The sequence below is a fragment of the Schistocerca cancellata genome, chromosome 7, assembly GCF_023864275.1.
Source record: "Schistocerca cancellata isolate TAMUIC-IGC-003103 chromosome 7, iqSchCanc2.1, whole genome shotgun sequence".
NCBI classification, from domain to species: Eukaryota; Metazoa; Arthropoda; class Insecta; order Orthoptera; family Acrididae; genus Schistocerca; species Schistocerca cancellata.
Window position 1 is genome coordinate 420844639 of NC_064632.1, and position 72089 is coordinate 420916727.

A 72089-nucleotide genomic window follows, 5' to 3' on the forward strand; every position below is an offset into this window, starting at 1 on the left:
GCGAGTTCAGAATCACACCCCATGTGGTTTTCCAGATGTGCCACGCATTCTTGTAATTCGCCTGTTACAGCTTTGTGCCGCCTGTTCACTTCGAACTGTCCCTTGTGAAATCTAAGAAGCGAACGCATTTCTTCGGTCTCTACGACCGCTACCGGTGTAGTATTGTTATCGCTCTCCATCACCTTCATCGTGCCTAGGATGTCCGCCAATGCCGCAATCTTTTCATGTATTTGTCTGTTGTCCTCCGTCCCAGTCTGTTTCAATTGTTCTACTTGCTGTTCCAGTGCGTGAATCGCTTGACTGTTGTCCGCTACTGTGTTGCTAACGGACACGGGACAATGCGTTTCCACCTCCTGGACCCCATGGAGAGTACCTGCTGGTATTCCCTTTGGCATTCTTCTCTCAGCGCTTGGAAATTCCTAAGTAGCTGTTCCTCGCTCTCTTTCGATTCTGCATCGCGACCCCGCTTGCCCTGTTCTAAGGTTTGCAGACGATCATCGGTTTGTTTAAATGTACAGCCTAATTCTTTCATAATATCACTTTTTATTTCACTTCCAGATTGTTTATTCTTTGTGAGATATCATCAGACACTCTCTGCATCGACTTGTCGACTTTATTTGTCTGCTGGATTAGTTTTTCATCTATTTGTTCACCTAGCTCGCGGATCGATTTTACAGATTTCTGCGTCATTTGTTCGCCTAGCTCGCGGATCGATTTTTCAGATGATTCTTTTTGTTCTCGAAACGATTTTTCTGATTTCTCTGCGTTTTCTTTATTTTGTTGCAATAAGGCTTTCATGAGTTCTGCCAAATCAATTTGGTTAGTTGGAGGCAAATTAATTTCTGGCTCTGATGTGAGCCCGTTCGTCCTGTTTTGCATTTCCTCTGAGGTATTCCCCAAAACATTTTCGGAAACGTCCTACGCGTTAATATTCGAAATGAAATTATACCCTTGGTCCATGTTGCTTAAGTTGTTGGCCCGCCTACTTTTAGCTTGGTTACATGTCTGCATTAGTTCAATTTATACCCGGTACGCAACGCACTAATCAGAATAAATGTATCCCCCAAAAATTACGATAATCACACGAAAGGTACCCAACCTAGTACGCACTTTTTCACACGCAAAACAAATTTATATCTTTGATCGAAGTCAGTGCAATTTACAAGCGAGAAAAAACACATACATATAAAACACACAAATATAGAAAACAAAACAAGACAAACAACACAACGCCGCTAAACAACGCCGTGAATCTTTTGAAAGTCTGCTCAAAAACAACGCAGAGATTGTTTGAGTGCTGCAGGGAAAAAAAAAAATTAAATTATACAACGCTCACAATCTAACATTTCAGAGATTTCAGAGTCTAGCGGAATCACAGAACAGGGTCGCCATGTGTAATGTTGTTGCATTAATTTGTTCTGAAAGCGGTGCTGATATTCAAGACCATAAAAGTGGGTTAAAAGCTGTTAGCTATCTGAGGAAGTTAACCTTGCATTACTGCGCAACTGTTTCACCAGGTATCCAGTCTAGCTTACCAAATTCCCAACCAGACTAACATTAATTATAATCCTTTATTACTCATCTTACGATAACCGGTGATATATATATATATATATATATATATATATATATATATATATATATATATAAAGACAATTTAAATAAAAAGAAATAAATCAGTTTATATTTGGACATTTATTTTAACATTGATCATAGTTCCGTTAAAATTTCAGCATATCGAACTTGATTCACAACTAAACTGGTGCCTTATTTAGGATTGTGAAAATGTGAGTTTGTAATCTTACGGAACACATCAAATAGGGAGCCAAAATTGGGAGACTACATACAACACTGCATTCATAAAATAACACATGAAGAACGTTGAAACATATCCAAGAGGAAATTAACCACAACCAACCGATTCAATTTTCACCCAAAGGAGTTACATTCGTAGCACAATCCTGTCCGTCATGAAATTACCACACTGGCATATTAAATTCATAATAACTCTGTGTGAAATCTTCCCAAAAAGAATAGCTGAGGGCTACTTTGATGCTTACACCACATGCTTCACATGGTCAACTTGGTTTACACCAAGAGTGTAACTCCACAATAATTTTTATAATTAAAATAAATTACATCGAAACGCAATTCACAAAAGAAAAACCTTGAACTGGTTACTATCATCTTACTACTAACCTGATGGGTCAAACAATTGTATAAGCACGTGGTACTGGTCTCACAAAGTACACCCCACGTGGGTTGAACATAAAGAAAAGTTGCTATATTGAAAAATATTGTCTAGATGAGATGTTATAATCTCACGCATATTCACATTTAAGATTGACGATCTTAGAGTTACTGATCAACACATGGTTCCACTTTACTCACAAAGTAGTGATAACGCAACTACCTGAAGATATTCTGAACTTCACACTCGAATTACACTGCATTGCAATTTAAGATAACATTAGATATTTTAGAGCTGAACCTGAAATAAAGGTGATTAAATTTTCAGTTAGGCTGAACTTAAGAAATCCATTATGCTACGGACTTAGCAGACACTCATTTAGCCAGAGATCTTACCACTTCAGTTGCTCGCCGCGGACAGACTGACCTGGGCCCCTACCGAGCGTGCTTAACAGATACGAATGGAAGTGACAAGAGAGGCAGCTTCCTACACCAGCAAGACAATGGACGGACAGGACCATACTTAGAATAGAAACCGCTCTGCTTTTAGAAAGCGTAGCTACCTGTTCCGACGTTGGTCCTACTGTTCTCTAGCAGACAGGCTTGTCTGCTACCATCAAGCATGCAACTAGAAATACATTTGCTCATTCATCCTCTCACACAAAATGGAAGGGGGATGACAGTATCTTATCATATACAGTATATAAAAGAAAGAGGATGTAGGTTCCGTATGAGACTGTGTGACATGAATTACATATAAACTGTGTTTTAAAGTGTAGTAGTGTGACAGATCGTTCTTGTTAATGTGTAAAAGTAACACGTTTCACTGCTCAGTCTCCTCCCAGATATTCAGAAACACCATAGTAAATTTAGAAGAGGAATTCATGCCGTAAATGACAACAGATTTAAGAAATTAACATGAAAGGAATCTAACAGAGACCTTTCAATGGTTTGAAGCGTTGACATATTGGTATAGAAGCAACTATAGACAGAGAGTAGGTTGTTGTGACAGAGATAGAAAATGCAGCTAAAAGTGTTAAATGCAGTTTAGGGAGGTGGAATGGGATGAACTATATCGTGCAGAAGCCTACATCAAGCAGAAGTTGACTGCTAAGTTTCATCTGAGCCGTCCTCCTCCAGACATTTCCTGTGCTGCTCTAATTCTACCCACTACAACAGCGTACAATGACTCTGTACTCCATGTGAAATCGAGTGACACTATGGTGCCAATGGAAACTAATGTGCTGCCAATAAGTTTGAGAGAATTACACGTGCTAAATTCTGTGCTTACAAGAAGGCTTCACTTTCTATATTCTGTACTGGTGTTAAGACAAAGAAAGAACCTGTTGATGAAGTAAATCCCATGTACAATCACTAAATAAAAATGTCTATAACCATGTACGCGTTTTATTTCTTACCTCTCATTATATTGCCAGCACTAAAGCTATTGCTATGAATATTTTAATTTCAAACAGCAAAAAATTATGTTATTTAAACTAAATTCTTTTTAAAAGCCCATTACGTGCCAGTACCTGACTTAGTCGGTATCACGGCAGGGCACAGTGTTCATTATTTTCTATAAAAACCCTTTGCGCACCTGTTCCTGATGTAGTAGGTTTCATGGCAGGGAGGGTGAAGCATCAAGACTTTGTTGTAAGTGAGTGGAGCTGTGACAGTGTGCAAGAAGACCAGATGAAGAATGACGTACTCCTTCCAGACTACATACAGTAATTGTAGGTTCATCCAACTGCTGTAAGACGACTTCTCGTGTCGCTGCTACACATCCAGATGGAGTCCACTTTGAGCATGTATCTGTATTTTCCAAACCATAAACATTGTTTCAGATAAAATAGCAACTATTACAGGAGATAATGCAGGCTGTAGATAATGTGAAATACACGACATTCAGTAAGGGCAGTGATATCTCTCCACCCAAAAAATTAAAGCCAAAGTGTTCTTATTTGACGATATTGCTGTGGAAAACCAAGATTAAATTGGACGATATTTCTGTTTCGCTCACCATACCCCTGTTGATGTATTTTATCTGAGTCAGACGTATTCCAGGATCCCAAAACCGCTAATTACACGAATCAAACAGGACAAACTGAATTTAAAACACGTGTAACAGGCTCATGTGGGAACCGATATGTCATTCAGTGATTGTGTAAAGATATGTGCAGATTGCTTAAATCACTCACATAATGGGTTCCTCGTAATTCATCAAACAAAAAAACTGTATGACTGCAGGTACAGACGGAACTTCTAGATGTAGCCATGGAAAGAGGTGAATACATCAACATACGCATCAGCATGCATAAATGTGCATGGGTCAGGGAGCTCCATCTGATTGGTTGGCTGTGCATAGACAAACCATCCGCTTGTACATGGACGCGAAGTGCACAATAGTAAATGGGAATAGTTAAACACACAGTCATATAGAACTAGAGCATATGCTGTAGAGTGTTCTAGGAAATTTGATGATGATTCAAATTCTATTGGTCGTGATTTAACTATCTGATTCTGCTTAGAACAACCTGTAATGATGATCGGTGCCATGACATGTATTAAGGTGATAAAGAGGAAGAATGCCTATTAAGTCCACGGAAATTCAAGGAGCTGGCACCGATCATCATTACAGGCTGTTTGTTCTAAGCAGAATCAGATAGTTGAATCAGGATCGATAGAATTTGAATCCTCGTTAAATTTCCCAGAACACTCTGCAGTTATGCTCTAGTTCTATATGACTGTGTGGTTAACTATTCCCGTTTACTATTGTGCACTGCTGTATAAATGACAAAGTGCTCTCGCATACCCAGAGCGTTTCACAATGACAACTTGTCACTTGTACACTTGTACACTTTAAGATATTTTATGTTATTCTGAAAGCAACAAATTTCGGCAATTCATTTTGCCATCCTTAGGCCCCATACACTTTTATCCAAATAAGATAACTCGTCGTATAGCGCCGTAAAATACTGGATATCGTGAATCCCTATCGTTATACAAGTGCTTCATACGAAGACGTGACAGAAAAAAAGCATTTATATATTTCAGAATAAAATAGAATATCTTAAAGTATATGGCTGTTGGTGAAGTTTATTGACATTGAAAAAAAATGAAACAAGTTTACTGTTACCGGTCACTGTTTATTTATCTAGATGATGCGTTTAAAAGGTATAAACCTCCATCATCAGGTGGGTTTACATTTGATACTACGACATGTGTGTGTGTTGTGCTACGATTTTTGATGGAACTTCTGGCACTGTCTAATGGAGAAACAAAAAACTATTTCATAACATGGTTTTGGATTTCTTTTGAGGAAAAAATTAAACATATATCTAACGGTAAAAATAAAACAAGTAAAATAGAGTACATCCAGTGCTCACCGGTTCCTTTCACTGTCGTAACACATCACAAATATACTGTCATATTTTGTAAACAAGTCTAGTATCTAGCTAGATAATATAGCATAAGAGAAACATTATCACAGAGTACAAAAAGTATGTATCATAACAATATTGTTACAGCATAAGTTTTAAAGAATTTTGGAGATCTTTATTTTGAGGTGTTGAAGACAAGTGTTGGAATATCTATTTCAGGTAGTATATATTTCCAGATTTGTCAAGTTAATATAGCTTAAACATCATATTCGTTTACATAAGCCGGTGACGTGTCATAAACATGTTATAAACATTTGGTTACAGTGGTAAAATTATACATAAATAACAATTTTGGTTGGGATTCACGGATAGGAATAAAAGGCTAGAGGCAGAGGGAGTGGGAGAGAAACAGAAAGTGGAAAGGAGAGAGAGGGTGGAAAGAGTGAATGGATGAGAGAAAACGTCCCAAAGCAGGGTGTTCTTAAGATTGTATCTATTGCATGTAATAACTGCCTAAAGACTGGGGTGATACACTGGTTAATGCTTTAAAATACGCAGATAGATGAGAATTTGTGCCATTAGTTGATGTACATATAGTTTTAAGATGACAGGGGGCACACGCTGTTGATGTGATGCTATATTTGTAAATGAGGTCAACTCCTTTTACATTTGAGGAATGTCATGAGAATATAACTAAATATTTATTGACATTTAAGATGGATGCAGTGATTTCATCATTGTCTGTATATCTGGAGTGTTTCAAGGATGGCTAGTTTTTTGCTTTTAGGTTGTATGTGGAGGATGCTGATACTTGCATTGTTAACATGGAGTTTTGTTTAACGCAGTTGGGTTGCTATTGCTGATGTGGGGTATTTTTTTGTTTTGTAGTGCTGTCATGTGTTCTTTGAATCTAATCTCGAATGATCTGCATCTCTGGCCTATGTAGAAGCAGTCACAGTAAAAATATTCAATTTTGTACATACTTGTGTGACGAAATGGGTTTTGTGTATTGATGTTGTGGGCTAGTTGCTGTCCAGACTTGTTGTCTGTGGTAAATTATTATTTTTTTCCTTTTTGTTTAATGTGATGTGATTGATTTGCCACTATTGATTGTTTTAGGGTGTCTACAAGGAGTTGTTATAACCATTTGCAACTTTTATTTCAATTTCTAGTTCACATTTGTCTTCGGAGAGTGGTAGTTGGATAGCTGTACTAATCGTGTACCAGAATGTGGGCTGTGGGGTGACAAGAGGAGCTGTAGGTTGTAGAAATTGTTGTGGCGAGGTTCTGATAAATTTCAAACTGGTCTGTTATTCTTTATTCGAATGGTAAGATCTAACCAATTATACTGTCACCTGCTTGGTTATGTTTTCATAGGAGTTGTCGAATAACTGATTCAACTCACTCACGTCATCTTTTGTTCCATTGATTAAAATGATGGTATCATCTACGTATCCATAGTAGTAGATGATATTTTTGAGGAGATGGTGAGTGGAATTCAGGATTTTATCTTCTAAATTACTGATAAATATTTCAGCTAACCATCCAGAGAGGTTTGAGCCCATTGCCAAGCCATCTGTTTGTTTGTAGGTTTTATCATTAAATTTAAAATAGTTGCGTGAAAGTTTGAATTCAAGCAGGTCCAGTAGCTCAGTAATGTGAGCTGAAGTTACTTTTTTTTGTGCTTTTGTAGACTGGCATTAATTACCTGTAGTGTGGAACCTATTGGCAGGGAGGAATAAAGGTTTGGCTTTTCAAATGAGGCAAGTGTGGTTCCATCAGGAACTTTATTATTTTTGACATGTTGTGTACATAATAAAACTAAGAGCTTTTGCAAATGGTTGTAACAGCTCCATAGTACACAACCTAAAACATTCAATAGCGCCAACGCATCACATCACAAAAGGCAAAAAAATTACCTTTCTAGATAATATTTCGTGTCAGATTGTCAATGTCTTCAAACGAAAAGGCATAAACATATCCTTTACCGTAGACATCAAGATTGGACAGAAGTTACCTCACAACACAACACACAAAACTGACTTCATCACATATGTACGCACAAAATAGAATGTTTGGACTGTGACTGCTTCTAAATATGCAAGAAAGCAAGATCATTTGAGATTAGATTCAAATAACACATGGCAGCACTAAAAAACAAAAATACCACACATCAGCAATAGCCACCCCCCTGCATGAAATAAAACACCGTGTTAACGACACAAGTATCAGCATCCTACACTTCCTGCCTAAAGGCAGGAAATTAGACATCCTTGAAGTACTCCAAAATATATAAACACCAAACAAAACAACCTCAATCCATCTTAAATGACAATATTTACAATGGTATCATCTCTATTTTCAGCAACTACCTACGTTATTAAATTTACAATGCTCACACACACACACACACAAACACAAACAAACACACACACACACACACACACACACACACACACACACACACGCACACACCTGCTGAAACCAGTGGGCTCTGCACCGCAACAAGGTCTATTCTCTCACAAGCACCAGCATTAGGCAAATACAGTCTGTGCACTGTTTTCTTGGTCCACTCACACCCAGTAGTACACAGTGGAGCGTCTTAAGGACTTTACGATCACAGTGTATGATGCAATGGAAAGTTAAAGAAGAGAATCCATGTGCTACGAAATGCAAATTACGTCCTCTGCAGTGCATAATTCACCGATTTCCCGTACTCTGGATTTTTTTCGATTTCTACCACCTAATCCCGTTCTATAAAGAATTTTCCATCAACAATTTCCGTTACTATTACGTCCTCTGAACTGACAATTGAATTTTACAGCGAAAATCCGAAATTCCCTCCAAAGTTCGAAATTCCCGCGAATAGGGTGGGTGGGGGGGGGGGAGAGTGTGGGGCGGGGAGGGGGCTGGCGCGGGGACCTACGTGCCGGCTGAGGAAAACACATGACTTCCTCCAGGTGTGTTGGTGGGCGTAATTAAGTGGTCAATTCAATTAATTTGCATATCAATTTGATATCAAAATTACGCTCATGCTACTATCTTCCTACTAGTCACGCTGGTGCTGCCACAGTCCTTTGCACTGCCAACCCCCGCAATTGCTGCAGCCCTGCTGCCATCTTCCCATTCCCACTGGTGCTGCGGATCTGATCAGGTCATCTTCTAGGCCTGTGCCAAGGACTGCGCTTTCCTGAAAGTTTCACCGCAAGCCTCAGTGATGCCCAGTGTCTCCAGTCGTCACCTGCTATGGACAGCCGCTATTCGCCTCTGTGCACAGGTCGCTTGTGCTGAGCTTGGGAGTTATTGTGCATTGTTACTGTGATGTTTCTGTTCTTTCCAATGGTCTTGCACAACTTTCTCGGCAGACTGCTTCTAATTTGATGTTTCTGCTATTTTAGGGTTCTTTCTCTGGATATGTCTTCATTCCTCTAGAAGCGTATGTCTATCCAAAGACTATTCGTTCGTACTGTTGTTTCCAGTTTCTGGAGCCGGCCGCTGTGACCGAGCGGTTCTAGGCGCTTCAGTCGGGAACCGCGCGACCGCTACGGTCGCAGGTTCGAATCCTGCGTCGGGCATGGAAGTGTGTGATGTCCTTAGGTTAGTTAGGTTTAAGCAGTTCTAAGTTCAAAATGGTTCAAATGGCTCTGAGCACTATGGAACTTAACTTCTGAGGTCATCAGTCCCCTAGAACTTAGAAGTACTTAAACCTAACTAACCTAAGGACACCACACACATCCATGCCCGAGGCAGGATTCGAACCTGCGACCGTAGCGGTCGCGCGGTTCCAGACTGAAGCGCCTAGAACCGCGTGGCCACTCCGGCCGCAGTTCTAAGTTCTGGGGTTGATGACCTCAGATGTTAAGTCCCATAGGTCTCAAAACCATTTTGAACCAGTTTCTGGGGCAGTCCCCACTGCCAGCTATGTCTTTCTCCTTCCTTTCTTCCTTGCGCCATCTCCTGCTAAGGGTCTAAGATGTGGTATATACAGGGCTTGGTCCTGCATATTAGGCCACCACACAACATTGTGTGCTTTGCAGACCAGAGTGGCCCGTACATCACCTGAGAAGTTGTTTGTAAAAAAACGTTGAGGCACTATGTACAGTCAATCTTCCTGCTGCTGCCACAGAATCTGGGCGTGCCAGCCGTGCCACTAGATGGCGTGCAAGTCGCTTTATGCAGCACTGTGATTGTGGGAGCCTACTTACATCTATACACCGCATGACACAGATGTAGTCACCCGCTAGCGTCACTTAGGTCATGTACCAGGTTCTGACGAATGAAGTAATGCTCCAAGTCTCAGTAACAGACGCCACTTGGCGTGGCTGCTGCCATTCCTGCTGCCCAACAAAGCTGTCGTGTCGGCTTTCCCGTGAGCCACATCAGCTACTGTGCTCCCAAATGCCACTCTGAAAGCACTTCTTCACAATGATTACCAGTTCCTCACCTTGTAGGACCGTGTAGCAATCTCTTTCCTGCTCGTCAATGCATTGTCCAGGATAGGAAATTTTCTGTTATCTAGCTGTGCAGATACTCATTCTCATAAGATGTACAAGCGCATACGAGTTAGAAACATTGAAGTATAAGAATTCAATGGGTTTACATGTTATCTCCCACATCAAAACATTCATAGAAGGAGCGAGAAAGGAGACATACAGGAACTCGTGCAACAGCAAAGTAAGGAGAGACACTAGGAAACGTTACTGTCGGACTGTACAACCAACTCGTAAAGTGCGAACATGACAGGATTTCCTAGAGAGAAACTGCGTTCAGTGACAATTAGAGAAAATTAGTATGTACACATTTATCACACCCAGTCATTCTATATTTTTAGATGTCATTGCGATGCAACGGATTCGAAAGAAATTTGTGTGGTGAGATAGATTGTCCATGAGTACATACAGGTGCTCTGTATTAGATGTGCAGGAGAGGAGTGACCATCTGGAAGAGATGTCTCATAACTGGTGTTTGCCTCTTGTCAAATGGCTGTTGTGAGGGATAAGTTCGGATACTGATCCTCTATTGACGTTTTGTATTTCCTAGTTGATACGGTTGTTCTAGCCATCAAGTGGTAATGTATGCTTATGTGCTCTTTTATTTCGTCAATGGGGACCAGCGTTATAGACTATGAACGTACAGGATGGTCAGAAACAATATGAAAAGCTTGCAAGGTTGTTGCTGGGTAGCTCGTGCTGAGAAATAATTATAAGAAAAAGTCAATGTCTTGCACCGTTTCAAAGTTAATTACCATTGAAGTTACCCAGTCAGGCCACTCTGCAATAAAATTTAAATGGCCCTACAGATGCAATTACTGTCAGTTGTTCTCTTATTGTATCACCCTCTTGTTCAGTTTTATGAAGCAAAACAAAAAAACTTTTGGCGATTACGTCTTTGATTGGGTGTGTGAATCTTCTCTGCATCGTCTTGATTAGCTAACTTCAATGCTAATTAACTCAGAAAGGGCACAGAGTATCGAATATTTTTTTCTTCACATTTGTTTCTCAGTACAACTTATATGCAACACACTTACGAGATCGTCAGACTATTTCTGACCACCCTGTACATATTGCATAGTGGTGATTTATGACGCCGACCAGCGTTACAGACGATGAAAATGAAATGGTTGTAAGGCACTGATGGCTAAGAGTCCTCGTCTGGGAAAGTTCAACCGCCGAGTTCGAAGGCTATTCAGTTGGCACCACATTGGGAAGCTTGCGTGTCGATGTTGATGAAGTGATGATGAGGATAACACAACACCCAGTCCGAGTGGAGAAAATCTCTGACCCTGCCGAGAATTGAATGCGGGTCCCCTGCATGGCAGTCAGACATGCTGACCATTCAGTTAAGCTGGCAGAAATCATAGACGTTAATTTATTAGTATTGAAGTTATCACCAGTGATGTGGGTGGATGTGATTTGTTGGTTTTTTTTGGGTGTATTGTCGTTTTGACGTCAGAGAACGTCCAAAAGAGTTGTATGTTCTTTGTGTTTTGTTTTGTAGGAGCATAAGCGGTACGTGTTTGGGGCCGACATATAGAGTAGTTTATGGAGTGAAGGATGGCATGCTCAAGAAATGACTACGGTGAAAGAGAACAAGTCACTCTCTCCCTTATTTCATATTCAAGGCAATTCTTTAATGTTGTTATTACATCCCAGACATATTTTTTTGTGAGACGACAGGGAGTTATCAAGATGAGCAGGCACTGATGGGAGCACGTACATTGTTAATGCATGTGGGATGTTTATGGTAGTTATCCTTTGAATAGTTAAGAACACGCAGGGGGTGTGGTTATTTAATAATAAATCTTGCACTGTACGTTTGGGGCTTGGAAGCCTCGTGCAACAACTGTTAGGAAGAGGAACGTCTCATAATACTTACCAGGGACAGAATGCTGGTCACAATAATTTCTCTCATCGCTGTGCAGACAACTTTTTCGGCTGAAGTCGCGAATTAATGCCTTCGTGGATCTACCTGTTAGGCATTTCTGGCCGCGGCTGGGAAAGGGGTGCAGGAGAGAAAGTGGGTCGCCCCGCCAAAGCATTTTGACAGTGTCGTAAACGCCCACTGCATAAAGAGCTGGCATCCATCAAAATCCACAAGTATCCATATTCGCCTTGGACCAGATGCTGAAAATGGAGCCATCAGATAGTGTCATTCTTCTGCATGCTGAGTTTTTTGGGAAGGCTCGCGCCCATCAGAAGAATTTAAGGGTGGAATGTAACATTTATGGTGGCTCTGAAATGGTATGTGTTGGGAAACACAGGCACTTCTCTTAGGTTAGCCAAGGCCCCTCGTCAGACACGCTGCAACATTCACCTCATCAAGATAATGGTTCAAATGGCTCTGAGCACTATGGGACTTAACTTCTATGGTCATCAGTCCCCTAGAACTTAGAACTAATTAAACCTAACTAACCTAAGGACATCACACACATCCATCCCCGAGGCAGGATTCGAACCTGCGACCGTAGCGGTCGCGCGGTTCCGGACTGAAGCACCTATTACCGCTCGGCCAGTGCAGCCGGCTCATCAAGATAATGACTTCTGTGATAAATGTGCTGTTCATTTTAGGCCTAAACGAAAACTCCCAAAACACACTGCCTAAAATGGCCGTGAGAAACACAATTCAGGAGTTTAGCATCTTCTCCTCCCTGCGCAGAAATTTAGAAGTCAGAGATTGGCTGCTTCTCCAGCAGGGAAGAGAATATTATTAACTTTGGTTAGGATTGGCCGAGAGGTAGATCACACGAGCTAGAGGGGAGACGTCTTTTGGTTGGCACGAAACCCATGTGGGCGAGTTGCATTGATGCACTTTTGATAGAAGGGGCAAGATGGAAATGGTTATTTTTTAAAATTATGATTCCAGTCTAGAGAAGAGATTCTGGTTTCACTCTTGTTATGCGTGGGTTGCACTTGAGACGCTTGTCCTCATCGTGACTTCGTACTGGAAAGATTTTGACTGTGGAGTGTGTGGTGAAGTCTTAGCTGTACCGACAGTTTAGACCTCAGTCATCTTGGACAACTCACTGTGCCCAGAGCAGTCTTATTCGTATGAGATGTGTTGCCTTGACATTCGATCTCCTTGTGCACACTGCCATATAAGTGAGTAAAATTGATCAATGGAATGACCGGTGAATGGGAAAGTCACACGCTGGAATCTGCCGAGATGCTTGCACCACAACCGTCAGCTTTTAACCTTTTTTAAATGTTCGGATAATAAGTTGCCGTCTCTTTATCTAAGAATAGATGATGAATGCAGCTAGCTGCTATCTCTGTGTAATGTCTTGTCTGTATAGAAGTGTATCTGTTGCCTTTAAGATCCCTTCACCTTCACACATAAATCTATACAGTAAAGTAAGGCCCTCCACGTTCTTGGCTGATCCGTGCTAAGACAGGCGAAAAATTAGACTAATGGAGGATTATTAGTATTATCTCTATTTTCATTCGCTCTCTCTCTTTCTCTCCTTTATCTATGTACAGTTTTTAATATAATATTTTATTACGTGAAATCAGCCAAATAGGATCTTTGGTGGAGTCCTTCGTCTTGGTAATCAGCGGCTGGCTTGCTGTAAGATATCTTTACATTTATTACTACTGTTAAACACTGCAGTCGTTCGGGAGAATCAATCGTTTGGACAATTTGTTCCTTTTACGAAAGATTGCGAATTCCAGATGTGTACGAAGCCTTTTCGGACGATTCAACACAGACTCACTGATTGCAGGCTCTCTTCGACACAGCTGAAACTTCCCCACTAATTACAGGGCCAACGTGATCATCAAATGATTCAGAAAAACTCATTCGTTCATTCACTCCAGAACAAAAAAGTCACAAACCTTATTTATGGAGGAAATTGCGTATTAAATCCATCTCCATGACATATCCAGATCTCCGGTATTTCCACACCTTAATTATTTTCCTTTTACAGTCTCTTTCTCCTCAAACAAACCGCTAGCGGCACAAATGTTAATTGGCTCGCTTTAGCGAGAAGGAAAGCTGAATATGTATCTCTCAGAAACACGTCAATCCCTCAACAGATAATCCAGAAGCTGTCCTCCTTACCACTCTTAACAACCATGGAGAATGCATATATGCATCTCTGTTATTTCAAAGAATAAACGCACTAGAAAATACTTTGGCGTCGTAGAGCTGTAGCCGCATATATTACGAGAAAATCAGATCAGATAACTTTTCCAAAGTGAATGAATGTGGATGGTTTGATTGAAAATGATTAATTGGTGCGTGGTAGAGGGTATTTTCTGTGGGGACATTACAATGCCCCTCTCAGCGAGCGAAGTTTGTGAGCCTAATTTTGATTTACCGAACACACTTCGCGAGTTATCTATTAGTGTGGGTAACCCGGAAGTGATGAGTGTCAGTCCTCCGACTGAAAAAAAAAAATTATGTTTAAGACAGACAAAGAAAAGAAACATTGAAAACAGAAGAAATGAAGAGACAGGTACCGTGGCTGTATTGCTTTTACGTGCATCAAGGTGTTATGTCTGCTGTGCACAACCAAGGAAGATGATCTTACATGAAACTGTTATCAGGGTCTACCCATTCGGGAACTTTCTTAAGCAGGGAAACCTTGGAAAACCTCTTAAGCCTAGACCTCCAGCGTACGGTACATAGAAGATAGGATAGCCTACAGAAGAGAAAAAAATAATTTTGAAATTGATCTCTAAAGGAAAGATAGGGATCGATTTAAATCACGATTTGGAAAAGAGTGATGTGTGCCTCTAGCTAAAGAAAATTTTACAATCAATAACTCGAGTTTTTCTTTGTTTTTGTTTTTACAATCTTGTTCCCAGGACAATATCTTGTGGTGCTGAAACTCCCCCGGATCTTGCATGTCCCCGACGTCCACATTTGTAGTCGGTCTTCCACGCGGCCCACAATGGGAAGAGTAGAAGGGACAGGGATACCAGATTTTACATGCAACATTCATTCCAAAAGAATTAGCAATGACCGAAAGGGAAGCTCTTCCTGTAAAAGAACTGGTTAGGTTGCACCGTCCAAGATTCTCCTTTTTGAAAACAAAATCCCTATGGCTTCATGCATCCTTTTTCTTACGATGTACTGCAAGGAATTTAGCCATTGACTTAAGGTTTCCATTTATCCATTGACTAATGCTGTTGCCGAAAACATCATAATATTTACTCTAGTTTGAATTTTCTTTTGGACTTCGCATCACCACTTGTGCTTGTAAGTGCAAAAATTCTGACACATTTTCTGTCAATGATTTATTCTTCGTAATTTAAAGGATTCATGCAACTTGCAGTAGATTTTAGATTCAAATCATCGAATAATGGAAAGTGTGGTTCATTTCATACAAGGACATAATCCATCATTTCCTTAAAAAGTCATATCATTTATCTATACTCAAAAATTTTATCCTAAATACAGATATTTCTCCGCTTGATTGCTGTAATGTAAAAATTATTAGTAGTGAGGAATGTGGATTCACTTCTTTCATTTATTCTCTGATTCATCCGGCATTCATACATGCACATATATGGAAATGGATTTTCAAGCAAAATTCCAAAGTGAACAAGACCCATTAAATAACTACTAGTTCTATGAATATTAACTTCTTTTGACATTCAACAATAAATCAAAAACTCTTAACCTCTAATTATGACACTTTTTTTTGAAGTTGAACATCAACCCTCGCGTTTGATGCGAGTCTCTTACAAAGCATATCTGTGTCGTCTATATCGATTCTAACTCTCGCGCCGACATCAGTTGTTTTGCGCGGGAAATTATCTTTGCGGCGTTAACCGTCACTCATGATTCACTACTTACCCGCAAAACTTCACTTCACACGTTTACACATCTAAGCGTGCACTTGAAATTATATATGAACATTCACTGGGAACCTCTTTTGATTATGCAGCGTCATTTTTGGGATATATTTCTTTCTTCTTGAAGGTCATTCAGATCCTTTATAATTCTTGATGACATTAGCAATGCTAAAGTTCTATGTTTACCGAAACACAGGTGAAGCCTATCTCCACTATCTTCTCTGCAGCACTCGATAGTATTAGTTAGTCACTATTTCTACAATCTGTGTCACTGATTAATTATTTCAGTTTAAAGTTTTCTAACACTAAACACACACAGTTAATTGTTATGTTTTTACGAGCGTTCATCTCTGTCACTCGAAACACCATTCCTCCCTATCTTCTAATCTTCATTAAATTTTTTCAAGTCGTTATGGGAAAATAACCCTTTAATTTTGTTAGATCCCGGGTATGCTAACAGATAAGCCCCAGGGTTCGGAATTTGTAGAATGATGTATGGGCCAGTATATAATAACTCCCATTTCTTTATACTCTTCTTTATTAAGGATGATTTGGTATGTCTTTTGACTAGTACCTTCTCTCCGACGTGGTACGCCTGTACCCTCTTGATTAATTTATCATATTGTTGTTTTCTCTGATCAGCCTTTTGCTTCATATTTATGATGGCTTGTCTTATTTTTTCTTCCCAAGGCATCTCAGTTTCCTGAGTTTTGGGCATATGTTCAATCCAGAAGTTTTCTTCTTTTGCCTCGAACATCAATTCATGAGGTGTATATCCAGTGGAGAAGTGGGGCATGTTGTTGTATATCTGCTCAAATTCTTCCACATAATTTGCCCACGCAGTCTGCTTATTATGGCAATAGGTCCTCATAAATCGATCGAACTCTCTAAAAATTCTCTCAACCAAATTGCCTTGTGGGTGGTAAAATGATGTTAGTATGTGTTTCACACCGACTTCAGACTTAGCCTGTTTCCATCGGAGTCCCGTGAATATCTTAGCATTGTCTGTTATTATCGCCTTAGGTATACCAACATGTAGAAGATAATCCCTTGTCAGTCTTAATACAATTACTTTGGCTGTAGCCGCCTTTATCGGGTATGGCTTTACGTATTTCGTACACACATCGAGAAATGCCATCACATATGTAACACCTCCTCTTGAAGTAGGTAACGGTCCACACAGATCGCATGAAATTAATTCTTTTGGTTCTCGGACTAATATAGAGCATAATAGGTGCTTACTTCCTTTTGAATCCGGCTTTGCTTTTTGACAGATTATGCATTTCTTCAAGACCTCATGCACTCTGCGCTTTATGTTGGGAAAATAGCAGTACACACTTATCTTGTCTGCACATTTTGTCGCACCGAAATGTCTCCAGGTTAAATGGGTGAACCATACGAGTTTCTCTATTTGCGCCTCAGGTATACAAACACACCAACGGACTTTGTTTGGCCTTCCACAGCGGAAAAATAATACGCCATTTACCAGCTTGTAATAATTTGCCATCTGATCGAAGGTTGCTGTTGTAACCTTTGAATGACACTTCCCCATTGAGCATCTCTTTTCTGTAACTGTGCCATATGCGCACACAAATTGACGTAGTACATCTTATATAGATTTTCCTGCAGCAGCAATACAGGGAATTCTGAGTTATTATTTACTTCAATCTCTTTGGTCAAACCCTGTGGTGACCTTGATAGAGCGTCAGCAATAATGTTTTGCTGTCCTGAGACATGCACGATCTTAAATTGATATTGTTGCAGAGCGAGAGTCCATCTAGCCAGTCTGGGGTGTAACAGTTTACACGTTTGTAAAAACGTTAATGATTGATGATCGCAATATACGATAGTCTTTGACCCATATAGATAATAACGAAACTTTTTAAATCCCCAGATGACCGCAAGAGCCTCTAATTCTGTCGTCGTGTAAGTTCGTTCACAGTTGGACAAAACACGACTAGCAAACGCAATAGGACAGAAGGTGAGCTGTCCATTTATCTTGCGTACTTGGAAAAGGCACGCTCCAATACCCACATTCAAAGAATCTGTTGACAAGTAAAATTCTTTTTGCATGCTGGATGGTACAAAAGCGGTGCATTTACTAATTGCTTCTTTATCTCTTCGATTGCTTCTTGACACTCTAATGTCCAGAGCCAGGGCACATCCTTCTTCAACAGACTATTTAGAGCTGCTGCGTTCATCGCCTGATTTGTTATGAATCTTCTAAAAAATGAGGCAAGGCCCATAAACCCTTTTAATTGCCTCCTATTCCTGGGTGTTGGAAACTTACTAATCGCAATTAGCTTCTCCTTGGTTGGTAAAATTCCCTTTGCGTCAATTATATGCCCCAGGAACTTGATTCTGTTTACTGCAAAATGGGATTTCTGTAGGTTAGCAGTTATTCCCATGGTTTTGAACACGTCCGACACTCGGTTCAGTAAGGTAATATGCTCCTCCCAAGTTTTCGATGCAATAAGCAAATCATCAACAAACACTGTTATCCTGCTTCTGAGTTCTGGGCCTAGTGCATAACCTGGAGCTGCTATAAAGATTCCAGCACTGATGTTGAGTCCGAAAGGAACTACGGTAAATTGGTAACTTCTTCCGCAATAAATGAAAGCCGTATACTTCCTTGATGACTCATCCAGCTTGACTTGCCAATAAGAGCTCCGCAAATCAATGCTCCTCAAATATTGGACATCCTGGAACCGTTGTATAAGTTCGTCTATGTTTTCCGGATGTGTTCTCACGGGAATTATGATTTTATTTATTTCTCTGGCGTCGAGTACCAGTCTAACAGTCCCATTTGCTTTTGGCACGACTAACGATGGGGAGCAGTATGGGCTTGTAGAGAGTTCGATCAAACCCCATTTCAACATGCGATCTATTTCCTTTTGAACTTGAGCCTTTAACCTCCAGGGAACAGGATAGAAAGTTCTACAATACGTTTCGTGCGGCTTAACTTAGAGATGGCATATGTATCCCTTAATAACTCCTGGCGTTTCATCAAAAACGTTTTCATACGTTAATAATAATTCATTGAGCTGCTTCTTCTGATCTTCGATAATGCAGTCGGATTCATTTAACTTTTCAAACACTAATTGACCGAAATCTTCTTTGACTTGGAAATCATTAATTACGTGCTCTTTAGAATTTTGGGCCGTCCTGATTACTTGCACACTGATCCCACAATTATATTTTCTCGTAAGGCTTTTTTTTCAACAACTCCAACTCAATTTCTTGTTTATTAACATTCAACCAAATTTTTCCTGTTTTAAAATCTATTCTGCATCCGTATTGACGTAGGCTGTCGACTCTGATAATGCAATCTACCACCAAATTTTTCACAACAAGGAATGTGCTTAATATTGCTACCTTTCAGAATTCCACATCAAGTAGTGACTGCACCTTTACATTAGCCGATCGAGCCCCAACGGCGCCTATTATTCTGCAATTTTGAACTGGAAAAATTGGTATTTGTCCTATATTTCTGATCCTGTTAAATAGTGCCTCCGAAATAACATTTGTGGTTGCAGCTGTGTCTAAAACCGCCACTATAGGTACGCTCTCCATAATGACTTACACTTCAGCTACTGCCACCTGTTCCTTATCCTCATCTTTTGGTTCTAAGTCCTCGGTCAGTTCATCTGCCAGTAATCGTCCATCATTATACGTTAGCATGGGTACACATATCCTGTTGCCCCTCAACCAATTGTTGACCGCTCCTCCGGGGCACGAGTGGGTCCTTACAAGTTTGTTGGATTTTGATTTGTCTGCTGGTTGACATCATCCGTCACTTCGGTAATTACCGGTTGATTCGTAGATGTCCGTCCCCACTGATGTTGGCTATTTGAATTCATTCCTCCCGGCTGATTCCACTTTCTATTATTGTTTTTATTCCAGGCTTGGGGTCTGAAATTTCTTTCGTTCCCCCACACGGGGTAGTATCTTTTCCCGTTCCCATTGTTCCTTGAATAGCCCCTCGCAAGACCATTGCCGGGATTACTATTGAGATTTTGAGGGGTTCCTCCATTATTTAACGATCTCTGTTCATTCCTTCTAAGTGTCGATTGATCGCCATTGGTATAACCCATACTTCCATCTTGCCTACCGTTTGGCGGAGGTTCTATCGCCCTATATTGGAATCTGTTATCACGGGCTTTCTGATTGTTCTCTTCGATAATATCTATATGGTCTAACGTCGTGAGGAACGATTCCAAGTCTTTGTCGTATGCCGTAAATCAATTGATTCCGGATGCTAGTCGGTAGTCTTGCCTTAAGTATGTTTATTATGTCTGGCAAGGGCATAGGTCTGTCCCAGTATCTCGTTTTATTTATATATTTTTCGAAATAGCTTCTAAGGCTTCCTTTCGAAAAGGAGAATGGCTCTGGGTAGAGCACATCCTGCCTTAGGCGTTCCTGTACCCTTTCTGACCAGAACTTTGCTAAAAACGCCTTGTCAAAATCGTCATATGTCGTGCAAACAGAAGTCATGTCCGACGCCCAGATCGCCCCCGAACCTTGTATATACCCTGTAACAAAACTGGTCTTCTGCCACTCCGACCAATTTCTGGGTAGCACTCCTCTGAAACTTCGAATAAAAACAATTGGATGGACCCCCTTTTGTCAGGGTTAAAAATCTGGAATTGCCGATGCTTTATCATTTTTTCTTCGGCATGGCAAAGGCTTTCGTAATCTCCGCTAGATAAGAATTCACGCGAACAACCAGCTTGTGGCATTTTAATGTTTGAATTACTTGCACAAGTCGGTATTGTGTGCGAATGGGCTGTAACTGGCTCTGTAGTCGCTGCCAACTTCTGCTGCTGCCCTATATTCATTTGTTCTGAGCTTTGTTGTGGAGCGAGCATCGACTCTTCTATCGTTTGTTTCCAATGCTCCAAATCAGCACCTAATTGCTGTCGCACCTCCTCAAGTCCTTTCGCAAACAAATTCTCTTCCTGTTTGCCAGATAAACTCTTGAATGCTGCCTTAACATTTTGCTCAACGTTTTCACACGTTAGCCTTTTGTTTTCTAATGTGATTTCGGATAATTTACCCGTTAATACGTTAATTTGGTGGTCTATAACGTCTTGACGCTCTGTCAGATGTTCAACGCTTTCCTTTAGGTTAGTCTGTGTACGTGCCAATTCAGGAAGTTGCGCAATTGCACATGGCATGGCGTCTTGCTTTTGTACTAATTGCGGAACCACTTCCACTTGTTCCCGTACAGTATCTATCTTAATAGCCACATACTCCTTCATTTCGACACGTACGCGGTGAGTAGATTCCTCACATTGTGCTTTCACCAATTCTATTTGAGCAGTTAATTTTCGTTCCGTCTCTTCGGCCTGATCTTTGAGTTTCTTGGTCTTCGCCTCTATCCGCTGCCCTAATTCGGAAAATCTGTCTTATAACTGCTGCTTAATCTCAGTCTGGACTAATTTCATCTTTTCTTGAGTTTGAGTGACTGTCACTAATTGTGCTTTAATGTCGGTTTTCAGATTCTCCTGCCCTTCAGTAACTGAGGCTAATTTCGTATTCAAATCATTTTGCCCTTCAGTAACTGAGGCAAATTTCCCTTTAATGTCGGTTTTCAGATTTTCCTGCCCTTCAGTAACTGAGGCTAAATTCGCATTAATGTCGGTTTTCAAAGTATTCATGGTCTCGGTTATCATCTGCATCTGTCTCATGATAATTACCATTGGATCTAATCCCTGCTGCATACTTGCTGTTACACCTCCAGCCGTGTCTACAGGGCGTTCTATTGCGCTATCTGTAGCCATCGGACCTACAACACTTCTTACTGCTTCATTATTATCAGTGCTAACAGCTGAAGGCTGATGCGTGCTGCTTTGCTCTGTTTGACTCATCCTAAACAATGCCCTAGTTAAAACCACATAAATGTTACATCGATTAATTGTGTACAAGTTCATGTTAGATATAGGAAGTGTTTTGATTGACCTGTCCCAGTTCTGTGTCTACTTTCTTAATGTACATATACAGATAAATGCAGTTCATGTTAGATATAGGAAGTGTTTTGATTGACCTGTCCCAGTTGCATTTATCTGTATATGTACATTAAGAAAGTAGACACAGAACTGGGACAGGTCAATCAAAACACTTCCTATATCTAACATGAACTTGTACACAATTAATCGATGTTTAAATATTATATCACACTAAACAGAAAAGCGTATCCTTCAACTGTATATTTATTTTTTATTTTAAATGGACTTGTAGTCCGAGGTGATAGGTTACAATACAGCATCACCGGTCTGTTGCGGTCTAACTGTGTTGGTGGGCCAGTAAATTTCCACTGTGCAGTGACTTTGTCACTGCAATTCACTTAGGTTACAATGCAGCATCACCGGTCTGTTGCGGTCTAACTGTGTTGGTGGGCCAGTAAATTTCCACTGTGCAGTGACTTTGTCACTGCAATTCACTTTGGAGGTGTGGCGGTGGGACTTGTGGTCCCGTACCACCCTCTTACGGTGATAGTACTACATGAGTCAGGCAGAATTTATTGCCTAACATGGGCGGGTGCGGGTGTGGCGGTGGGGCTTGTAGTCCCGTACCGTGGGTGTGACGTGACGCCTTCAACTGTACTATAGTCTTTCGGCTTTATTTGCAGATCCAATTATATCACCTGCGAGTTGTAATGTCCCCACAGAAAATACCCTCTAACACGCACCAATTAATCATTTTCAATCAAACCATCCACATTCATTCACTTTGGAAAAGTTATCTGATCTGATTTTCTCGTAATATATGCGGCGACAGCTCGACGACGCCAAAGTATTTTCTAGTGCGTTTATTCTTTGAAATAACAGAGATGCATATATGCATTCTCCATGGTTGTTAGAGTGGTAACGAGGACAGCTTCTGGAGCATCTGTTGAATGACTGGCGTGTTTCTGAGAGATACATATTCTGCTTTTCTTCTCGCTAAAGCGAGCCAATTAACATTTGTGCCGCTAGCGGTTTCTTTGAGGAGAAAGAGGCTGTAAAAGCAAAATAATTAAGGCGTGGAATCACCGGAGATCTGGATATGTAATGGAGATGGATTTAATACACAATTTCCTCCATAAATAAGGTTTGTGACTTTTTTGTTCTGGAGTGAATGAACGAATGAGTTTTTTTCTGAATCATTTGATGATCACGTTGGCCCTGTAATTAGTGGGGAAGTTTCAGCTGTGTCGAAGAGAGCCTGCAATCACTGAGTCTGTGTTACTTCGTCCAAAAAGGCTTCGTACACATCTGCAATTCGCAATCTTTCGTAAAAGGAACAAATTGTCCAAACGATTGATTCTCCCGTCTGACTGCAGTGTGAACAGTAATAATAAATGTAAAGATCTCTTACAGCAAGCCAGCCGCTGATTACCAAGACGAAGGACTCCACCAAAGATCCTATTTGGCTGATTTCACGTAATGAAATATTATATTAAAAACTGTACATAGCTAAAGGAGAGAAAGAGAGAGAGCGAATGAAAATAGAGATAATACTAATAATCCTCCATTAGTCTAATTTTTCGCCTGTCTTATCACGGATCAGCCAAGAACGGGGAGGGCCTTACTTTACTGTATAGATTTATGTGTGAAGGTGAAGGGATCTTAAAGGCAACACATACACGTCTATACAGACAAGACATTACACAGAAATAGAGGCTAGCTGCATTCATCATCTATTCTTAGATAGAGAGACGGCAACTTATTATCCGAACATTTAAAAATGTTAAAATGGCTAATTCGTGGCAGGACACGTTTGTGGACGTTGCTAAAATAATTTTGTTCTCTGTTTCATGTCCGCTACGACGAGCTAACCTAACTGACGCTTGGAAAAGAGAGGAAAGACTCAAGCTGTGACAGCATTATACATCGAGAAAAGGCTGTAGTATTGCGCTCTGGCTTGTTAGGGCAAACAGAATCACAATCTCGCCACTTGTTCTCAGCTGCACCAATGTAGTGTAACTTCTGTGTAGAATAAATCCGTCAAAGTCTATTTGGCGTTAGATAGTTTCAGATTGTGTTATGAATGTTTTGAGCCAGAGTAAATAGGTTAAACAGATGAACCTTAGTCTTTACCAACAAAACACAACCCATGCCATCGAGTGGAGTGCTAATTATTTGTTGCTTCTATTTGTGTAGCCAACAGTTCATGTTTCATTTGTCATCTCGCTTAACTCGTTTGTCCTATTTTATAACTAATATACTCTTGCCAATTTTTTTATAAAAGATTAATCATGTGTTGATATATTAATCACCCATCAATAATTAATTACAATAATGACAGGGACACCATTTCATTAATTTTTCTCAGCATTCAAGTTCATTTAAGATTCTGATAAAAGTGTTAACCCCTGCAACAACAACCAATGCCAGAGGGCAGAATCAGTTTGGCAGATGCATGGCCAGGTAGACAGATGGAAGGCTTACAAGTCTAAGTGTTTGCTGTCAGGGTGTAAACTTACAGCTGCCTGTAGTCTTTCATATCAAACTGCAAGACCAGAGTAGTTTTGCAACTGGAATATGTGTTCTGCTACAGAACACCCAGATGTTCACCATTCTCCAAGTTCTGCAACAACGTGATGACCAACAACAGCATAGAATAATGATATGGCATGTACCCTTTAATAAATTTGTTATTTTTTTTATAGTGGACAGCAGATATGAAGCACAATGAATTAAAGTCGGTCAATGGGAAAGATGAACAATACTGAGATCACTCAAGGTATTACAATAATGAAAGAATGGCAAGAGATCTAAATTATGAGAAATCAGGTACAGTATTCTTCTGTATTGTTCTGAAATTAAAAAAGGGAATATGTCAGCCTCACTTTGTGTACTATTTGCTTATTGAGAAATAATTGTTGTGTAGAGAGTTTATGATACGATGTAGTTTGTGTGGGAAATTTCTGTCCACAGGAGAGCAGAGCACTAGATAAAGATGATGGAAAAGATGGTTCGATTGGAATGTATTTAAAAAAACTGGGTAAAGATGGTACCATCCAACGAGGGAAAGACAGTTTGAAGCCAAGATCTTGGTAGAGTAAGTAATCATTATACATATTTTCTTATCTGCATGATTAATAAAATGAAGCAGGTTTACTACACATGCTCGTTAACTCAGCCCATTATACCCTTCCAGAAAAAAAATACAAATTAGTACGACCTTCTAGAGGTTTCCATTTCACTCAAGAGTTATTGTTACATCAGTGGGTAAGGAGTATACGATATGAAATAATTACATTTACAGATCAGTAGCATAAGCGGGTCTGAGTTACCAGGTATCAACCCAATGCTGAAAGACTTCATGGATGGCAATGCAGGTGCTGACTCTGGCATCCCATTGATCATACAGATGGCAAATACTGTCCCAGTATATATTATTCCATACTTGCTCAACCAGTTCACATAGTTCTGTGAGAGTTGTTGGCTGAAGTGTCACATGAGTCACTTCTCGTTCCGTCACATCCAACACGTGCTCGACTGGAGACAGGTCTGGGGATTGTGCTGGCTAGGGAAGTTGCTTCATGTCTTGTAGAGCACGTTGAGTTTCACGGGCAGTGTGTGGGCGAGCATTATGCTGTTGGAATAAAACATCGTCTTCCTGTTGCAAGAACAGCATAAGAATGAGTCTAACAACATTATGAACGTACCGAGCACTGGTTAGTGTCTCCTCCAGAAACACTAAAGGTGAACGAGAGTTGTGGCTTATCATGCCCCTGACCATAAGGCCTGGCTTTGGGCAGTGTGTCTTGAATGAATTCACTCTATAAGACCTCACTCACCAAGTCTTCCCGTACATGCAAACAACCATCACTTGCATGCAGGCACAATCTGCTGTCATCGCTGAAGACCAGGGCAAGCTGTTCCATCTGCCAAGTGAATGTGGCGTGAATGGGAGATGGACTGTAAATGAGCATGCTAATAATCTGTTCGCAACAGTTCTCGTTGACACATCTGGGCCCACAAGCACTTTTATCTGTATTGTGGTAGCTGTAGAATCTGCCGCTGATGCCCTTACGATACGACGATCCTGGTGAGCATCTGTGCTGCGTGGACGTCCAGAACCTTGTCTACAGGTGTGAGAATGTCCACGTGACCACTGATACCAGCACTGTTGCACGCCTGATGCAGCACATCCAGCTTGTATGGCAATTCCTCGAAAGGACCATCCCACCGCTCAGAAGGCCGCAATTTGACCCTTTCAAGCTCGTTCATTTGGCTGTAGGCCTCACAAGAGCCTTTCCGTGGCGTAGCTACATGCTTGCTTCTCAAGTTTGCGCTACATTGAACCTTCTGAATGTGAGCATTTTCTGTTAAAGCGTAGATGGCGCTCTGCTAGCTATGCCACTACGTATCTGTTGGTACACTCCTGGAAATGGAAAAAAGAACACATTGACACCGGTGTGTCGGACCCACCATACTTGCTCCGGACACTGCGAGAGGGCTGTACAAGCAATGATCACACGCACGGCACAGCGGACACACCAGGAACCGCGGTGTTGGCCGTCGAATGGCGCTAGCTGCGCAGCATTTGTGCACCGCCGCCGTCAGTGTCAGCCAGTTTGCCGTGGCATACGGAGCTCCATCGCAGTCTTTAACACTGGTAGCATGCCGCGACAGCGTGGACGTGAACCGTATGTGCAGTTGACGGACTTTGAGCGAGGGCGTATAGTGGGCATGCGGGAGGCCGGGCGGACGTACCGCCGAATTGCTCAACACGTGGGGCGTGAGGTCTCCACAGTACATCGATGTTGTCGCCAGTGGTCGGCGGAAGGTGCACGTGCCCGTCGACCTGGGACCGGACCGCAGCGACGCACGGATGCACGCCAAGACCGTAGGATCCTACGCAGTGCCGTAGGGGACCGCACCGCCACTTCCCAGCAAATTAGGGACACTGTTGCTCCTGGGGTATCGGCGAGGACCATTCGCAACCGTCTCCATGAAGCTGGGCTACGGTCCCGCACACCGTTAGGCCGTCTTCCGCTCACGCCCCAACATCGTGCAGCCCGCCTCCAGTGGTGTCGCGACAGGCGTGAATGGAGGGACGAATGGAGACGTGTCGTCTTCAGCGATGAGAGTCGCTTCTGCCTTGGTGCCAATGATGGTCGTATGCGTGTTTGGCGCCGTGCAGGTGAGCGCCACAATCAGGACTGCATACGACCGAGGCACACAGGGCCAACACCCGGCATCATGGTGTGGGGAGCGATCTCCTACACTGGCCGTACACCACTGGTGATCGTCGAGGGGACACTGAATAGTGCACGGTACATCCAAACCGTCATCGAACCCATCGTTCTACCATTCCTAGACCGGCAAGGGAACTTGCTGTTCCAACAGGACAATGCACGTCCGCATGTATCCCGTGCCACCCAACGTGCTCTAGAAGGTGTAAGTCAACTACCCTGGCCAGCAAGATCTCCGGATCTGTCCCCCATTGAGCATGTTTGGGACTGGATGAAGCGTCGTCTCACGCGGTCTGCACGTCCAGCACGAACGCTGGTCCAATTGAGGCGCCAGGTGGAAATGGCATGGCAAGCCGTTCCACAGGACTACATCCAGCATCTCTACGATCGTCTCCATGGGAGAATAGCAGCCTGCATTGCTGCGAAAGGTGGATATACACTGTACTAGTGCCGACATTGTGCATGCTCTGTTGCCTGTGTCGATGTGCCTGTGGTTCTGTCAGTGTGATCATGTGATGTATCTGACCCCAGGAATGTGTCAATATAGTTTCCCCTTCCTGGGACAATGAATTCACGGTGTTCTTATTTCAATTTCCAGGAGTGTAGATGACGCTGAAACTATTATCATTATATCTACTAACCCCCAAGGTGGCATATGCCATCATTTAATCAAAATCGACGTCATTTTTCCAGGTACATTGATATTTTTCTGGCGGTGCATATGCGGCATGGCACCAATAATTTGGGGAACATACTAATAAACTAACAATTTATTAAGTTGACATTAACCCATTGTTCCCCACAATAGCTTCATATCACAAGCAAGACAGAGCACTGCGTTATCAGTGGCATAGTTAAGAAAACCTACTAAAACTTTACACACCAACCATGATTTCATATTGTCGTTTACATCAGAGCAGAAAGTGTCAGTAGAGGATTGCTGAGTCCTTTGGGAACCTCCAGGACTGGTATAGCTGGCGTTAGGCCACAACTAATGAATTGCATACTTCAGAGTATTCTTGACATAATGAGTCAACAACACCTTAACATAAATTGATCTTTCCTCCTGTTGCTGGCCGATATCCAATAGTCAGTCTGTACCACAATGCAGTGCTGTGCTACTCAACCCTTGTCAGCTACACTTTCTGTTCTCATAGTGGGGACCTTCAATGCTATTTACCGACATGCTCTGTGCAGATCAGCACACCCTTTACTACTGAAACTTTCGATGCGATGGAATGACTGTCCAAGCTACTCCATAATCAGTTCCTGTTCAGTTGTAGGGGGCAAAGTAGCAACGTGCTGTCTGGGTACCGTCGAGCTGAACGTTACGATCAACATCAGTCACATTAACATGAGCAGTAAAGTCAGACTCCTCATTCATTCACACCTGAAACCAAGAGACTGTGAAGATGGGTGAATTGTACCTACATTATCTTCAATCAAGGTGACGTCACACATTACTGCCAAGCCCCTACAGTCGCCACCTAGAGAGATGAATTAGAAGTCTACCTGTTGGCCACTGATTTCTCTGCATCCACCAGATGGGATGCACACACGCTGCAAGCAATGACGGGAGAGCTGTACTGATCTAATCTACTTGCCCTCCACTTGTACTTTGTTCTTCTGTAAACCCCAGGACCCACTTGTCGTGAGTGAACACTCGTGCCCGTGTGACCTCATGAAGGGTAGTGAAAGTTAAAAGTCCAGGAACATTTCGGTTTACGTATTATTTTTGTGTTTGTTCCACTATATTATATCACATATTGTTTGTTTACTGTTATTTTGACAAATTACACTTGTTTTCGTATAAGAATTCCACTATCACAACCAAGATTTATTTCTTTTTTTATTTTCATTGTCGGTCTAAACTTATACACGCCATGTTTTCACAGATAACAGAATTTAGTTAATCCTAACAACTGTTGATTTTAGGTGAAATATTTCATTCGGCTTTCATTTAGCTTCTTAGTAATTCTGAAAACATGCCAAGACATAAGCTCAGTTGGAGTATTGTAATATCTTATGTTTTATCATAGGGTCCACTAGTTCTTTTGATCATACCACACAACGGAACACAGTACAGCTATTTTTGTAGTCCTATATCAATGACACCTGTTGGTGATTATATCTGCAACACATAATCAATTATTCACATGTAGTGCACAATTTTATGAACACACTTTTGAGCACTATAACATTTCCTAGGTATAGAGCATTAGAGGACATTTAGTTGCAATTGTATTTCTTGCAGTAGGATCAGTGAAGCACGAGCCAAATTAAATACTAGACAGAGTGAGAGATTTAAAACGATTGATGTAGTGTTGACTCTGACCTGTAAGGAGCGTTTCTCTTTCATTTTAGCAGCTGGTACTCTAGTCCCTGTTGTTACTGTACTTTCTCTAATTCTGAACGACCAATTTTCAACACTCAGTTCAGTGACAAAGTAAAGTTAGGTTGGTTCTTTGGGAGTGAATGAGATTGTATATATATTATTTAATTAGCAGTGCTTAGCAGAAATGCTGGAGAACACTTTGTTAGTCATAATAAGGCTTGTAATTTGGGCAGTCTTCGATTCTTAGTGGGTACTAAAATTTTCCTTGTAGCTGTGCCCCTACCAACTCAAGAAGGTTACTTATGATAAAAAATTTACACAAATGGGGAACGTAATAAAACGCGGCAAACTGTTTTTATCCTGTATGAAGACGATTAAGGGAGGAGAGAGAGATAACAGTTCGGATTACATGGGAAATGTTTATTAAAGTGCATCGAATAATTATGGTGATATTAAATGGCAACATCAACATGATACGGAATTCTTGATCTGCATTTGCAGATTTCTGTATGGTAACGTGTCTTAGATTCATAGTCGCTATATTGAATGCGTGAGCCTCTTGTTGATTAAGTAGTAGGTGTCCAGTCACCGTTCTCCTTTGGGATTAAGGAATTTTAGACCATATTATTGTTTGATAGTTTGCATTAGTAGGAGTTAGTTATCTCTGTATACCATCCAAAACGCAGTAGTTGAAAGTACGAGTATATGCATTGAGTTTATAAATCATTCAGTAATATTGAATCGTCTGTTCACTTTTTCCTTCGTTTTATTAAATAAATGACTGGGTTTACTGAACGACAGTTTCTGTTACACACCTTCCTTTCCTATTAAAATAAAATCTGTAGGAAACTTCACTTTAGGGTCTACAGTGACGGCCCCACACACAAACACACACACGCGAACGTACGCATTAATTATACACTCTGACAGAAAAATGGCAACAACAGGAGTTTTGCGACATCCAGGAATGCTGGTAGGTGTGTTTCTACATCTGAAAGGTAATGTCTATTCTAATTTCGCGAAATTCACGTAAGAGTGGCGGTAGTAACGCCACTATGAAAATGCGAATGAAGTTTGCTTTCAGTACACGGTGTAACACTCGTGAGCGTTAGTTTAGCTATCCGACTGGACGTGGTGAGCTGATGTTAGTCAAGAATGTCCATAAATGCGACAAAGAAGGCATTACCAATAGCTCACTGAGTTCGAACGAAATCGTGTAACAGGGTCACGAGAAGTTGGATGTTCCTCCATCGATATTGCATAGAGGCTTCGCAGAAATGTAGCCACCATACATAATTGCTGGCAGCGGTGTTCGCGCGAGTGTATGGTCTCAAGCAGACCGGGGTCTGGACGGTCAGATGGCACTACCGAGGGGGAAGAACATCGTGTTCGACGTGTGTCTCTCGTACATCGTACTACATCTGCAGCAGTACTCTGAGCAACAGTTGGTACCACAGTGAACTGTTACATATCGATTACAGGACAGCGATCCAGGCGCCCTGTAGCGTGCATTGCACTGACCCCAAAGCACCGCCATTTGCGACCTCGGTGGTGTCAAGTGAGCGCTCATTGGAGGAGAGGGTTGAGGTCTGTTACATTTTCTTATGGAAGCGGGTTCTGCCCCGGTGCCAGCGATAGCCGAGCGTTGCTAGGAGGAGGCCATTTGAGGGACGGCAACCAAGCTGTCTCCGTGCTAGAGACACGCGACCTACACCTCGAGTTATCGTCTGGGATGCCATTTCGTATGGCAGCAGGAACACTCCCGTGGTTATTCCCCGCACACTGACTGCAAATTTATGCGTCAACTCTGGTGATTTTACTTGTCCTGCCATTCACGAACAGCGTTCCAGGGCACGTTTTCCAACAGGGCAGTGGTCGCACACATACCGATGTTGTAATCCAACATACTTACAGAGTGTCGAAATGTTGCCCCGTCTCTCCGGTCACCAGATCTGTTCCTAATCGAGCACGTAAGAGACATCATCTGATGACAACTCCAGCGTCATCCACAACCAGCATTAACCGACTTTGTATTGAGCGACCGAGCGCAAAGGCACGGAACTCCATCCCACAAACTGACACCCGGCACTTGTAAAATACAATGAATGTACGATGGCATGCTTGCATTCAACACTGGGGCGGAGCATCGGCCATTAACGTACCAACATTTCACAATTGCAGTGGCTTATGTCGCACTTGCATTAACGTGTGATCTTAGAATGTTAATCGCTTAAATATGTTAGCTAGACATATGTATTCCGGAATTTCATTACTTTACGTTAATTATTCTTCGGTTTTGCAACTTGTATATAAGATTCCAGTAACCAGTTTCCACACTAATGGCGCACGTCTTCCAGGAGGAAAATGTGACTGTCAGGTGTTACGTGTCAAAGCAAATAAAGGAGCTAAGGAGTGGCGGTGGTGCGCCGCGCGGCGCAGAAGAAGCATTCCGCGGCCGGCCGCCCTTGGCCCCTGACCCGCGGCCCGGCCGGCGCGCCTTGCAGTCTGGCGTCGCCAGACGAGGTCAGCGGGTGCCATCTGGGCCCGCGTCCAGCGCCTGCCTGCTGCCTGCTGCCTGCTGCCTGCTGCCTCCTGGCCGCGCAACTGCGTCGCCGCGCGTAACGCGGGTGGTCTCCGCCTGCACTCGCAGGAGACCTTGCCATCGTCCTGGCCGGAGGCGGCTCCAGAGCCCCCGCGGCTGCGCAGTACCCACTTGTTGTGTTCTCCACTCGTGTTTGGCCGAGCTGCAGCACACGAGCAATGCGCATCGTACGTCTGACTTTGCTCTCGCTAGGGTCACCAATTCTCCCGTGTTCCCCGGGTTCTTCCGTATTATTGCAATATTTTTTAGCCCTCCCGTCACTCTTAATGACCACTTGTTTCTTCAGTATATTACGTCAGTGATCACTGTTAAGTTAATCCCGCGAAATACTATAGATGTCGGAATATCTCGAAAAGCTTTCGGATAATAATCGATGCTAATTTCGACATATAGTCTGTTTTCTGTTCGTGTTTCTATGAAAAGAATACGGTTTGATTCGAGGAAATGCCAGGAGCGGAGAAAGAATGACGTAGTCTAGATATATAGAGCGCTCATAAAATGGGGAATTTTTACTTCGTTCTTGGCCGGTATTGGCAAGCCACGACTGCGCTCGCCTGGTACCGATCGGCAGCTGTCTACAAGTAACATGTGCAAGTAACTCCGATTCGTGATAGAAGATTATAGACACATTCTTGTTAAAACACGCTCGTTACATTATTTATTTCTCAGTCGACTCACATAACACAGCAACATTTTGCAGTGCTTCGAAAGAGTTTTTTGTCTTGTGAACATTAAGACGACTCGTCAGAGAAACTGTAGCAGCTTACAAATAATTAAGTCGGAGCCTGCGATTGAAATCAGTTTTCATTATAATTGTAGAGAATTTTTAAAATTTGCACAAGAAGATAAAAAGCTGGAGAGTTCTGCAACTTCTATAAATAAGTGCTTGTAGAGTACACAAAATATATATGTGCAAATTTGTTAAATTTTATTGTGATTATATTTTTGTATTATATACGACAAAGAAATTAATTGATTGGTTGAGATTAGACTAGATTCATTTTTCATTATCGCTGAGGCTCGCAAGCCTCCCCACCAACGGCAAGGTCCATGGTTCATGGGGGGGGGGGGGGGGGAAGCAATTAACAAAAGAAAAACCTCGAACTGGTTACTAACGTCTTACTATTAACCTGATGGGTCAAACAATTATATAAGCACGTGGTACTGGTCTCACAAAGTACACCCCACGTGGGTTGAACATGAAGAAAAGTTGCTATATTGAAAAATATTGTCAAGACGAGACGTTATAAACTCACGCACATTCGCATTGAAGATTGATGATCCTAGTTAGAGTTACTGATCAACACGTGGTTCCACTTTACTCATAAAGTAGTGACAAAGCAACTACCGGAATATATTCTGAACTTCACACTCGGATTACTCTGCGTTGCAATGTAAGATAACATTATATATTTTAGAGCTAAACCTGAAATAAAGGTGATTAAATTTTCAGTTAGGCTGAACTTAAGAAATCCATTGTCCTACGGACTTAGCAGACACGCGCTTAGCCGGAGATCTTACCACTTCAGATGCTCGCCACGGACAGACTGCAGTCGTCCCTTCCTGAGGGTGGCTCACAAATACAAACGGAAGTGGCCAGAGAGGCAGCTTCCTATATCAACATGACAAGGGACGGACAGGACCATACTAAGGATAGAAACCTCTTTGCTTTTAGAAAGCGTAGCTACCTGTTCCGACGTTGGTCCTACTGTTCTCTAGCAGACAGGCTTGTCTGCTACCCTCAAGCATGCAACTAGAAATACATTTGCTCATTCATCCTCTCACACAGAAGGGAAGGGGTATGACAGTATCTTATCATATACAGCATATAAAAGAAAGCGGATGTAGGTTCCGTATGAGACTGTGTGACATAATTACATATAAACTGTGTTTTAAAGTGTAGTAGTGTGACAGATCGTTCTTGTTTATGTGTAAAAGTAACACGTTCCACTACTCAGTCTCCTCCCAGATAGTCAGAAACGCCACAGCAAATTTAGAAGAGGAATTTATGCCGTAAATGACAACAGATTTAAGAAATCAAACATGAAAGGAATCCAACAGAGACCTTTCAACTAGAGCTCATGTTACTCAATAAATAAGAATGAATTCACTCGCTTGGCAGACCACTCATCTTGCAGGCCTGACTGCTTCGTGCCACAGTGTGAGCAAGGCATGTGGGTGCCTCTCAAAGGACACAGAATTTATTTTCCAGAATTATCACAGTGAAGTTGTCGCGTGTCTCTACAAGAATGATTCGATTCGGAATGGACTTGGGGAAACAATGTCCTGGTCACAAAGATCACCCGACGTTTGTTTGTCACTCCGCTTCCGGAAACGTCGACGTGCTGCGACAAAGGATAACACAAGCAGTTATCTCCATACATCAAGACTTGGCTCGTAGGATTTTGAGGAAAACTCATTATAGATAGGACATTTATTGAGTTACAAAAGGTAGTCATATTGAACATTTGTAATAAAACGTGAAGATATGTTGCAATGAATGCTGCATCAAACATTTTTGTAAGTTATTTGCCTTCTTCACAACGAAAGGTTACTCTTGTATAACTTATTTATAAACACCCTATATTGAACATTACTCCGGTTTATTTGGAGTGTAAATAACTCGAAAATTGAAAATATAAAAGAAATGCTTTCCCCAGTGGATCTTGACCCCACGAGCTCCGGATTACGTTTTGTACTCTTTCCGCTGCGCCAGCCGCTTGCGGCGCTGTGGGATCGGTCGTCTTCGTCCTCTCTCTGAATGATTGAAAGTCTACCTACCTCGATATTCCTTCCTTCCGACGTCCCTTCGCTCTGTAGTAGCAGATATGTGATAGGCAGTGTAAAGCAGCGCTGATGAAACCACTACCTAATACCTACCACACAGAGGCCGCCTAGCTCGAGTTGAAAGTCAGTTCCTGACAGTTCGTATTTAAAAAATCGGGCGTTCGAAGGATGCATTCTACTTGCAGAAAGCATTTAAAAACTATATTGAATGTGCTTTTTATTCATATAGAAATACATGAAATTTCTATCAAGTCCGTATTTAATATGACAAACTGTATCATTCAAAGTTCACTGTCTGTACAACATAGTTTCACTCGAAAAACAGACAGAATTTTTGCAAGTCTGACCCGACTAATTTTCACGATCTAACAGTCACAGACTCACCACTCTTCGCGAGTGAAACATTCGGTCGTTTCAGGGGTCTTCTTGGAAAGAAGTGCTCCCCAAAGTACTCCGTACAGAGCACGAAATATGCCACGCGGAATTGTTAATACAAGCAGATAGTTCACACGCTCATAAATCTCCAACTATTTAATTTAGAAAAACCAAACTTTCATTAAAATGTTCGTAACTCCAGTCGCTTCATTCACGACACGTTCTAACTGAAATGAACTCACTAGTTCTTTATCTTACAGACTATTTTTATGGAGCTGTCTAACATGGTGTTATCCGTAGGCTGGTTAACAAGCGACCATCACGAACTATTCTATTCACTGCTCAGTCCACTATATTCTAGGGGGAACAGCTTAGTTCTGATGGGTTGTTGATCTAAACGACCAATCAGAATGTTCCTTCCAGTTCATTCTCGCGGCAAAACTTGCCTTATCCAATCACTAATCTGATAGTAATTAATGTCATTAAACTTCAATTTCTAGTATATTGTTTAACCAACATAAGCGTACTGCAAAATATTCTCCAAATTGATAAATAAACTTATTCCGCCTCTAACTTGCGTTCTGTCTGGTTTTCCGAAGTGTAAATTTGAATCAAGTTGTACCACACTTAGCAAAAGACCAATGAAGATTTGTGGCCAGTAAATGCCGAAAGCGCTAAGCCTGAGTGAAAAACGACACAAACACCGCTGTGCAGAACTCATAAACGCCCGTAGCCATAAATGAGAGCTTCTGGCTAGCGACTCATTCCGTGAGATGTCGCACGCTGCGCTGCCTTGTAGCACGGCTAGAAAACCGGTGCTGGCAGCAACAGTTAGGAGAAAAATTGTCGGTTTATTTTGGGCTAACACCACTGCAAGGGCCTAAAAAAAGCGTTTTCTTCACAGTTTTCTTGAGCGGAAGGAAAGATGATAGAGAAATAATACTTGAGGCAGATACTGAGCACATATTTAAGTACAACATCAAAAAAAGATTTTCATCATCCCGATTCCTGAAGATAGATAGAAGTTCCTGAAGATAGACGTTGACTGTGGATATTGTATCACAGACACAGTCCCTTTGACTGTTCAGAGATGTCACTAAACCCGCCCAAAGATGTAAACAAGCATACATGAGCAACGCCTATTAGACGGAGGGGGTCCGACAGCCGATCATTTCCAGTCATTCCACCAGGAAGGAGGTACACGGCTCGTGTTGTCTGTAGTTCAACGATGCCTAGACGGTCAATACCGCGGTTGGATCGCGCACGCATTGTTGCTTTGTGCCAGGAGGGGATCTTAACAAGGTAAATGTCCAGGCGTCTCAGAGTGATCTAAAGCGATGTTGTTCGGACATGGAGGAGATACAGAGAGACAGAAACTGTGCATAACATGCCTCACTCAGGCCGCTCAAGGACTACTACTGCAGTGGATGACCGTTACTTACGGATTATGACTCGGAGGAACCCTGACAGCAACCCCATCATGTTGAATAATGGTTTTCGTGCATTCACAGGACGTCGTGTTACGACTCAAACTGTGCACAATAGGCTGCATGATGCGCAACTTCACTCCCGACATCCATGGCGAGGTCCATCTTTGCAACCACGACACCATGAAGCGCGGTACAAGATGGGCCCAACAACATGCCGAACGAACCGCACAGGATTGGCATCACGTTCTTTTCACCGATGATTTTCGCATAAGCCTTCAACCAGACAATCGTCGGAGACGTGTTTGGAGGCAAAGCGGTCAGGCTGAACGCCTTACACACACTGTCAAGCAAGTGCAGCAAGGTGGAGGTTTCCTGCTGTTTTGGGGTGGCATTATATGGGGCCGACGTACGCCGCTGGTGGTCATGGAAGGCGCTGTAAGGGCTGTACGATACGTGAATGCCATCCTCCGACCGATACTGCACCCATATAGGCAGCATTTTGACGAGGCATTTGTGTTATTGGGCGACAATTCTCACCCGAACCGTGCACATATTGTGAATGACTTCCTTCAGGATAACGACATGGTGCGCCTAGAGTGACCATCATGTTCTCCAGACATGAACCCTATCGACCATGCCTGGGATGGATTGAAAAGGGCTGTTTATGGACGGCGTGACCCACCAACCACTATGAGGGATCTACGCCGAATCGCCGTTGATGAGTGGGACAAGTGCCTTGATGAACTTGTGAATAGTATGCCACGACGAATACAGGCATGTATTAATGCAAGAGACCATGCTACTGGGCATTAGAGGTACCGTTGTGTACAGCAATCTGGATCACCACCTCTGAAGGTCTCGCTGTATGGTGGTACAACATGCAATGTGTGGTTTTCATGAACAATAGAAAGGGCAGAAATGATGTTTATGTTGATCTCTATTCCAGTTTTCTTTACAGGTTCCGGACTCTCAGAACCGAGGTGATGCAAAACTTTTTTTGATTTGCGTTACAAATCATTTTAGTCGGAAAATATTACAAAGTGGCGACACAGCAGCAATTTCCAAGAGGCATGTTGAATTTGAGGCCATCTGTGGCATGCACTATAATTGGTGTTAGCTTGAATCCGGAGGAAAAAACGAATCTCCGTCATCTATATGAGTTTACGCAGTGAACCACGTAGCGGAATTTAGAAACACTGATTTCTGTGTAACTGGCGAGTGTTTGAATAAAATCGTTGGATTTCCACGAAACGACGATAGTCATTCGTTAATAAATGTTGATTAAATTAACTAACCGAAAATTGCCAAAGTGGTTCACTTTGAACTGTTAAAGTTTCAAATAAAAAGATGGAAAATTATTGGGGTTACGCGGCGAGCCGTTTTCAAAAATCAATTTCCGGGAAATATGCATTTGAAATTTTGAAATGTGTTATAAACAAATGAGAAAATTCTACGTTTAGAAAACTCTTGACATTAATCTGCTATCTCAGGACTGTCCTGTCGTACTGCTGCCGTCGCGATCGATATTATATCCACTAGTTTATTGTGCAAGGATTGAAATATCGGTTGTGGCAATTCCACGAACGCACAAAACTTTGCAATTCCGCTTAGACCTACTCCAAGTAGAAGCATTGCTAGGACGATTCGACGCTCGATTTTATATCCGTTCCGTATAAACTTACTACTTGCTACAAGAACTTTTGGACATTTTGGTGAAGCAATAATTATTGTGAAGCCTAAGCATCGAGGATTCCGTTCTTGTAACGTGATGTCTGCATTGAACGTTGTACATTTCACGTGTTAAGAAATAACGGAGAAAATGGTAAGAAAATGTATAATTCTGTAGCTTAATCCGTAATTCACATCAAAATGCTCGTCACTGTCTTCCAATTTCTTAGCAGACGCACTGACTTCTTCCGAGCTGCTGTCGGCGTCAGCCCTATACTTCGAAGGGTTCGATGTCATACTGCTTCGATGATTCACTGGATGCAATATTTTCGTACCTATTCTGACCGAGTACATTTTCTTATGACTTATTATTACTTGAAAAACAAAACTGTATACTATAAGATCACAAATAATTAATCTATCAGCGGTCAATACTGCCTATATCACTCAAGACTCGAAGTGAAAGAATTGTCTTTTTCGTACACGTACTGTCTCTTGCTGCAGCCAAGTTAACGTATTATTGTTTTGAAATCTTCTACTTCCATTAGCACTACATCTCAGTATGGGACTTGGCCTACTCGATAATTTTCTGCCATTCCTCTCTGGACTTTGCTGTAGACGTACAGTTGTAGCAGCCAACTCAGGCAGCGTCGTCTCCATCCTCGTAATTCCATTGTTTTGAAATGCTTCTAACTATACGCAGACACTAGAGTTAGTGCAGGTAGGCCGTTTCGGGTTGTTCGAGGGGCTAGAGGAGGAGCTAGAAATTGCATAGGATAAATTTTTTTCCGGCCTTAGAGTTTTTCCTCATATTATAGAAGAAGGTTCAAAACATCTTTTAAGCCAATTAAAAACGATTTTTTTTAATTCTACAATGGTGCTACACCTTAAAATGAGAAGGGCGGCCCTCTACACGACAGCCGGCCGGCACGGCCAGTGGGCAGCGGCTGGCTGGCAACCAACTACTCGGCCGGCGTCGCGTTCGCAGCGGGCAGACGGCTTGACGCCCTCCAAGGCTACTCCACGCGTCTCTTCTCTTCTCTCTTCTCCTCTCCTCTCCTCCTGCTCCTCCTCCTCCTCCTCCTCCTCCTCCTGTAGCGGCCCTCGCTCGCTGTCTTCTTGTAGCTCTCCTCGACCGACCAGTCTTGTTTCTCCTACATGCTCATCTACAGCAACCGTGACTTTCTATTTTGTTCGCCTTGAGCCTACTTTTTTTGTTCTTTTCCTTGCCTCTCAATGTCCGGTGCAAGAGACTCCCCCCCTCATATTCAACAAAATGCGCTTTATCCTTGTTTTTCCCATGACGCGCCTTCCCTAGCGCGTTAAAATGCTTGTACATTCCGCAGCCGTCTGTCGTGTAGAGTAAAGCTGCCAATGATTTCTACTGTGGGATGCTTAGAATGACAGCCTCCATTACCATTCGCAAATGAAAGGAAAATTTTGGTATCGAATAACTTATAGCGGTGCTCCCACCATTACACGTTTATATAAACCAAAGAAATAAGGCTCAAATCAAACAATGGAAAATCCAGGATGGAATGTAACAAGAAATAAGGCTGTTCAACAAATATTTATTTGTACGGGACAAGTCCCCTTATCGACATGTGGCCAATAAAGGACCCTATTATTCCGTTCAATGGTGAATTTTAGAACTACATCTTGACACTATATACTGCATAAAATCTTCATTCCTTTAAACTGACGTGAAATGTGAAACGCTGTGTTGTTTGTAATTCTCTTCCACAGGCACATTTACCTGATATGATTATCAACAGTATTTTTGTTTCTTTTTCCTTCTTCTCGGCTGCTCTGTAGTACAATCGTAGTGGTTTCATCCCACTATTAACCAAATATTTTGTTGACCACACCTGTGAGATAGTGATTACCTTCGTAGACTTTTTGTACCGTGAGGTGGGGGTTGGGGGTGGGGGAGAGTAAAGAGTCATCAGTTTGATGCAGCCTGGTACGACTCCACTCCTTTCCCAACCTCTCCATCTCAGAACAGCACTTGCAGCAGACGTCTTCAGTTATTTGTTGCATGCATTCCACTCTCTTCCTTTCCCTACACAGTAGTTGCCATCCACAGCTCCCTCTAATTTCCCGGAAATTATTCTCTGATGCATTAACACTCATAAATGGTTCAAATGGCTCTGAACGCTACGGGACTTAACTTCTGAGGTCATCAGTCCCCTAGAACTTAGAACTACTTAAACCTAACTAACCTAAAGACATCACACACATCCATGCCCGAGGCAGGATTCGAACCTGCGACCGTAGCGGTCTCGCGGTTCGAGACTGTAGCGCCTAGAACCGCTCGGCCACTCTGTCCCTTCTTCTTGTCAGTGTCTTTCACATATTCTTTTCCTCGTAATTCTTCTCAGAATCTTCTCATTTCTCACCTTAATTTTCTAATTTTCAACATCCTTGAGTAGCACCACATCCCAAACACTTCGACTCTCTTCTGTTCCGGTTTTCTCACAACTCATGATTCACTTTCACACAACGTTGTGCTTCAAACGTACATTCTCAGCGTCTCTTTCCTTCAACGTCAGTGTCTGAGATAGTAGACATCTTCGGGCAAAGAATACCTCTTTGCCTGTGTCAGTCTGTTTCTTATGTCCTCCTTGCATTCTCCGTCATGCATAATTTTGCTTCCAAGATAGCAGAATTCCTTTACTTTTACTTTGCAGTCCCAAATTATGATTATTAACTTCATCGCTAAGCGGAGGTTCGAGTCCTCCCTCGGGCATGGGTGTGTGTGTTTGTCCTTAGGATAATTTAGGTTAAGTAAGGTGTAAGCTTAGGGACTGATGACCTTAGCAGTTAAGTCCCATAAGATTTCACACACATTTGAACATTTTTTTTAATCGCTAAACTTGTTTCTTCTTCTCCCGATACCTTTTGTCTTTTGGTCTACTCTTAATCCACTGACGTCAAGTTCGCTTCCCGAACAACAGCTTATATTTTTCTATGGTGGGGAAGCCTGCAACTAGGTACGTTCAGTCTGGTGCTGCCTGCAGAGACGCTGCTTCGCTGAATACGCTGAAATGAGGGCTTGCATATAAATCGAAAACCTTGAAACACGCTTAAAGCCACGTGGCATTTACTCCTTATCACTTTTGACGAATGCTGTATTTCGTATGCTAAACAACTATAATTCATATTGAGATAAGTTTACATCGGAGGAAACGTACATCAATTGTTTGTTTGAAAAAGAAAAGATGTAAAAAAGGTATGGAATAAATAGTGGAGGTCTCAGAAATGAATTCACATAATTTGAAAATGCACACCAAATTCGAGAATGACTAATAACTATTTACAGTGGTGAATAGCTTTGATGTGTACGTGATGAAAACATATTAACAGAATCTTCCGTCCGTTCTTGGTAGAACAACATTATAATAAATGAAAAGCACCAGTTTGCTTTTGTTCTACAATATTACTTTTATTGCTAACCGGTTTTCGGCTTACAAGGCCATCTTCAGACAAAACCGGTTAGCAATAAAAGTAATATTGTAGAACAAAGGCAAACTGGTGCTTTTCATTTATTATTTCTGACTCACTTAGTTGTCAGCTACAACCAATTGTATACTCAGTCATCATTTCTCAAGGCATCGAGGAACAGTTAAAAACAACCTTGGTATAAAACATAGAAGATTCGGAGAGCTACTCAAAACGATATTCTTGAACCCAGGCAAGGTATCGGACATGGTATTGACACTACGTAGACTCCATTATTGTTTACTGTCATAGGATTGTCATAGGATTGTTTATTGTCATAGGCTGTCTCCTCATATCTGAATAACAGGATCTTGAGTCTGAAGCTGGAGTAAACTTGGATTTGTTAGCTGATCAGCAGCGTAACAGAGTTCAAATACAGCGCTATCTCTTGACCACAGCAAAATAAAAACGACACCATTTCACAAAGAGTTGCGAGGACGGATATAAAGATTGATTATGACATCTGAAGGCAAACTAATTCTGCACTTTGTTTAAGTTTTATTTTTCTGTTCTTCGTTCACACTACGATGTGCAGGTACTACGAAGTCAGTTTGTATTCAGGTCCCACAAATTAATCTTTAAATTCATCTTTCTCGTCCTTTTGTGAAACGTTCGCTTTTTTTTTTTTCTTTTTCTGCAATGAACATGCTGACACCTTCAAGCTATGAAATTCATTGAGCTGAAATACGAACCATTATTTATCTATTTTTCATGTCCCGTTTCCACTTGTTCGACTGTTGTTTTTTCAGTGTATGAGACAACATACAAATGTTTACGCCTTGCATTAAGTACCGTAGTCACAGGTGTTATCTGCCAAATGATGATAAAAGCGTTGTTAGATTATTGTTTTCATTTGAGTTTCCTCTGATGATATCCAACATTTTTCCCCGATAACCTTTATCATTCCACTTTCCTCCATGCTTTCGCGGTAATCGACATATTTTACGTCCCGTAACTTTTCATGTATTTCAGATATTCGATACACTGCTGCGCTTCAACCAGAGTCCAAGGTTGAGAAATAATTTGCTGAATGTAGCGCTATTCGCAAGAACTGTAACAGAACTAGGCAAGATTCTCTCCAAGTCTGGAGTTAACGACACGTCCCCTTCAGAGGAAGACAGGGTGCGACGTTCTGCAGGTAGCAGAGGGTCGTATTCCAGAACTGGACCGTGTGGACTTGGTACTTTGTGCGAATAATGCCTTCTAGACCGAGTCAGCGATATTTAGTCTCAAGTGGACACGCAGCGACGCGTTAGTGTGAAATAATTACACAAGCATCAAGAGTTTGTATACTTTGAGGTCATAGTGCTCCATACAAAGGTGAATTTTAAAATAACATCGTGACACGACATACTACAAAAAACTCAATGACAAAGCTCCTGTCGACACATATCTTTCTCAATTCACGAGTTTTAGAAACAGTGTCACAAGACCGTCCTCCTTCAGTAACCCTGCTCACCAAGCTACATCCATATGACTTTTACTTGTTTCCAGAATCACAGTAAGTACCGTCGTTGTGCACTGAGTAGAGCTATTGCAGTTAAACTTCAACAACGAATGGAGAAACTTAGTTGAACTACTTTGAACATGATTGTTGTCCGTAGCACCAAAGAAATGCTGTCTGATAACACATCTATCGCGAAGATGGCTGAGCACTTTGCTTCCTCTAGTTTGGGGTAGATACCCAATACCATTCTCACTGAAGCAGCTGTTGCTGAGCTGAACGACGTTCCTGTAGTTTCAGTAATAAACAGTAATTTAGTTTAGTTTCTGTTTTTTTAACGCACTTCCGCGAATAATTGAATTGTACATGTGTGTTTTACAGTGTGGACAATTGTTTACTTACTCTAAGTTTTTTTAAGTAAATTTTAGTTCATTATTCTTGTGTACGGCTGGTCCCGGCGGAGGTTCGAGTCCTCCCTCGGGCATGGGTGTGTGTGTTGTCCTTAGGATAATTTAGGTTAAGTAGTGTGTCACATAAGATTAAAAAAAATTTAAAAAATCTTGTGTAAACTGACTTTCTCGGGTAGCGTAGACTAGAAGCAGCATAGCAGCAGAGCTTAGATCTCACTTAGAGTCTTTGGGGTTAGTGTAACATTATTTGTGATACAAAAGAAAACATTAAAAATGAATAGAGGCTGTGGTGTGCGGATGCAGGAGGAGTGGCTACTGTCCGTAAACAGGGGGAAGCTGCGTCGGCCACCGTCGACAGGCTTCGAGCTTCGGCCCTGGGCAGCGGTGGCACTGGAGCACCTGAGACGAATGTTTCGGATCCTCTGGAGCCTGGGCTCCGTGACGCTTCAGCGCTTTCCGAAGCGCTCGCCTCTGCTGGTCGACATTTGCCCAATGGTGATTGGTAATCAGCGGCAGCGTCGCATATCTCCAGGCTTGAGGTGAAAGTTGGTACTGGCCACACGACTGACCATTACGCCTCAAAAACAAGTCTGAGGTCTTGCCCTCTGCTGGAAATCTATCAGAGCCAGCAAATGATGTCTCGCTTGTTGGGACTATGCGAGTATCCGATCTTCCTCACAGGTCCGTACAAGTGCAGAGGATGGTATTGCATGTCGTTGGGAACGGGTGATGGAGCCCCTCAGGGAAGTGGCGGGCACGTCTGGAAAGAAGCTTAATGTCCACTTTGTTTGCCTGCCCGTGAATGTCTCGCCCGAGACGTGGAGGAGGCTCTACCGACAGCGATTGAGCGCACTGGGTGCAACTGCCTGAGTGTCGGTACGAATGACGCCTGCCCTCTGGATTCAGAGATCATCCTCAGTTCCTACAGGCGGCTGGCAGACATGGTGAAGAAAGTTATCCTCGTCCGCAGGGTGAAAGCAGAAAGCAAACCTATCGTTCTGCAGCACTGTTCGCGGAACCTGCTGCGTTCCTCTGGTTTGAAGCAGAGCGGAAGGTCTAAAACAGTAGCTCAGACGACTCTGCAATGGTAGTGGACGCACATTTCTCAACGTCCGCTATCGGGTGGAGATATCTAAGACCCTCCTTAATAGGTGAAGCGTGCACAACACACAGGCAGTGGCCAGCACGTTAGCGGAGTACGTGCGGCATGCACATGTGGTTTTTCTTAGGAGTGAGAAATCTCTCCATAAGCCCTATAAGATGCGTTATGAGCCCAAACATGATAGCTATTGTCATAGCAGATCGTAGAAATAAAATATTAATAAAGTATTAGTTACCTGCAGGAGCGTCTATACAATGGTACCGGAATTAGTCAAATGGACAAATGTGTATGAAATCTTAAGGGACTTAACTGCTAAGGTCATCAGTCCCTAAGCTTACACACTACTTAACCTAAATTATCCTAAGGAAAAACACACACACCCATGCCCGAGGGAGGACTCGAACCTCCGCCGGGACCAGCCGCACAGTCCATGATTGCAGCGCCTTAGACCCTTTTTTTTTTCATTTTGTTCGTTATGGTTCGTTGTATTTCGTCGTAGCGGACGTCACATAACATCCGTCGAAGCTCGTTATTGATCTTTTCACTCAGTTTTTTTATTACAGAGGGCAGTCAGCTCTCTGACCGAACACGATGACCTACTGTGCCGGCACCAGGCGGCTAATCACACACGGTGGGAATTAGTCCCGCATACAAATAGTGACAATGCTCACACAGTACTAGGAATAGGAAGATGGCTGAAATGAGACGTCAGTAGAAATGAAATTCTGAACTCCGGCCGGAACGTATGTCGAAAAGAAAAGTCTTATGCAATAAAAAATACGATAATGTCTAGTGAGATTAATACAGACTCGGAATGCGAAATAATGTGGGTGATGGTAAGTGTTAAAGTTGGGTCGCAAATGATCATCGAATGCTTCTGTAGATCCTCTGCCTGAGCAGCAGTAGTAGCGGAACATCTAAGGGGAATTTGGAGATTTTTTTGTGTAAATCTCCTGGTCATATTACAGTTTTAGTTAGAAATATTAACTTATCAGCTATAGACTCGGAGACTCAAGTGAGTAGGACGAGTAGTAGGGTGAGACAATCATGTGGAATTGCACTAAGTGCCTTATCCGAAAATAACTTTGAGCCGTCAGTCAGAGAACCGACTCGTGAAGATAACGGCTTAGGCCTGTTGCTGTCAAACAGTACCGAACTTCTAGACTCAGAGTAGAACAGGAAATAAGTGCTCATAAGGCCGTTATTGCTTCAATGAATATAGTTTTGAATAGGGATACAAAGAAAGGAAGGAAGATGTTTCTGTTCAGGAAGAGTGATGCGAATCAGATTTCAGCTTATCTCACAGGCCAACAAAAAGTTTCACCTCCATAACTGACAACGTTTAGCATCAATGGACAAAGTTCAAAAGCACCGTACAGTATGCTTTAGACAAATATACACCGAGCAAAATTCTGAGTGATAGAAAAGACGTACCGTGGTTCTACAACCCTGTTAGAAAGCTGCTGCGAAAACATATAGAACTTCACAGCAAATTTAAACGTAATCAAAGCATCGCAAATAAACGAAAACCGAACGAAACCAAAATTAGCGTAACGAGGGCCCATGCGCGAAGCGTTCAACGAACGACTTGACAGAATATCCCGAAAAGTTTTGGTCTTATGTAGGATCAGCAAACGGATCGAAGCGATTGGTCCAGACACGCTGTGACCATAATGACACTGAAACAGACGATGGCACAAAAAAGGCCGAAATACTAAACATCTTTTTCCAAAACTGTTTCTCAGATGAAAATCACACTGCAGTTCTTACCCTAAATCGTCGCAAGAATGACAAAACGACATATATCGAAACAAGTGGCCAAGGAACAGAAAGGCAATTGAAATCGATCATCAGAGGAAAGGCTACTGAACCTGACGGGATACCAATTCGATTCCATACATAGTAAGCGGAAGAACTACCCCTCTTCTAGCAGCAGTGTACCCTAAGCGTTCCTAGTATCTGTAAAGAAAGCACAGGTCATTCCCGTTTTCAAGAAGGGCCGTTTAACAGACGCCCAAAACTATAGGCCCTTGTGTCTGATGTCGGTCTGTCGTAGAATTTCGTAAACTGTTTTATACCCGCGAATCATGACATTTCTGGAGACTGAAAATCTCCTCTGTAGCAATCAAAATGGGTTCCGAAAACAACGATCATGTAGAACCCAGCTAGCTCTGTTCAACGATGGGGCCTAGAAAGCAGTAGATATCTGCACCCGGGTAGGTTTAGTGATCTTTGACTTCCGGAAGGTGTTCAGTACAGTTCCGCACTGCCACCTAATGAATAAAATACGAGCGTACGGAATATCAGACTTGCGGTGTGACTACATCGAAGAGTTTCTGGCAAACAGAACACAGTATGTCATTCTCTGCTCAGGGAAGTCTTCCGAATTAAAGTAACATAGGGCGTGCCCCAAGGGAGCGTTATAGGACAGTTCCTTTTCACAATATACGTTAATGGCCTGGGAGATAACGTCGGACGGCGCTTCGCGCGGATGACGCGCTGTTGTATATAGAGAAGTCGCAACCCTGGAAAATTGTGCCGAAATGCAGGAAGACCTGCAAGGGATCGATGTCTGGTGCAGAGAATGGCAATTGACCCTCAACACAAGCAACTGTATCGTATTACCAATATATAGACAGAAAGATTCTTTACTATACGATTACGTAATTGCAGAACAATCTGAAAGCAGTTACTTCCATAAAATATCTAAGAGTATATTTATGGATCTACTTAAAGTCGAACAACTACATAAAGTTAATCGCGTGTAAGACACATGCCAGACGGAGAAACATCGTCAGCAAATATAGTCCATCAACACAGGCGATAGCTTATAAAACACTCGTTGGAGCAATATTTAAATATCGCTGGTCAGACTGGTATCCGTAGCAGATAGGATTATAGAGGAAATAGAGAAGATACAAAGCAAAGCAGTACGTTTCGCCGCAGGTTCATTCAATTCAGTAAGCGGGAAAGCGTCACTAGATGCTCAGCCAACTCCAGCGGCAGACGCTGCAAAAGAGGCGTTCTGCATCACGGTGTGGTCTACCGTTAAAGTTCCGAGAGCATACTGTCCTGGAGGAGTCAACCTTTTTACTGCTTCCTTCTACATATACATCGCGAAAAGACAATGGAGATAAACTTAGAGGTATTGCAGTGCACACGGTGGCTTACCAGCAATCGTTCTTCGCGCGAACCACACTCGATTGGAATAGGAAGAGGGGGAAGTTACTCTGGTACTCAAAACGCCGTCCGCCACACATCGAAACGTGGCTTGAAGGTTATAGACGTAAACGTAAGCGTTTCTCTCACATCATAGAATTCCTCGACGTACACATTTTGTAAGTATATTCTTTTGCCTTCTTCGTCGACACGGTCACTCCTTTCTCGTCCTCTACGACAATAAATTTAATGATTTTAAAAATAAGTCGATTGTTGATGATTGCGAAGACATTTTTCCGCAGTCAGCTAGAGTTTTCGCACAGCAGAGGGACAAGCGGAGCACTGCGGTACTTAGCCATATAATCAGGTTAGTTAGCCTTGGCCGGCCGCGGTGGTCGTGCGGTTCTGACGCTGCACTCCGGAACCGCGGGACTGCTACGGTCGCAGGTTCGAATCCTGCCTCGGGCATGGGTGTGTGTGATGTCCTTAGGTTAGTTAGGTTTAAGTAGTTCTAAGTTCTAGGGGACTTATAACCTAAGATGTTGAGTCCCATAGTGCTCAGAGCCATTTAAACCATTTTAGTTAGCCTTGGGTTCGAGATCTCAGTTGGCTTTGCCGATTAGTATGAACACGACGTAGTATATTTTTTTCCAGTTTATACGTGGAGTTCCGGCACTGGTGTGAATAGAGCCTGCAGACAGAATCCCTTTCCAGATTTATCGCCCGTTCGACGTCAGAACAACGAGTGCCTCCCCTGGTGCTAACGAACAAGCACACAAACACACACACACACACACACACACACACACACACACACACATACATATGCACGCGCACAGGCGCACAAACACACACATACTCACAGGTACATGGAATGAGGTGGGGGGGGGGGGGGTTGCGGGGTGGTGGTTTAGAGGAAGAGCGCTATTTACTGTGTGTGTCGGCCGTGAGATAAGCGGCGCTGGGACGTGCGCCGAATCGGCGATGCGATTTGCGTAGCGGCGCGCGGTGCTTTCTTTTTGGGGCCCAGCTAGGCGGCAGCGGCTGAGCCGGCCCCAGTCCCCACCTGCAGCGCCGCGGCTGCGGCTGCGGCTGCACTGGGGTCAACGCCTGGCGACCCCGGGATCCGCTAGTGGCCGCGTCGACACCTGCGCCGCCCAAGGCGTCCGCACACACGCCGACGTAATTGGAGTCTCCCACCGTACGACGCGCCTTCAAATATGACCTCATCTTCCTCGCTATGTGATCCTACCAGGCTAACTACCTAACCGGCCTAACTACCGAATGTGTTTTCGTGGGGTTTCCATTGCCCATGCCCCATAGCGAGCTTTGTCGCCATATTAGACTTGCGGGCATGTATGCCCATACATGTTGTAAACATGTAGTACTTGATATATACTGAGCGCCAAAGAAACTGCTATACACATGCGTGTTCAAATACAGAGATATGTAAACAGGCAGAATATGGCGCTGCGGTCGGCAACACCTCTATAAGACAACAAGTGGCTGGCGCCGTTGTTAGACCGGTTACTGCTGCTTGTACTAATAATCACAAGAATTTAGAATTTTGTAACTTCATTTACACTTTACCAAAAACTCTACGCCCTCTGTGGCATCTGAATGTATCACTTCGTTACGTACCATCAGACTCCTTTCCAGGAGTCACTGAATCGTAACGACAATGGAATTTGAAAGGTATGCGAACGCACAATATTCATCGTTACATTGCCTTTAAACACTCTAGATTAACAATCTTTCTGTCGTGTCTTTCAAATGCAAGAGAGGCGACGTATCCTTCATCGGACCTCACTTTTCGAGGCCACATTAACGATCCTTCAGAGCAAAAAGCATTTCACCATGTCCATTCCTTTTGTTTCAAAAATTATTCATTAAGAGAAAGCATAACATGTCAACATCTTTCAGCGATAAATCGCAAAATTACATTTGCCTCGTCAAACTTCCTTCTTATCTTTACCTGTTTCTCCACCATTTTCTGAGTATTCTGCCGGTATTTTAGTATTTTCATTAGTCTTCTATCCTCGTCTTTGTAAACGAGATTGTACAGCCCATCTGGCTTCTGACGGCTTACATAACATAAAACCATGTTGAATATATTTGACGTTGGAACTTCCTTTTGTATGTTGTACGTTGTTATCTAAAGGAATTTAATAGATTTGATACTTCCGGCACTGCACACTTCATTGTTGTCACTGTCGTCTGAAGCATCATAACCGTGTGTTTTCTCGATCTGTACCTTAATTCGCGTCAGTTACAAATTTCATTTTTTTCCTTTTGATTTACTTACTAAAATTACTTTGCTATTATTTGTTGTTGTTGTTGTGGTCTTCAGTCCTGAGACTGGTTTGATGCAGCTCTCCATGCTACTCTATCCTGTGCAAGCTTCTTCATCTCCCAGTACCTACAGCAACCTACATCCTTCTGAATCTGTTTAGTGCACTCATCCCTTGGTCTCCCTCTACGATTTTTAGCCTCCACGCTGCCCTCCAATACTAAATTGGTGATCCCTTGATGCCTCAGAATATGCCCTACCAACCGATCCCTTCTTCTAGTCAAGTTGTGCCACAAATGTCTCTTCTCTCCAATTATATTCAATACCTCCTCATTAGTTATGTGATCTACCCATTTAATCTTCAGCATTCTTCTGTAGCACCACATTTCGAAAGCTTCTATTCTCTTCTTGTCTGAACTATTTATCGTCCACGTTTCACTTCCATACATGGCTACACTCCATACAAATACTTTCAGAAACGACTTCCTGACATTTAAATCAAAACTCGATGTTAACAAATTTCTCTACTTCAGAAGTGCTTTCCTTGCCATTGCTAGTCTACATTTTGTATCCTCTCTACTTCGACCATCATCAGTTATTTTGCTCCTCAAATAGCAAAACTCCTTTACTACTTTGTTTCATTTCTTAATCTAATTCCGGCAGCATCACCCGATTTAATTCGGCTACATTCCATTATCCTCGTTTTGATTTTGTTGATGTTCATCTTATATCCTCCTTTCAAGACATTGGCAACTTTTTGCTGTTGGTTTTATTTTATTTAGTTGTAGAATTTTTGGAGAGTTAGTTAAATGTAAAAAAATAATTTTTTCCATTGAATCATATCAGTATACACTACAGTGTCCGTGCCGATGCTGTATCTTATAACGGTACTGGGGGAGGGATATGCTTTGCAAGCCGATTTCCATTTTTCTTACTTACTTAGGTAAGCGGAGCTCCTACTTCTCTTTCAAGTCATTGCCCACCTTCTCACAAACTGAATGGTGTACATTTAACTTCTCCCGCTAATGCGCCTTAATGGGCGACTCTGGGGATATAAATTAGTTCATATACTCCCGGGTTCGATTCCCGGCGGGGTCAGGGATTTTCTCTGCCTCGTGATGACTGGGTGTTCTATGATGTCCTTAGGTTAGTTAGGTTTAAGTAGTTCTAAGTTCTAGGGGACTGATGACCATAGATATTAACTCCCATAGTGCTCAGAGCCATTTGAACCATTTTGAGTTCATGTACGTGACTCTTCTACTAACGCACCACAACAGAAGGCATAAACATAGAAATCGGATGTTATACGTACCAGTTTCCTTTGACTCTAACGAGAAGGCCTTGACAATTTAGACTATTACATGATCGTATAATATCTTTCAGTGTTTTGTAAACATTATCTGAACTGTTCACGCCAATACAACATGATTCAGCCGATTTCAACTATGAATTCGTTTAAATGCTTAATTTGAAATGGATATATACAAAAGTATGTCATATTCTGTGGAAGACCTATAATATTACCTCTGTTGACTACATCTAAAAACGTTTTTGTAACTGTTTATGTAAGTTTGTTATTCTGGATGTATGTTGTGCACAGAAAATTGGTCTGTTGTTCAATATGCGTGAGACTCTGCACAAAAGGACCACAAGAAAACTGTAAGTACAATTCTTTCAAATTTCGCCACTAACTATACATAAAGATCGGAAATCAACTAAAAATTGTGCTGTTTTATATATTGCATTAAAGACTACAGAACAATGGAAAACATCACACAGAAAAAACTTCTAAAAATGGCATAATACAAAAACGCACTAGAAAATGAAAATAATGTCCCGAAATGCATCACGTAAAATAAAAGTAAAATAAAATCGTGACTGGTAGCAGGCTTTTACAAATCATTTCTATTGATCAAATCGATTCAGCTAGTTTGGCTACAAAAACCACTGCTGAAGCACTGCAGACATTTTGCACTCCTTGATAAATAGCCCAATGCTATAAATGAGAATTCTTTATTTCAAAGCTAATGGTTGTAAGAGCGGCTTCAAGTAAGAAAGGACCAGTTGCATTAGCAACATCGTCCGCAGCTCGAGGTCGTGCGGTAGCGTTCTCGCTTCCCGCGCCCGGGTTCCCGGGTTCGATTCCCGGCGGGGTCAGGGATTTTCTCTGCCTCGTGATGACTGGGTGCTGTGTGATGTCCTTAGGTTAGTTAGATTTAAGTAGTTCTAAGTTCTAGGGGACTGATGACCATAGATGTTAAGTCCCATAGTGCTCAGAGCCATTTGAACCATTTGAACCATTAGCAACATCACTACGGGATTTATTCTGTCGCAGAAGTCCCCACATTTAGAACGGCTTGTAGAGACTAATTTCCAATCATGTAGAAAGTCTTTAATGACACACCGGGAAATGAGATGAGTTTGCTTAACAAGGGACAGTCTCTTCGCGGTATACCAGAAACCGTCATTAACGTGTGACCGTTAGATGGAACTGGCGGTGTACAATTTCGTCTTTCGTGGATGTTACACACACAATCGAACTTTCATGGAATAATGGGAAGGTTCTTCGCTGACAAGTTACGCCATTAGATTGTACCAATATTTTGTCAGTTGGGTTCTGCATGCTGCGGTACGCGCCACCATCAGCCATTTAGGATATACAGACATTATTGCGTGATGTGGTACAGTGAGTAAGATACTGGACCAGCATAAAGGAGTAGTCGGATTTAAATCTTCATTCAGATATAGGTTTTCGTGGAGTCCCCAAATCACATGAGTATGTGAAGTTGGGATCCGACATTCGAGAAACATACATTTTTTCAGAGTTCTTGATAGGTATGCCATAGTTCTAGATTTCTCTGTGTAAAATCTGAATAGTTCTGCAGAATTTCCCGAATAAAACAATAAGACTTATGAAAATTGTAATCTAGTACAAAAAATTAATTGCCAGATTTGCCAAAAAATTTACAATCACCATTCTGAATAGCTCCCAATGAGTTCTACAGAAAACGCTAATTACTTTTTTTGTACAAATAATCGGTTATGAGATAACTGGAAGAATGAAAGGCCCTCTTCCACATTCATGTGAAGATGGCACCTGACTTAAAAGAAATATTCATTTTTTTCAGTTTTTGATACGTATGCTATAATTCTAGAGCGCTGTGTACAAATTTTGAACAGTTCTGTAGAATTTGCGACAGAAATATGATCACATTTCTGAATAACTGACTAGCTGTGAAATTGTCACCAGAATTACGAAAAACATACATTTTTTCCAGAGTTATTGGTATATATGCTATACTTCTAGAGTTCTCTGTATTAAATTTGAATATTTCTGCAGAATTTCGCGAAGAAACAACTAATTATCGGGAAAATTTTAATGTTGAAAAGTAATTAGTCACCGATTTGCGAAGATAAAATTTGATCACAATTCTGAAGAGCTCCCCAGTTTTACAGAAAGCCTTAATGAGATTTTTCCTCAGGTTATAGTTTATGAGATAATTGCAATAATGATGGACCCATTTTCACTATAAAAAATATGTGAAATGGCACAAGAATTCTGACGAAAGTTCCAATTACAGTTATGGATAGCACCACAAGAGTTTTATCGAACAACCTAGTGTAATTTCTTGTGAAGATATTTATAATTGCAGTATTGTGGGACGCACTTCACTAACATATAGCTTTTCGATCAGAAGCTGAGCGTCGCTGGCCTAGTTGTGATCGGTGCATGTAAGCACAAGTGGTCACTCACAGAGCCGATTGTCGTTACGCATCCGACTGCTGACAACCCCAGCAGTCTGACGGAATTTGTCGTTTTTCATCTGCTTATTTCATTATATAACAACAACTGCAGTTCAATTTGATACTCTCTGCCACAATTGAGTACCGGATGTGAAAATCGCTATCTCTATAACATACTTTCACGAACTCCTATTACTTCAGCGTTCGATACATACTGGGATTTTCCAATATTTAACTATTTTTTCACAGAGAAATTCAGACTTGCCATACAGTTCAAGCACGTCTTGAACCTTCATGGTCAGGGTGGGAAAACAGTAGTAGTATCTTGTTCGATTAGAGGAGGTAAAAGAACAACTGACTCACATAATTAAATCAATTAACCAGTCATCAATAGTCGGAAATCATCTGCTCGATGAGAGAGTGGATCCCGCTTATGGTGCTACAGCTCTCAGAGAGTGTCGTTTGATGAATATAATTGTGGGCCAGATTTCTGGATGCTAAGAATGTGCGTGCATGTGTGTGTGTGTGTGTGTGTGTGTGTGTGTGTGCGTGCGTGTGTGTGTGTGTTTGTGTGTGTGTGTGTGTGTGTGAGAGAGAGAGAGAGAGAGAGAGAGAGAGAGAGAAAGAGAGAGAGAGAGAGATGGAGCTTTGGAGTTGTTTGTTCTCTCTCTCTTCTCTCTGCTCACTAGAAGGAGTCTCTCCTACTTCCGTTCAGTTCCGACCTAAGTTGCTTTGATCACCTGGAAGAAGCTGCGGGGAGGGCGGGGTGAAGGCTGAGGAGCAGTGACAAGATGCAGAGGGACTGTCTGAAAAACCGCGCTGGAGTTATTGTCATATGTGATCCTTACCAGATAGATTCATAAAAGGTGAGTCGTTTCGAGATGTGAGAGTGGCACAAATATGATTCACCAGTGGCTGTAATCATTAAAAGACGTCTATGTAGGATCCAATGCAAGTATGTGGTTATGTGGTTGAATGGCTAGACTTGATTCCAAATCGCAGACAGCTTTTCTACCAGAAAGTGTAACGCTATCAGCGACTCTTGTGTGTGCTTTCAGAACCAAGACCGTTTTTTGTGCAGGGTGACGATAACATAGTCGTTGTGGTCATGCTTTTTAATAGCGCGGTCCTTACGCGAAATGTATGTTGCCGGCGGTAGAATCCTTCTGTGGTCAGATTCAAATGTCGGTTCTCAATAGTGTTCTTCAAAACGAACATCGTCTTCCCTCCAGGGATTCCCATTTCAACTACCTGGTGAGTGTAATCCGAATGCTGGATTACACTATTAATTACCCTATCAATTTAATATCAATGATGTACTGTCTGGCGAGCGGAGCCGATGGCTAGGGCACCGCAAATACGATTCTCGACTTCTAGCGGTAATTTGGCGTTTTTTTCATTGCCGTAATATCTTTTAAGGAAATTTCAGTCTCCCACGTACACAGAGAGAGACAACCATCGTATTACCGAATTCACACGTAGTATAGTGATATTTACCCCTTTCTGTATGCTGTAACCTTCAGAAACTTCGTATGTGGCAAAGCATTTGGTTACCTTAAGGAGTTTGAAAGTGAGGAGATGTCCTGTGACGTAGAAGATCTTAACACTCCATCACGAGCCAAAAATGAGTTCAATATTCTAGTCCTGTGATGCACAGTGTAACAGATATTAAGTTGATAAGAAAAGATTTTTTTCTACTTGATGAAAGAAGACGTAAGGGAAATGTAGCCAATGCCATACTATTACAGGATTTTCACGACAAATAACCATACTTTAGTGATGTAGAAAAGCGTGGATGCCTCGATTTCTTCTGTTCTCGAAACTAACTTGTATAAGAGGGAGAAAGCTACATTTTGTGTGAGAAATTCGAGGTGTATGGTCAACAAACTCACTGTTTCGCATTGGGTAAAGAATTGTGTGTTTTTTCTTTTTTTTCTGGATGGTCTATATCTGGATGGAATTGGTTAGAACTACTGTGTACATTCAAGACACAGCTGCTTGTTTCGCAGTGCACTGCAGCTGGTTGCAGTGGCGATCACGAGGAGCCAGAAACCGGAAGTAACGGATTAGCTCAACCTGAGACGGGGATTTAGGTTCAAAGAATGCAATGATCTGTTTGATCTTGTCCATGGTAGCGAGAGCTGGTGACGTGACCAGTGTGCTGGGTAAGTGGCAACGGAAGTGAATGTGTGTGTTGAGCGAGAGGAGATTCACGAGGATGGGTGTCTGCGCTGGACGTATTGATGACTTCGGAATTCCACCGCTCCAATCATTCCCAAATGGGGATGGTGGAATCTGGCATCCACTCGCGGCTGCGCCACGGCGGTAGTTTTCATCGTCCTCTGAGCACTGGCGCCAGTGGCGTATGAGAGGATTGGCGCGCTGCGTGTGGACTTCGGGACATAAGCGTGAGGGATGTGCGAGTGTTTCAGTGATCTCTGACATGACAACAACACTGGATCTTAGTTTAAGTGCGTCGTGTTTAGTTCTTCCCAATACAACTCTTCTTGCTGCTGCATTTGCTGTGGTCTCTATCCTATCATACAGTAGCTCCTTTCTCGTTCTCCTCCTTCCGAATGTAGCGGAGAGAAGCAATTTAGAAAGTCTATAGTACTTTTAAAAACCCAATCGCGACGTCAGAATCCCGACTGACAGCGATCTCTGACAACTAGCGATGACAAATATTACTATGGATTGGACTGCAGTTTAAGAGTGTCGTGTTTTGTGTTTCTCAATACATCGCAGTGGACTCTGTCTTGCAGAGATATTTGTTGTTGTTGCTGTTACTATTCCAGCACGTGATAGACCCTTTCCATCCTCCTTTTTCGTAGAGCTTTAAGAAGGAAAATATACTTAGCAGACCTGTAGTGATGATATAAATTCACGTCGAAATTTGAAATTGCAACAATCATTTTACACATGACCGCTTCCAATCGTGACATCAAATAATACTAAGTTTGTATTATTTAATGAAATCTCTCGTCAAAAACATAACACTGTTGTTTATGCATACAAACTACCGTGCAGTGTTGATCTTTTTTTAAATTCGAGTAGTTTTGAACTGTGTCATGCGAATTGTTTACACGCTTGTATTTGTTGTTGTTGTTGTGGTCTTCAGTCCAGAGACTGGTTTGATGCAGCTCTCCATGCTGCCCTATCCTGTGCAAGCCTCTTCATCTCCCAGTACCTACTGCAACTTACATCCTTCTGAATCTGTTTAGTGTATTCATCTCTTGGTCTCCCTCTTCGATTTTTACCCTCCACGCTGCCCTACAATACTAAATTGGTGATCCCTTGATGCCTCAGAATATGTCGTACTAACCGATCTCTTCTTCTAGTCAAGTTGTTCCACAAATTTCTCTTCTCCCCAATTCTGTTCAATACCTCCTCATTAGTTATGTGATCTACTCATCTAATCTTCAGCATTTTTCTGTAGCACCGCATTTCGTTAGCTTCTATTCCCTTTTTGTCAAAAACTATTTATCGTCCATGTTTCAGTTCCATACATGGCTACACTCCATACAAATACTTTCAGAAACAACATCCTGACACTTAAATCTATACTCGATGATAACAAATTTCTCTACTTCAGAAACGATTTCCTTGCCATTGCTAGTCTACATTTTATACCCTCTCTACTTCGACCATCATCAGTTATTTTCCTCCACAAATAGCAAAACTCGGTTACTACTTTAAGCGTCTCATTTCCTAATCTAATTCCCGCAGCATCACCAGATTTAATTTGACTACATTCCATTATTCTGGTTTTGCTTTTATTGATGTTCATCCGTTGTCCTCCTTTCAAGACACTGTCCATTCCGTTCAGCTGCTCTTCCTGATCCTTTGCTGTCTCTGACAGAATTACAATGTCATCGGGAAACCACAAAGTTTTTAATTCTTCTCCATGGATTTTAATTCCTACTCCAAATTTTTCTTTTGTTTCCTTTACTGCTTGTTCAATATACAGATTGAATAACATCAGGGACAGGCTACAACCCTGTCTCACTCCCTCCCAACCACTGCTTCCCTTTCATGCCCCTCGACTCTTATAACTGCCATCTGGTTTCTGTACAAATGGTAAATAGCCTTTCCCTCCCTGTATTTTACCCCTGCCACCTTCCGAATTTGAAAGAGAGTATTTCAGCCAACATTGTCAAAAGACTTCTCTATGTCTAAAAATGCTAGAAACGTCGGTTTGTCTTTCCATAATCTATTTTCTAAGATAAGTCGTATGGTCAGTATTGCCTCACGTGTTCCAACATTTCTACGGAATCCAAACTGATCTTCCCCGAGGTTGCCTTCTACCAGTTTTTCCATTCGTCTGCAAATAATTCGTGTTAGTATTTTGCAGCCGTGGCTTATTAAAGTGATAGTTCAGTAATTTTCAAATCTGTCAACCCCTGCTTTCTTTGGGATTCGAATTATTATATTCTTCTTTAAAACTGAGTGTATTTCGCCTGTCTCATACATCTTGATCACTAGATGGTAGAGTTTTGTCAGGGATGGCTCTCCCAAGGCTGTCAGTAGTTCTAATGGAATGTTGTCTAATCCCGGTGCCTTGTTTCGACTTAGGTCTTTCAGCACTCTGTCAAACTCTTCACGCAGTACCATATCTCCCATTTCATCTTCATCTACAACCTCTTCCATTTCCATAATATTATCCTCATGAACGTCGCCCTTGTATTGACCCTCTATATACTCCTTCCACCTTTCTGCTTTCCCTTCTTTGCTTAGAACTGGGATTCCATCTGAGCTCTTGATACTGATGCAAGTGGTTCTCTTTTCTCCAAAGGTCTCTGTAGGCAGTATCTATCTTACTCCTAGAGATATACCCCTCTACATCCTTACATTTGTCATCTAGCCATCCCTGTTTACCAATTTTGCACTTCCTGTCGATCTCATTTTTGAGACGTTTGTATTCCTTTTTGCCTGCTTCACTTACTGCATTTTTGTATTTTCTCCATTCATCAATTAAATTCAGTATCTCTTCTGTTACCCAAGGACTTCTATTAGTCCTCGTCTTTTTACCTACTTGATCCTCTGCTGCCTTCAGTATTTCATCTCTCAAAGCTACCTATTCTTCTTCTACTGTAATTCTTTCCCCCATTCTTGTCAATCGTGCCCTAACGCTCTCCCTGAAACTCTGTACAACCTCTGGTTCTGTCGGTTTATCCAGGTCCCATCTCTTCAAATTCCCACATTTTTGCAGTTTCTTTGGTTTTATTCTACAATTCATAGCCAGAGTCCACATATGCCCCTGGAAATGTCTTACAATTTAAAACCAGGTTCCTAAATCTCTCTCTCACCATTATGTAATCTATCTGAAACCCGTCAGTATCTCCAGGCTTCTTCCATGTATACAACCTTCTTTTATGATTCTTGAACCAAGTGTTAGCTATGATTGAGTTATGCTCTGCGCAAAATTCTACCAGCTGGCTTCCTCTTTCATTCCTTACCCCCATTCCATATTCACCTACTACGTTTCCTTCTCTTCCTTTTCCTACTATCGAATTCCAGTCACCCGTGACTATTAAATTTTCGTCTCCATTCACTATCTGAATAATTTCTTTTATCTCGTCATATGTTTCATCAATCTCTTCGTCATCTGCAGAGCTAATTGGGATATAAACTTGTGCTACTGTGGTAGAAGTTGGCTTCGTGTCTATCTTGGCAACAATAAAGCGTTCACTATGCTGTTTGTAGCAGCTTACCGGCATTCCTAATTTTTAATTCATTATTAAACCTACTCCTGCATTACCCCTATTTGATTTTGTATTTATAACCCTGTATTCACCTCACCAGAAGTCTTGTTCCTCCTGCCGCCGAACTTCACCAAATTCCATTATATCTAACTTTAACCTATCCATTTCCCTTTTTAAATTTTCTAACCTGCCTGCCCGATAAAGGGATCTGACATTCCACGCTCCGATCCTTAGAACGCCAGTTTTCTTTCTCCTGATAACAACGTCCTCCTGAGTAGTGCCCGCCCAGAGATTCGAATGGGGGACTATTTTACCTCCGGAATATTTTACCCAAGAGGATGCCACCAGCATTTAACCATACAGTAAAGCTGCATGCCCTCGGGAAAAATTACGGCTGTAGTTTCCCCTTGCTTTCAGCCATTCGCAGTACCAGCACAGCAAGGTCGTTTTGGTTAGTGTTACAAGGCCAGGTCAGTCAATTATCTAGACTGTTGCCCCTGCAACTACTGAAAAGGCTGCTGCCCCTCTTCCAGAACCACACGTTTGTCTGGCCTCTCAACAGATACCCCTCCGTCGTGGTTGCACTTACGGTATGGCTATCTGTATCGCTGAGGCACGCAAAACCTCCCCACTGACGGCAAGGTTCATGGTTCCTTGGGGGGTTGGGGGGGGGGGGACGCTTGTATTAACGATTATTTAATTAATTTTCCTGCGACATATCTTCTCAAGCAGCATTTGTAACGTCTTCAAGATGTGATATTCTGCACCAGATTTAATAGCTTCTGAAGCAGTTCGTGAAGTGTACCACAATAAAGTGCATCAGGAAGGCTGGGGCAGTTTAGAGCCCATGGCAGAATGAAATATCCCGAGCTAGTTCATATGTCATCTGAAAAGCAAACTACGGCTCTCCCTCTCACTCTTTCTTTCTCTCTCTCTCTCTCTCTCTCTCTCCCTCTGTCTTGCTCTCTTTCTTTGTATGTAGCTATCCCTTTTAAAATGTATTTCGAGTTACCCTGCTACTAGTTTTGTGACATTGTCAAGTCGTGTGTGTCTATGTATGTGAAATATCTACTGTGTCTGCCTTATATTCTCTACATCACGATCATGGATCATGTGGGCAGAAATTAGTCATTTATTAACTTCAGCACCATTTCAGCATTGATTCCCAGTCAGGTATTTGCTTTGGCAGGAAGTCGTCTCTCGTATTCACTGGTATCTGACAGGTCAGCTCACACATGCAGAATTAGCATGTGACCATTTGAGGTGGCAGCTGACAGCCAACAGCACTGTGGCGAGCTCATTGGTGCTTCCAAGTCCCTCCGGTGCACCCTGAACCCAGGCAGGGTGCGTGGCGGTGAGACGCGAAAAAGTTTTCCACATATGTTTAAGCGATTTGTGGCAGTGTAATTGTGTGTTTTCTTACGTGATCGGAATGAAAAAGCACTGCAATTGTTTAAATATTCCATGCATGGTGCATGGAATATTTAAACAATTGCGGTGCTGTATCCCATAAATTGTTTAAATAAACAATATTCCACACTTTGTCTAAATTGGATTAACAATATTCCATACACTGTAATCGATTTCGCACCAAATGGCCACTCAATGGCATCTTTTTCCTGCAGTTTCCAGGTGGGGGACAGGAGGGGGAGGTCTAGGAGGTTTCCCAGAGAGGGAGGGGTTAATTAATTTATCGATTTAATTAATTACTCAGTCAAATTAACATCAAAAGTCTGCTAGTATGGGTGAAGGGAGTACCCACAGGAGTGGCAGAGGAGCAGGAGGAGGATGGAGAGAAGGATGGGGTGGAAGAGGGGGACGGGTGGGGGTTACTTGGAAAGCCACTTAACTGTACAATAGGCTAAGGACCTGTCAATCAAAAGGATGGATCATCCACAGGGGGTCATAATCCTCTTAGCAATAGAGTAGTTTAAGAACCTGTCCATCGAAAGAGAGCAATAGGTTTGCCCCTGAATCTATGCTTGCTCCTGAATGTAGGCAGCCCGCACTAACAAAATGTCCTGATACCATTGTTGGCCTCCTACTGGCATGTAGCATAAGATGCAGAACTCAACTGACAAAATATTGGTACCAGCTAATGGCTCAGTTTGTCAGTAAAGAATCTTCACTAACAGACTATCGTTATTCCACGAAAGTTAATAAAATCAATAGAAGAAGAAATCTACACCGCCAGTTATCACAGGTTGATGGTTTCTGGTGTACCTTCACGTGCCATAAGATGCTAATTTAACAGAGATACGTAGCTCTGGCAAGACGCCTGATATTTTATGGTCAGATAGTGGGTGCCTGATGCAAGTGATACTCTTTCTCTGAGACTATGTAGGAACTGGGTTTCATGCGCCAAGTTGTTAACTGAGAACCAAGGAAGTCAAGGAAAAACTGCTGCTAGCATAGTCACATGCCATGGGCGACTAAACACTGACAACGGTCACCGTCAATCATAGTGGATAAAACAGTAGATGGACCACAGTTTAGCAATCATTCGTCAGTGGAACGCTTGATAACAACAATCGGCAGGCAGCTGTACCACCCAAACCAACTTCTCGTTGTGAGGCATAGAAGCCAACATTCCAAATGTGTACCTCTGATCACCCCAGGTCACTGAACACAAAGATTCCAAGAAAACAACGTTTGTGCAAGTAGTGTAAATATTCTAATGTGGAGGATGTGGCCGCTGGAACAGCAGCTATAGTCTATTAGAAAGACACTCTATCACTCCATAATGGTGTCAAAATGATGTGAGGAACACATCTTGAAGCTGATTTTGTGTCCCTCTGGTCATTTGATTACTATACGGTTGAGCACATCAGGCGAGATGTCCGCACTTTGGATCCAATATCAACAATATCTCTGTGAGTTTTGGCTAGTGATTTAGTCATCTCTAATCCAGATTTCTCTAAAATGCATTAGGTATCTCGTGGAGCCTATGCCATGACATGTCACCGCCCCTAAAAATCACAGAATAGTGGTACCACACTCAATTAGGTCGGTGGGAAACGGTTGATGCTCTAAGACTGTGACAGCACATGACTTTATAAGATGACTCTTTATGTGATAGTGAACAGGTGTAATTAATTCATCATTTATTGATATGCAACGTATATGGTCTGAACAGGAACTGAGCAGAATTACTAAGTTCCTGAAAGCAAAGTTAGACTGACTGGAGAAAATGGAGACAGTACTGTGTAATAACACTGTACCAGTGGAGGGCCAGGGCAGTAGTATATAGTTAATGTCTTTGCAGATGTGCTGGATGATGTGGGAGGAGGAGGGGGGGGGCGAGAACTAAACAAATAGAATGATAGATTAATTGCACACGGTAAAGAGTGATTTGATCAGGCACGTAGGAGATAGGCATTTACTGCTAACCGATGACTGTAAATGTTTAAGGCTCGGGGATGTCCCGAGTGCTAGGCGGACGTAGGTGAATGAACTCTGGTTCGAATGAGAAAAAATTTGGAGGCAAATTCCAACAATTTGAGAGACTTAACAACGTTTATTTGACGTTGGTATTGGAAGTCGTCTGATGCTATGATAATTAGTGAGAAATGTTTGGCTTCGAAGAGCTCTGTTCACTCTCCGACAATCAGAAAGTGATACAGGCCAGGAAGTGATGTACTGGAAATTAGTGGAAATCAAAGGAGATCAATGCGATTGCAGTCTTTCTCGGCGTATTCCACTTCGCCAGAAGATGATGCGTACGAAACTCATTAAAATGTTGCGACAAGACGACGCCACCACTCGGCTGATAACCTGAGAAGAATTCATCAAAGGAGATCTGTTAAGAACATCGAGAGGATCACTTTTGTGGTTTGCTACAGATGTTGACAAGGCACTTTGTTTGGGACACTTATTAGATATTCGTTTTAAGCTGTCATGTGACGACCTGTTCCTGCTACCACTGTCGTAGCGTGCCATACAGTTATTGTGTCAGCAGATACGAGGAAATCAGTCAGGAATTTTCCAAAAACATGTTTCAGAGCGGAAGGTAATTTATGTACCTAAGTGTTTAATGGTGATTTTGATGCTTTGTCTTGTACTATCATGCTGAAAGGTGTTCGAACGACCTAAAATAGCGTTCAGCCTGATTTGTATACTACCCACATAACATAACTCACTTGCAGATCCTCTAATCAGTTTTCGGTACAATCGTTAGACTACAGAAAATGGTTACTACAAGGGGTCACTAAGGAACATTGCTCCGTATGGCTAGCAATCCAGAAACAAATTAATACAATGATAATTCAGATATCGAGGACAGAGTTCTTTACGCTCGTAAACTCAAATTTGTTGCAATAAAAACTCTTTAAAAAGAACGTTTCAACTTGAAATCACATGACGTAAATTACTGTAGGGGAATGTGATACGGAATTCCTATCCATCAACCAATTTCCCTGTTAACTAACCATGAAAGAACTAAAATATGGCTTGAATCACAAGCAACAAACTGTGCTCGTACTTAAACTTGAAGTGTTGTGACTTAACGTTTGTACTGACCGGGATACAAACCGAACACCTCACTGATTGCTAACAAAGCACAGTCAAATGCTAGAAATCGAAATTTTTCACCAGTAATGAGATAACTAAAACTGAAATGAGGAGACGAAAGAGTTTGCCTGTCCAGGATTGGAACTCAGCATCCATAGCCGTTGGTTCCTAACCACAGACAGCTCCAGTATTCTGAGCAAAACAGTAGCGATGGTCACATGACTCCACGAGTCTTACACCAGAGGCAATAGCACCAGCGGTCGATTTCCACATGCATGGCCGAGCTGGGAGCCGACAACGCAGTCACATCGATAAAGCAAAAAAATTAGAGGATTCCGAGATCGGCATGCCAGTTACTACACCTTCGAGCTATGAGCTTGTTTTGGCGTACATGGTTGGAAGCGGTGCTTATGCAAAACAGGCAGATGCTGAAACCTGTATAAGTATCCAGCATTTTTAGCGAAAGGCACCACAGATTGGAAGCACCATCTGCAAGGGGAGGTGCTGAAGCGACATGATTATGCAAACAGCCACAACGAGACTTGGACAGCACCAAAGACAAGCCTACTACTGGTTCTAAGTCCAATATCGTGAAGTTAGCACCTTTTAGCTGGTGAGCCGCCTCCTGGCTCACAGCAGCAGTACCACCCTTCTGTCCTGGAGAACAGCTGTCCGAATCGAGGGCAGTACAGCCACTTTATGGCCTTGCCTGTGTGGGCATACTAATGCTATAAGCAACCAGTCACAAGGAGGCACACCACTGCTGAGAGCTAATATCCGCAAGAATAATCCAAGAATTACAGTGGGTCTCCGCACCTACCAGCATGTCCTGGCCTGAGTCGCATACTTGTGCCGAGACGTTACACGTGCGTCAGTCCACATGTCAGCATTTGTGTCCTGCTGCTGACATCAAACCAGTCACTGGCCCCCTGTTGCATCACCAGGACTGTGTTTGCTGCTGTCATCTCACGCACCGGGGTAGCGACGAGGAGGGGGGGGGGGGGGGTTGGGGGGCATTGCCGCCACAGAGAGCTGTTAGTTGTTATGAACGCCTGTTAATAATGTTCCCTCGAGCAATTACCACTTATCACCTTATGTGACTCCACCGTCTCAGCTCAACTCTGACACCATGGAAGTCATTCACGCCCAGTCATTACGGAGCTGCCCCATAAGATGTGGGCACCAATTGGGCACTCCTTGCCTCGCTGTCAGACGTGGCGCAGCTAGTATGGGTTATCCATCAAGTGGTACAATTGCACACATTCTGTTAATCAGGGGCTGACTGGCCGCCCCTGCTCACGCGTGCTTGACCCGCGCAATATAGAGTGTAGTACGGTCAGGCAAGCTACACCCGGCCTGCCTAACGGCCCATGCTTCTCCAATTTGCTCAACCCCGCCCTCCCCTGTCCACTTGTTCCTGTGATCGCCCAGCCAGCCTCTGGCAAGCACTCTAGCTGGAACAGCTTGGCATAGAGGGTACGTAAATGTGTGCATTGCCTTTAACCATAGATAAACAACCATGAGAGAACTTCTGCCTGCTTTCAGTCACTTGCTTATGCCTACAGTTTTGTATCGAGATGAGGTTATGCCCTCTTATGCAAACTAGAATAAACGCTAATGTGGGCGAGAGTTATAGGTGACTGTCTGGTAGCTTCACAGTCCTCCCAACACATCTCACAGGTATTCCAAAGACTTAATTCAGACTACTATACCAAGCATGTTATGAGATGAAATGCTGCAAATTAAGGGAAGCATGTGTTTCATGGATTATGAGACTCGAGCACATTTAGTCACTTTGAATGCATTGGGTGATATCTGCAAAGATATATGGATAGATAATGGACGACGATTTCCATGATCTATAATTTTCCACAATTTCATTTGTTTGAATTTTTATCTATTGGGCCAGCTAAAACGATTTATGGAACAGAAATTCTCATTATAAGGACACTTCGTCGAGCTGTCGTGTAATCACGTCAAACCGTTTGTCACTGTCTGGGGGTATATGAGAGTGGAGCAGCCCATGATCCAACAATTGCATGGGCACATGGAAGAAAACGGAGAACTCTTTTTAAAATATATTATGCATTTCCTACTTGAGTGATTCAAGAAACTTAATATGAAGGACTTTCAGACATACGTTTGTACGTCTGCGTTGCGTTTCACTGAAAACGATGATGTTCTTGTTTTTATTATTTTGCAGTGCTATCTTACTTTGGTGTGTCTGTAAATACATGTCGAATATTACTGAAAGCTGTCAAATATGATCGTCTAACACTTGTGTAGTAGAGTTGTAGGAAAAGCTGATATGAACTTTGTACTGTGATGAAATAGTCAATCCCAGGCTATAATCGGAAACTACCAAAGCTTTCTGGTGATGAAATAGTCAAGCCCAGTCTATGGAACTACCAATACTTTCTCATTTCAATTGGGAGAAGGCAATAAAATCCAAAATTAAGCAATTTTTTTTATCAAATAACTGTTTCGTAAAATATTCTGTATGGTTTAGGACAGTTGTAGAATGCATTTCTTTGGGTTTGGTACTTCATCGCGCTTGGTATGCTGCAGAAAACTTTTATTCCTCATAACAACTAAGTTGAACAAAGAAAGGAAGGGATACAATATTGTTAAAAAAACAAAGACTTGTTTGGAAAGCAAGATGATCACATCACTAATTCTCCAATTTTTTTAAGGAAAATTGAACCAGTGTAAGACTGGGAGAACTGAGTCGTAGACAAAAACATCGAATGTGTTGAGTTGTGTAGAATTATCACAGTAAAAGATTTGAAAAAGCAGGAAACAGTACCAAAGACAGAAGTAACATGTTCGAAAGAAAGACGATTAAGCGCGGTCCAGTCACATTAATGTTACCACCTGTCAGAAGCCTGAATTAGCACCTTTTGCAACGCGGACGTACAGGAAGAGAGTCAGTGAGGTTCTGGGAGGTACCGACAGGAATGTCAGCCACGCCAACTCCAGTGCTACGGCCAGCTGCGCTTGGTGTCACGGTTGAGGTCCCATAGCGCGAGGAGCGGGTGATTTTGTGGCTAGGGGTGCTCTTCGAACTATGCACTTTCACTGCGAACTGTGTGATAACGTTGTATTGTCCTGCTGGTAGATGCCATCATGCCTAGGAGACACAAACTGCTATAGGGGTGGACATGGACCTCAAGGATTGCCGCATACTTGTGTTGATCCACTGTTCATTTTAGAACGACGAGAACACCCAGGGAATGACACGAAAACCTTGGCCAGTACATAAGGATTCCTCCGCCAGCCTGGACCCTTCCGACGTAGGTTGCAGGGCGACACCCGCCAATGGCCATCTCTCCGAAGGAGCATAAAACGTGATTCATCAGAATAGACCACCTGTCGACACACGGTAAACGTTCATTTACGGTATTTGCGTGTAAATACTAGCCTACAACGCCGACGAGCAGCAATCAGCATCGGTGCATGAACCAGGTGCATGAGCAAGATGCATGAACCAGGCGCCTGCTGTGGAGGCCAATACGAATCAACGTTCTCTGAACGGTCGTTGAAGAAGAGACACTGTTGATAGCCTCTTGGTTTATCACTCCGGTGAGTTGCTCAATAGCTGCACGTCTATTCACCGTACACATCTCCGCAACCGACGTTCACCACTCAAATGGTTCAAATGGCTCTGAGCACTATGGGATTTAACATCTATGGTCATCAGTCCCCTAGAACTTAGAACTACTTAAACCCAACTAACCTAAGGACAGCACACAACACCCAGCCATCACGAGGCAGAGAAAATCCCTGACCCCGCCGGGAATCGAACCCATGAACCCGGGCGTGGGAAGCGAGAACGCTACCGCACGACCACGAGATGCGGGCTTCACGACTCACATCTACGGCCCACGGTGCAATATGGAGCCTCGGAACTGGTTTTGGATATCACCATTTTATCGTACTTTAACCACGGCGGCCCACGGACAATTTATAAAGTTAGCTGTTTCGGAAATGCTTCCACACTTGACGCGATAGCCAGTGACCATGACCTTTTGGTCGTCGAATAAATCTCACCGTTTCCGCTTTACGACAAGAACTGCAATGTTTTCCGCGTCCCCTCGACACGCTTCGTATACTCTCCACCGCTAGTGTTGTCACCTTCCTTTTTGTGAGTTGTTATAGCTGGTCGAATTCGATCATAGGCGGTGGTCACAATAATTTGACTGGGTCTTGTATACGTAGTACTACTTTTCGTGGAGGTATATTCCGCCTAAGCAACTAATTGAAGTCAGTTTGCTTATTGCCATACGCGTTTCACTTCTTTTATTTGTGAAGCATCTTCAGTGGCCTATACTTCCTGATTCGTTTTACACATATAATAAATGTGTTTTGTGGTACTTACAGTAAGTTACTATGTTACATTTTCTTGTGTTTCCCTAATGTTTTTTTTAGGTTAGAGTCAACTTTTGTAGCACAAGTGTTGTGATGTGAAACTCACGTTCGGTGTTACAATTTCCAGCGCTGTTAGCCCATGTGTGCTATTCTGGAGGTGTGTTCATTAGTCTCCATGCTCAAGTTGGCCGATTTCAGGCGCTCTTTCACCCATCGCATACATCCCTTGCACTTTACATTTTGTGTTCAACATGTGTGTGTAGTAATAACAACTGCCGCTGTTTGTTTATCTCTCAACTCTTGTTTGCATTGTGTGTGTGGTATGACAAATGAAAATTTGTTTTATGTGTCTATATAAGTGTGTGTGTATTTTATTGTGTGTAAATGTGTCGTTCTTTGTGAGAGTGTGATATTTTTAAACTGAGATACAGTGTGTGTGTGTGTGTGTGTGTGTGTGTGAGAGAGAGAGAGAGAGAGAGAGAGAGAAGGAGGGACAGGAAGATTCATTAAATATTATTCCGACTGCGTTTCGGAACTGTTTGTCATTGTCTTAGTGGGTAACATGATCAGAAAGTTATTGCTTATATGGGTTTGGACTTTTCTTGCAATGTCAGAAGCCTTTTGTTGTGATCGCTCACTGTAATAACTGTCAAGTCATGATGTATTTTGGATGATTCATGTCCATGTTTCAAGAGAAGCTTGGCGAAGGTAGAATGGCTACTTCCACATTTCCAAATTATTTTATGTTCTTTGTATCTAGTTTTCAAGTTTCTACCTGTCATCCCTAGGTATACTGATTTGTATTCTTGGCAATCTAACCTATATATCTGCTTCTTGGTAGTTATGTGGTTTGTCTGTTGTTTGTAAATGACTAAAGGAATTGAAAATAAATTTGAGGATGGTTGCTGTCTCAACACCATCAACATTTGTCTTCAAATAACAGCCACGGTCTCCAACCATGTCTTCATATGACAAAATCGCATGTGTTTCTTGTTCTGTAAGCAATATGTAATCCCTGTTTGTTTTATTTATTTGCTATATGGTGTGTTGCTTTGTGTTTGTATGTTGAAGTGTACTATTTTTTTCTGTTAGTGATATCATGAGTTTTGTCTCCGTGTGTGCTGTAGTGTCTGTGGGGTTCTTTGGTGATTGCGTTCTCTGTTTGTTTTCATTTTTCTTTAGTTGTTTATTATTCTTTTGGTTGAGCTTTTTACTATTTGGGTGCTGTAACCATTGTTTACCGCTATGAGTTTTATTGTTTGTAATTCTTTTTCATAGTTTCATTTGCTGAGTGGGATACTATTTAGTCCATGTAACATGTGTCTTAGGGCTGATAATTTTTGATTTTGTGAGTGGTTGTATGAAGCATTTGTGATTGTGTCTGTGGCTGTTGGTTTTCTGAAAATGTCGAAAGTGTGTTTATTGTTGTCTCTCTTTATTGTTATATCGAAGAAATGTATTTACTTTTGTTTTTCTCTTTCCATGAAGAGTTGAATATTTTTATGTATATTGTTTATGTCTGTATGAAGTTTATCAATTTTTTCTGTTGGTTCATCTATCATACAGATTATGTCATCCGCTTATCTGTATCAGTAAACAATTTTGCATCCTATCTTTGTGATAACTGTATCAGAGACTGCACTTCCTACGTGACTGATGAATATGTTTGCCATTGTTTCTGATATTGGGGATCCCATTACAAGCTTTTTTTTTGTAAGTAAAATTCCTTTTCAAATTGGAGGTAATTTTGGGATGTTATTGCTTTAGGGGTTTTAGCTATTTCGTTAATATTTTCTACAGGTAGCTTGTTCTATGTCAGTAGGTTTTCTTCAATTAGTTTTATTGTCGGCAGTGGGTATTGAGGTGTACATGTTCCCTATGTCGAAAGAGATGAGTGATGTAGTTTGTGGGATGTGGAACTGTTTTATTTGTGTTACGAGTTCATTTGTGTTTTTCATTGTGCTGCTGTTTTTCATTTCATAATGTTGCATTATGATTTTGTTCATGTGTTTCGTCAGATGGTATGATGGTGCGTTGATGAAGTTAGTAACAGACCTCAACAGAATAAGGGATTTGTGGACTTTGGGTTGGCTTCTGAGTGTTGGTGCTTTCGCGTTCTTCTGTGTGAGGTGTTGTTTTCGTTTTTATGTGAGTATGTGTTTGATGTCTTGAGCAAGTAACACGAAACGATAGTTTCACATCACTAAACTTGTGATACGGAAGTTGATTCTAACTTAAAAAAATGAGGAAAACATGACGAAATGTAACATAGTGACATATTGTAAGTACCACATTATACATTTATTTTATGGATAACAAGAAACAGGTATTGCAGGCCACTGAAGATACTTCACAAATAAAAGAAGCGAAAGGCGTATGGCAATAAACAAACTGCCTTCAATTAGTTGCGTAGACGGAACATCTAAGGAAAGACGGAAAACAGAAAAGAATGACGAGAGTAGTACTTTTCCTTGGTTTTTTTAGGAGGTAGAATCAACAGGTTGGAATTTATGAAGTGCAGAGTTGTCCAGTTTCGTGGACAGTCGGTGCGCGGCAGTGAGCAGAGGTCGCGCGACGCGCCCCCCGGGCCAGTACGGCACGGAGGGCGGCGCGGCGCGGCGGACGGCGGCACGCGACATCCGTCTCGGCGCCTATCTGGCGCTGCATCTGCGGCGCAGCGCACGCCGGCCTTAATCAGGCTGCCGTAGGTGCAGCAGCGGCCGCAGCCGGGCCGGTGTTAAGTTTGTCTCGTTAGGCCCCCGGCCGCATACCTAAGCGGGCGCGCCGTGTTCCCCACACCATTAGACCCTTCATCATCCTCTACTGCCGAGCGCGCCGCGCCGCACCGCGCCGAGCTCCACAAAAGGACGACTCGGCACGCCGGCGCGTATTTGTTCTAGTGGCCGGGATACTCTCCCCGGAGAGGGCACCCACGGGGACTCCGAGCCGCGCGTCCCTCTCGGTTTATAAGCAAAGCGTCCTGATGGGTCTGCCGCCACCAAAAAGTTTCTCGCTGACGAGGAAAACACTTCACGGGGATAAATATTAACACTCGTTTCTTTTCTCTTTTCTTTTCCTTCGTGGGCCGTCTCCTATTTAAATCATCTCGTGCGGTGTGTAGTCATGTCCTATCCGCTTTCTCTAAGAGAAAAACAAACTTCAGTGTGAGATAAGCAGCCTACACCGCTTCCTGGCCGTCTTTATTTATGCTCTGGGAACTGTATGAGTAGTTCCGAAAAGAAATTCTGAGATAGTGCGACATTAAGATACTTCATTTCAGGACAGGGGAACAAGGAATTTTTTTCGACGCCAAATTGACTACTTCTTTCTACAGCTACATTTACATATTGTCCACCAAATGGGTTTGCACTGTTTGAACTTTAATAATAATCTGTAACAATACAGTGTCTGTAGACGGCCGCAGTGACCGAGCGGTTCTAAGCGCTACAGTCTGGAACCGCGCGACTTCTACGGTCGCAGGTTCGAATCCTGCCTCGGGCATGGATGCGTGTGATGCCCTTAGGTTAGTTAGGTTTAAGTAGTTCTAAGTTGTATGGGACTGATGACCTCAGCAGTTAAGTCCCATAGTGCTCAGAGCCATTTGAAC